General features: G+C 32.1%; 5 protein-coding genes across 11 annotated transcripts in view; 3 read left to right on the top strand and 2 right to left on the bottom strand.

Moving 5' to 3' along the window:
- The window catches only part of LOC114370905 (importin subunit alpha-2-like), a 5123-nt gene extending 2061 nt beyond the window's left edge, over positions 1–3062 (bottom strand). The window contains exons 1-7 of one of the 2 annotated variants that reach the window (XM_028328309.1): positions 2652–3062; positions 2419–2515; positions 2242–2333; positions 2031–2162; positions 1503–1688; positions 292–455; positions 120–198 (exon numbers count right to left, since the gene is read on the bottom strand). In XM_028328309.1, coding sequence (XP_028184110.1) covers positions 120–198; positions 292–455; positions 1503–1688; positions 2031–2162; positions 2242–2333; positions 2419–2515; positions 2652–2867 — 966 coding nt within the window. In that variant the 5' untranslated portion in view covers positions 2868–3062. The remainder of the gene's footprint in view (positions 1–119; positions 199–291; positions 456–1502; positions 1689–2030; positions 2163–2241; positions 2334–2418; positions 2516–2651) is intronic. The other variant, XM_028328308.1, reaches the window with a different exon arrangement.
- A 1474-nt stretch (positions 3063–4536) lies between these two features.
- Positions 4537–7875, bottom strand: LOC114370171 (calmodulin-binding protein 60 G-like). The gene is made up of 8 exons (XM_028327460.1): positions 7648–7875; positions 7490–7565; positions 7131–7177; positions 6540–7033; positions 6088–6248; positions 5771–5974; positions 5430–5598; positions 4537–5313 (listed from the first exon to the last, which is right to left on the bottom strand). Exons 1-8 carry the CDS (start codon positions 7761–7763, stop codon positions 5108–5110), a joined length of 1473 nt encoding a protein of 490 aa, XP_028183261.1. The 5' UTR covers positions 7764–7875; the 3' UTR covers positions 4537–5107.
- A 26171-nt stretch (positions 7876–34046) lies between these two features.
- LOC114369860 lies at positions 34047–41698 on the top strand. 4 transcript variants are annotated; one of them, XR_003657729.1, is made up of 12 exons: positions 34047–34132; positions 34772–34931; positions 35812–36496; positions 36632–36716; positions 38625–38712; positions 39004–39188; positions 39356–39488; positions 39735–39871; positions 40014–40088; positions 40291–40392; positions 40505–40675; positions 41231–41698. XR_003657729.1 is itself a non-coding variant. In XM_028327127.1 (11 exons), the coding sequence occupies exons 2-11, from the start codon at positions 34784–34786 to the stop codon at positions 40565–40567; spliced, it is 1701 nt and encodes a 566-aa protein (XP_028182928.1). In that variant the 5' UTR covers positions 34047–34132; positions 34772–34783; the 3' UTR covers positions 40568–41698. The 4 variants fall into 4 exon arrangements, 2 of the variants coding, with proteins under 2 accessions (XP_028182928.1, XP_028182929.1); XR_003657728.1 differs by having other exon boundaries at positions 41188–41698; XM_028327127.1 differs by having other exon boundaries at positions 40505–41698.
- A 3014-nt stretch (positions 41699–44712) lies between these two features.
- On the top strand, positions 44713–50761 carry LOC114370223 (ATP-dependent DNA helicase Q-like 1). 2 transcript variants are annotated; one of them, XR_003657795.1, is made up of 10 exons: positions 44713–44939; positions 45025–45353; positions 46151–46411; positions 46712–46875; positions 47066–47162; positions 47265–47308; positions 48436–48550; positions 48642–48925; positions 49568–49792; positions 50041–50761. XR_003657795.1 is itself a non-coding variant. In XM_028327518.1 (10 exons), exons 1-10 carry the CDS (start codon positions 44807–44809, stop codon positions 50149–50151), a joined length of 1833 nt encoding a protein of 610 aa, XP_028183319.1. In that variant the 5' UTR covers positions 44714–44806; the 3' UTR covers positions 50152–50761. The 2 variants fall into 2 exon arrangements, 1 of the variants encoding a protein (XP_028183319.1); XM_028327518.1 differs by having other exon boundaries at positions 44714–44939; positions 48642–48995.
- Positions 50762–65395: 14634 nt separating this feature from the next.
- On the top strand, positions 65396–69895 carry LOC114369692. Of its 2 annotated transcripts, none has more exons than XM_028326938.1 (5): positions 65396–65941; positions 66257–66315; positions 66425–68191; positions 68548–68626; positions 69155–69895. In XM_028326938.1, exons 1-5 carry the CDS (start codon positions 65839–65841, stop codon positions 69745–69747), a joined length of 2601 nt encoding a protein of 866 aa, XP_028182739.1. In that variant the 5' UTR covers positions 65396–65838; the 3' UTR covers positions 69748–69895. The 2 variants fall into 2 exon arrangements, with proteins under 2 accessions (XP_028182739.1, XP_028182738.1); XM_028326937.1 differs by having other exon boundaries at positions 69068–69895.
- The last annotated feature ends 2194 nt before the right edge of the window (positions 69896–72089 follow it).

The raw sequence follows: 72089 nt of genomic DNA, 5'->3' as shown, positions 1-72089 counted from the left end.
GAATATTGCAACTTGCAATTAATAGTCATGTTATCACTGTTTTCCTTATTCTGTAATGTAGAAAGGCAAAGTAAAATATTACTGTACATAACCATAAGAGACATTCCTGAACATAATACCTGTGTCTGCATATCATCTCCAGTGACAATATTTCCAACAGTTCGAAGAGCAGGAATTAGCACTGAAGGGGATGGGTGCCTGAATAAGAGTAGCACATTTAGTGTTTGGCATTAAAATGAACATGGGAGCATATATTTTTGCATAGCCATATTTGAGAAGCAGAGTACTCACAGCAGCAGCTCAACAAGTCGGGGACAAACACCAGCTTCAATTACAGCTTGAATTTTATCATTTGTACCATCAGAAAGATATGACAGTGCCCAACATGCATCAGTCAAAACTTCTTCATCGTTCGAATGGATAAGACGGGCAAGAGCAGGAAGTGCAGGTTTAACCTGAAGAAAAAAACAAAGTATAATGTATGAACTGTGAAATAAAACACAATAGCAGCTTATAATAAATCAGTAAAAGCAGGACATAAACAAAAGACCAATGATTAAGCCAATGGGTAACCCTCCCAAGTTTTTTTTTTTCATTGGTGCTATGAGCCCAGGATTTACTAGTGTGGCTATTACAAGTTTCAATACTATCACTTTTACATGGAAGTACAATATTTAAGACTAAGATTTGATCGAATTACCTACTCAAGAAGTACATACATACGTTCATATATATATATTCAACAGGTAAAAATGTAGCTTGGCTTCTTACAACGAACAAAACCTCTCAAACTAGAAAATACAGCAAAAAACAGAGATAAAACCAAAAACAAACACTATTAAGATAATGCACACTCTGCCTCCCCCCTCTTTACTTCCAAAACACCCTCCCCCTCTCATGATCCCCCCCCCATAACCCTCTGATAAAAATTTAACGTTTCCCCTGCAAGGACCCTCTATTCACACACCACCATCTATCTATTCTGTAATGCTCATGGTTCACACATCAATTTGAGTCCAGTAATGAACACTCTTTACTACTTCCTCCCTCACAGCCCTTCTCTTCCCTTATTTCTCCTAGCATAGACATTAGTTTCAGCGCCTAAAAGCATACTTTGCAACTTTGTAATAGAAAAAACAAGAAAGATTTTGCTTAAAGTAAATGAAGAAAAAACTGAAGGATGTTCATTAGATCAAAAGACAAACCATGAGGTATCAATATAATGCAAAAGAACGTAGCATTCTAACCTATAGGGTAGATACATGTATACTTGATTAACAAGATTACAAGAACATTTAACAAAAAAAAAATACTATGTAATTGCTTTATGTTTCATCATATGTGATGGAATAAAAATTTGAATTATGATTACTAAATAAGTAGTATTTCACCAACTAAGGTAATTACAAAAAAAAATTGCAGCATTCCATCATATTAACAGAATACTAAAGCTAAATGAAAAAGAAATGGTTAGCTAGGAGAAGCAATACATATTTTTATACCTGATCAAAAGGAGGCTGTGGCTTGCCCCTGCAGAAGTTTGAAAGTGTCCAGGTAGCATTTCTAAGCATAGAAAGCTTCGCATGTTCATTTAATTGTGCCAACAAAGGAAGCAAAGCCCCATGACTTAGAACAAGATCACGACATCTAGGCGAATCCCCAGCGACATTTCCTAATGCCCACACTGCCTGTGAGTACCCAAAATACCAAGGGTAAAATGTTAAAGCTTTTAATAAATGATAGCATGGAACAGTACAACAAGGTATTGTTGTCTTCTGTTGTCGGCTGCAAATTAATAAATGGTTAAATACAACCACCCCACGCAGAAGCATACAGCTCCCCCACCACCACCCTACCCCAAAATTCCTTTCTTTAGCATGCATCACCATGCTCATAACAACATCACACCACAATAAGCATACCCAAATCCAAAAATAAACATGAACAAACGTGTTTTGCAATCAAGAGCTACCCTTTTAATTTCATAGACAGATGAAGGTATGTTAATATATGAATAAAGAATAATATACCTGTTCGCGGACATCATCACTAGGAGAAGCAAGTAGCTTCACGAAAATTGGGACAGCCCCGTGATCAATCACAACCTTTGTGTTTTCAGACGTTCCAGAAGCTATATTTGTCAAAGCCCAAGCTGCCTCAAACTGCAACATGCAATAGACAAACATCACCATAAGTAACATTGAAATCACTAATTCAAAAACAAAACAGACAAATACAAACCTGCAACTGCGGAAAGTCTTCCCTCATGAGAAACTCAACAAATCGAGAAACCACACCAGTCTGTATAACCTCCTCAATCGGTGGACTACGTTCTGATACACAAAAAACCAAATTAACCAAAGCACCATTAAAAATTCACCAAACAACAAATTAAACACAGAGACACCAATCACAAACCAATCGAAAGCAGCTTCCGAAACTGCGTCGTCGCCTCGAGCTGCAGGTTATTATCATCAGTCCAAACACCAGTAACCATCGATGGTAGATGTTCCAACTGCAGCAACATAGAAACACACACGCATACAACTATAATTCAAAAAATTAATTCTACAACGAACTAGGTAAATCAATTCATCAATCAGAGTGATACAAATATACAGTACAAATACGAAAGCAATTCGTTAATTGACCTTCTTCTCAACCAAACTAGAGTGAACGGACGCAGGCATCTGCTGAGGTTGGAGCCCCTCGCGCCTCTTCTTCTGCAAACTCTCTTCTCTGCGGTTCTTGCGGATCTCCACCATCGTGTCCTCTCGCCGTCTCCGACCTTCCTCCGCGTCCACCGCCACCTTGTACCGGTTCCGGCGGACCTCGGTCCTGGAGTTCCCGCTTGGGCGATACGACATCGTTTCGGAGGCAATCGACGGAAAAACCGTACGAACTACTAAGAAGCAGAGCACCGGTCCACGGGGTGTTGAAGAATTGGGGAACCTAACGGTAGGGTTTGGGATATATATGGATACGGAAAGCGAACGAGAGAGAGAGAGAGATTTTGGGTTTCTTTTATTCTTTTGCTGAGTGTTTTTGAACAGGGGAAGTGGAAAGTGAAAGGTTTATATACGAGGGTGGAAGTGGAAGCAGAAGTTGGGGTAGAAACGGACCTGGATCCGCTCACATTTGCGAAAATGCCACTGGTTTGAATTGGAAGAAGGTGAGGGAAAAAGTTACTATCATTGGAGACTGTAGTAGACAGTAGTGGAGGAGTTGGAAACATGCTGAAATTGAAAACACAATTTACGAGCACACAGACTCACTTGGCCCAAACAATACAAACTTGGGCTCCAGATCCATTTTTAAGAACCAAAAACTCTAAGGAGCACAGCAAAAACAAACATCCGCAATACGAAAAGAAATTAAATTGTTATAAAATAAAATATTCAGACGCGTGAAAATTATGACCGAGTTACGAACCCGATTTTCCATAATCCCCGCGTTTAGATCATCATACGAAGCATACAACGAAAATATACGAGATGGACAGATGTTGTACCTTGCACTAGGAGGACATTATTTCTTCTTTTTTTTATCTTATTGGTGGATAATATTCATTAGTTTTGTGATGATAAATTTATGTTGAAAAATTTAATGGGTGATATTTTTTCATTTTATTCATATTTTTTCATTCAAAGATTCAATACATTTTCTTCTTTTACAAGAAAAAACAATAGGATAAATTCTAAGTTAATAATTGGACATTTGTGTACTAAATTAATTTAAGTAAATTACACAAACACTTCTTAAGTTTGGACATATTATATGTTTTTCTCTCTTAAAATGCATTTCTTTTGCATCCTCAACGAATCCATTAATTAACTTATTAGTGTATTTGTGAAATGTCAAAATTATCTTTCATAGTTTTAAAATTACTCATTCTATTGTTCTTTTCACGTTCTGAAATTTCCAAATTAAAAATCTCAAAATATGTTATTTTAGAGTTTGAGTTGTCTCTTGAATTTGATTACCACTATCTTTGCTTATTAGGATTTGACGGTTACTCGTATATGTTTCCTTGCAAAACAATGAACAACAACACTCAACAACTAACAATGGAAATCTTTAACCTAGAAAATGAACCAAAGAGATACAGAAAGGAAAGGAAACAAAAAAAATACACCTAACTATAAGACATATTGCAATTTGCGTTAAACAGTGAAACTTTTTCTTTAAATGCAAATGAAACCCACGAACCACGATCACTAACTCATGAAGGCATACATAAATCAAATAAGAGTATGAAGAAATTGATTTGACCAACAGAAATTAAACAAAAACCAACAAAGAAATTAAAAATTCCTAAAATATATGATTTAAACTATTGATGAGAAGAAGACAAAGATATTTTTATCATAAAAAATTATGTTAAAAGATCATGTGACTAACAAGTAATTATATGGAATTAACACTATTACTAGAGAAAGGGATTAGAATTCCAAAATAATAGGTGTTTGTGTAGGAATCAAATACGGAAAGAATGTCGTATGTAATATGATGAAACTTGAAGAAGTGTTTGCATAATTTGTTCAAATAAAATAATGGATATTTGTGTAAGAGTTAAATATGAAAGAGTTGCACCTGTAATATGTTTAAACTTGAAGGAGGATTTATGTAATTTGCTCAATTAATTTTACAACAAATTGTGCATACTAACACTGGGCATGAGGACCCCATGTTGTGGATCTCTTCACTGCTCACCTGACAATGAAGTTCGTAAACCACCAGGAACATAAACACAATTGTTTCTATGACATCTATGGAGCTTGCAAACACGTTCTGGCTAAGGGAACCAACCAAAGGCTCAATTGCTCAAAACAAGAGACTAATAGTTATAATTATACAGCTTCACATTCCATCTGGCAGCTGCATCCCTTTTGAGTTTTGACTGACATGACACATTTGATAAAATTCTGAATCTTATACTATAGCGCTTTTGGGTTTTCCACTACTTGACATATTCACATGAGAACGACAGAAGTCTTCTCCATCAGAAGAGGCAATGTAAAAGCCATTTTGTTGCCCCAAATTTTGAGAATTGAATCAGTGTATTCTCATTCTCGGTTGAAAGATTATCTTGCACAAGATGCAAATATTATCCATAAGGGACCCAACTATCCCCTTCAATGCACAATCCAGAGAAAAAATCCTTCATTGAATTGCTACCATAAGGATTGTTCAGTGGCATGTCTGTTATGTCTGGCACTGGATCAGCATAGATTTGGTAACTATGTACGCTTTCATCTGTATATGAAGTTGAGGCATATGGTTGACCATTACCAACCCATGTTCCTTGATGACCTGCAAAAAACAGGTAAAAGCATATGAACAAAATATTCAATAGGGAAAAACAGAACAAGGGCTATAACTAAAATGAAACAGCCCAGAAAATTTAATACTAGAATAGTAGAATATACCTTCTTGTTCTGTAGAGATATTGAACCGTTGCAGACTTTGCTCTGTAGCATCAGATTGCCCTACTCCTAGAAATGTCAATGGTTTTGAGCAGCTCAATGATGTCTCATGAATTGATTTGAAATTATCCGTATTTTTGTAAGCATGTTGCTTCAATGTTTCCACCAAATGCTGCCAATGGAAGAAGGGAAGGGACCCAATCACTTCTAACCCATAGGTATAAATAAAATATAGTATGATATATGGACATGGAACAATGACAAGACAGTAACACTTTGTTTTAAAAATAAAAAATCATAACTAATTAAGAATATGATATGATTGTAGTTGTCCTTGTACATACCTTCTCGTTGGGGTTGAGAATATCAGGCGAGAGGTAATTTTGGCCATCGAATGTCACACCTACAAGGATGTAAATGGAATTGAAAAGTAGACCTATCGATTGTTCTGCTGTGTGGTAGACAAAAGTCTCGTCATCATCTATCGCACAAGTCTTGGCATGTTCAATAATTGTTATCCATGACCTCTTCGTAATGTTGCCAACCTTCTGCATCTCCACAACAATAAATCAAATGAATATGCATATTTTTATGCTTGGCATTCATGAATTATTTTAAATGTAGGATTAAAAAAGTAACTAAAGAAAAGCAATTTTTTTACCTCAAGTAATGAAGAAGGGTTTGTTGTGTATAACCGCAAGAGATCCTGAACGGTGTGAATTCCATGGAGAGATAGCCGATCGTGGATTTTTCCATCTTTGGCAATTTGCTCTAAACGCCAAACATCATCATTCAAGGAAGGAGGGTGGTGTTTCTTGTAAGCTGAAATGACAAAATTACGGTTCATTGTTATAATTTAATAGGCAAAGATTATAATGAAAAATAAAATGAGAAATGCTAGGGACATACACTCTTCCTCAAAAAAATTTATGATTGATTAAAATTTATTAAAAATCATTAATTTATAAAAAATTATTAAATGAAAAGTAAAATCATATGATTTCCAATCATTTCTAATCAATTATAAAAAAAAAAGTGTAATCACCATCTCTCAAACAAAATAAGATGGATAGTCAATAATGAAAACAATAGAAGCTAACTTTGAAAACTTACCCTCTCCTCTGTAATCTTTGACCACAAAAGGTTCGCTTCTACCTTCCTTAATGTTGGCTTCAATAGAAATTGGTGGCACAACTTTGGCTCCCAACCTAAACTTTCTGCTTCTAATCCATCTCGAATTATCTGTGAACACAAGTTTATTGACACAACCTACTCCATTTTTCAGAGTAATAAACCTATCTCCATTCAATAATGGCCTTCTACCATCTCTCTCACGCAAGATATTGGCATTGAATTCACCTTCAGTCCAATCCTCACTTCCGTTGGAACCGAACTCACCGTTGAGGGCACAGATCTCTACCTTTAGAGAGGAGAGGGGACCAACATTAACCACTGACTGATCTCTAACATCAAAGAGAGCAATTTGAATGGATGTTTTATCCTCTGATATCACGTTAGAGTTCGTAAAAATTATATCAGGCGTTCTAGTAACGAAGCGTAACTCAAAGGGTGTTGCTCTAGATGTGCTAATTTGATTAACCCATCCCCTGCAACAAATTTCAAAAGATGAATATCACACATTAAACATTAAACAAGTATACAACATTTTTCTCTCATGAACACAATTGAGCAAGAGAAACGAACCTTGATGATAGGAAATCCTGGATTTTGCATTCTACCTCCTCTCGTACCTAGTTCATGCATTTATATGCAAAGGTTCCAATGACCATTAGTGGAAGGTTTTAAAAAAAACTCGTACATATTCAGATAGTTGGTACTTATGAAATACAAGCTATGATATCAATCTATAGAAATGAGTTTCCTTGATCTATCAAAATAATTATGTTGGAAATTAAGATGACAAAGAACTATCAGAAAAGAAACAAATGTTTTTATCAAACTATAAGCACAATTTAGCAACAGCAAATAGTGGAGAAACATTGAGGAGGTTAGCACGCTATCTACATTTCAATCACAATAGAATAGACTCACTAATTTCTTACCACTCTTCGGAGGAAACGTTCAAAGTGCAACTCACAGTCATTAGTGCACAGTCCTTTCATCACATTTCTAAGGCCACTGCACAACAACCAAATATAATCAAATTTAGAGTTTGCAGCCAAAGGCACCAAAATAAGTGTTACGAGTGGCAATTAAGTACCTAAGAGATGGTTGTTTTGGATCACCATGTTTCTGTGTAGACTGCATAACTGAAATTCTATGACCTCTACCATCAGCACCCTCATGTCCCTCGAGAGATTGCCTATTTGATTCCATCCAGAGATTTGAAATGACCAACTCACAGTTCTTAGAAATCCCAATAATATAACGCAAACTAAGTGGTAAGAGCCAAAGAGGAGAAAAAGTTGAGCCTTAATGTCATATATATAGACCACTATATTGACCAAAGCGTAGGAAGATGTAAGGAAGCCTCTTTATACTTTCATAGACAGAGCACTAACTCGACACGTTACCAGAAACTTGCTAAGTATTTATTAGAGTCTTCCTTACCAAATTTCTTTAGGAGAAAACATTTAGTATAAAAATCATACGAAAATAATAAAAAAATTATAAATGGTGTAATTTTCCTTATTTGAATAAATACATTTCTAATAAAAATTTAACTAATGTCCTAACAATAAATACATTTCTAATAAAAACTTAACTAATGTCCTAAGAAGGTTAGCATTTACTTATATTATAAACCTTTTGTCAAATATTAACCAAAAGAACAAAACATTATGGAAACTAATTAAGAAAGTTGAAGTATCCGAACCACAGAGCTAACCATTTTTTTTATTATTTTAATAATACTATAAGGAACCACTACTATTAGTCTTTTGTTGTTTGTACTTAAAATAAATCTGGAACTTTGAAATCAAAATAACTACTAACTAACCGCGTCTTTTGGTAAAAAGGACCAAGACCTTCCAAACCATTGATATGCCTAGTGATGCTGAATTTACGCATCAGAGACTAGCTAGAAAGTGATGGATAGATAATGATTGTTGTGGGCGTAATTTGTGTACGATGATACGGAGAGGAAGCACAAAAGAATATGCAATTGCTAACGCGCTTTTAAGGTAGGTGAAACTCGTTATTACGGACACAATTGACAATGTTTTTTTTTTTCTCTAAATACGCGCTAACAATAGAAGCACTGAACAACACGTAATAGAACTCACGCAGTCACACTTGCACTAAGAACTATCATGCAGTTGTTGATTACAATTATGATATAATACATAGGTTTATATATAATAGACTTCCGTCTCATTATAATTATGTGTAAAAGAAAAAAAATTATTTCAAAATAAGTATTATTTTAACTTTTCAATAGAATAATTATTAATTTTATTACTTTTATCCTTTATAATATTAACGGTTGATAACAAAGTTTATAAATAAATTAATAATGATATAAGATTAATTTTATAAAATTAATTTTTTTTCATCTATTTTTTTTTTTTGTCTATGTAAATAATAAGAGGATTATTATTTTGGGACTGAGGAGGGAGTAACAAATTATGAAGTTATAATGTTAAATTATAGATTATAAATTCTAATCAACAATTATATTATATTATATATACTTTGCTATCTAAGATGCACCCCTTTTAGTTTAGAAGCTCTAAATTCTATGAAATAAATAGTTTAAAACTGAACGAGAATATAATTATTAAATTTATTTAAATATATGGCAACATCTTAATCCACTGAAGTTTAAAGATGATGCACGTATTTTTAGTTTTATATGCCGTAAATAAACACAATCTAGGGGAAGCCTTCCCTCTATCTGTAAATGAATCTACTCTATAACTAAAACATTTTCTGAAGCTATAAACTAATTATATATGACAGCAATTGATAATCCTAAACTCCAAACAGGTGAAATTTTGTTATTGTTTTGCAAAAACTGGTTGAGTTGAAGAAATGGCTTGTAGATTAAGTTGTTTTTTTTTAAGGGGGGAAAAGGCTTATTTGATGGGCGGTGGTTGGTTGATATAGTCAATATTCATGAGTCTAAAATTAAAAAAAAAAATCTATATAACTATAAACTATACATGTAAGTCAAGGACAACATGGAAGGAAAACACGGTTGAAAGTGTAGGAAACCGGTAACTGGTGACCATAAGAAGATCTTCTGCAGAAACTATTTCCGGGAAAATCCCTTTCTAAGATGGGAAATTTGTAGGAACTTCCCTGTGTTCGAAAACCGTAAAACAATTGTTAATTATTGCAAGAAAAATAAACTAACATACAATTTTCATGCTTAATACCTAATAGTACTGATAACTCTCTCTTATTTAAAATTTATCAAAGTTAGAAAACTTAAACTTCTCTAATTTCGATACATTTATCTTGAAAGAAAAAAAATAATGTATTCAAAAGTCATTAAAATGTGAACTAAAATTCGAGAAATTGAATGTATCATGAATGAATTTATTTTGATCAAAATTGATGGGTTCAAATTAAGGCGTGTGTGTTTGGGAGACACTAGAAGTTTATAAATAAAACCTTTTATAACCAATTTTTGGTGAATTAAATCATTATCACTTAACTCCTCAAACACCGCATATCAAAATTGACTACTAGTTATCGTATATGTATTTATTCGTATTTGTTAATGTTTCTTTAATTTATTGCATGTATTTTTAACTCTTTATTATTATAATCTCTACTTTTCATTACTTATAAAATTATTATTGAAATCTAAATGATTATAAAAATACATAACCTTTCCTTAAATATTAGGGATAGAAAGATGATAAAAATATTGGCAAAAAGGATTATATCAATTGTCATAAGTGGAATCAATTAAGACAAATTCTAGAAGAAGAAGAAAAAACATATAGGTAAGGGAAAAATGGACACCTTGTTTGATATCTCTCTAGAAGGTTGGAATTATTGTAGAGTTTTACTATTTTATTTCACCCCTATTGATATATATATATATATATATATATATATATATTTTACTATGTGGAAAATTATTAATGAGGGAATCTTGACATCAAATTTGGTGATTCATCCTTTAACACTTTTTTTAATTGTCAATTGAAAAATCTCAATTAGTTTATCCAACACCTATAAGATAATTAAGATCTTTATGATGATTTTGTTATATTCATTACATAAACACTACCACAAAATATACTTTTAATATTGATTATTAAGGACTTTCAATATCAATATCGATTATCAATTGATCTTAAAATTACCGATGTTAAAAGCCTCAATGTTAACATCGATTTTTCAAAATTGATGTTAAGTAAATTACACAACATCACTTTTGTAGAAACCGATGTTGTGTCATAAAAAAATAACAAAAAATATAAAATATGTAGAAAACCACATCGATTAAACAACATTGATTTTCCAAAATACTGATGTTGTTTTTGAATGACAACATCGATTTTTTCTAAAAAAATCGATGTTTTTTTTGTATTTTTTTAATATCCTATCTGTTTTTGTAATTATCCCAATTAACCTATAAAATGAAAAACTGAACTAGACAATACAGTTTTTGTCAAGCTATTTAAATTTTGTTCATAATATATAATTGAATATTTACAATGAATTATAAGAAAAATGAAAGTGAATACATAAAATCATTTGTAACCTAATCTAAATTAACATAATAACTACTCTACAATTTTAAAATTACTTAAACTCCTAGTGTTTATTTTTAAATTTCAGATAATATTTTGCCAACTGAATGTGAATTGCCTTCATTATCTCTGGTTCCAATCATCTTTTATCAGTAAAATACTACATGATATAATAAAACATAAGTTAATATATGAGTCTAAATAATAACCATTATAAGAAATTGAATTAGTTTTGTAATAAATAATTACCATTTCCCAGTTATCCTTGAAACCTTCTAGGATTATTGTTGATATCCCATGGATTACGTACCCGCACTCAGTGCTTCCTTTTTGCTTATTATACTAAATTGAATAAGATATTTAGATATTCAAAGTCAACCGAAGTGTAATAAAATTTAATTTTTAAGACATGAAACATTATTTAAATGACTTACTTTAACTACAATTTATCTAGTAGCAACCTTGGATTTACTTTCTTGACTGTCGTTGAATCCCTTCAAAGCATTAATTAACATAAACACGCATGTGTATTATACAATCAAAATATTGATGTCAAATTGTAATCATAAAGTAAATGTATTACAAAATACAACTGACATGTTAATAATTCCTTTTAAGTAGTTGTTGGACCTATTGTGCAAGGAACAAAACCAAATGACAACATTGTCCTTAGGCAAAATGACAACCATTTGTCAATGTACACTACATTGGAGAACATCAAGTTATTATAAAGCATACATGATTTAAATTGATTTGTTCAGTTTAACTTACTCATTCAAGTAGGCTCCTAGATACATATCTCTTTGTGAATTATGCATCCATTTCTTAATATAATTTTCTTATCTAAATTGTGATTGCCCAAATCTTTGTATGAACTATGGCTCGAGAAATCCATACACATCGGCATTCCCCACTCGCATGCTTGTATCATTAATATGTCTATTGTTGTTAAAGTATAGTCAACTATGCATGAATATAAAACAACCAGTTAAGTAATATACAATAATGTAAAGTGACTTAATGAATCCACAATTGTATAATAGAGATGCTCAGACATTGACCACTGTAAGCTATTTCAGAAAGATCTTCATGTTTTATGTACAATGGAAAGTTATCATTATACACCCCAAACACGCTAACATCCCACAACACCTACAACGGTTTGAGGAAAAGCTACGGGATGGTCAATATCATCAGGTACAGGGGATCAACGTCAGGATCCAACATATCTATAGGTTTTGTCAGTCCCTTAGCTACTTGTTTATTCTACACAGTTAATAAATATTAAACAAATGATAGTCAAAACTTGATTTGTAACAAATCATTTATTAATAATTTTTAAAAAAACAAAAATGAAATACCTGTTCTAAAAAAGGCTTTACAAGATGTGTCGGCCAAATAAGGAAGGTGTTAAGTGTCTGCCCCATTAACTGAACCTCTTGAGTGGGTACAGGAACGCGAGCATCAGCATGTCGGACTTCCTCAACACCAACCTTCACTTGATCATTGCCCAAAGGAACGTTATGGATAGTCATCGACCCCTCATAAACTCTTCTAAGAGCAACTAGTCGGGGAGGACTGTCATCAACATACAATCCACATTTGTCTGAGTCTTCCATTTCTGGGTCATGCCCCGAGGGATCGACACAACTTTCTTTTGTGCTGACATGAGCAACAAAAGGACCAACCTTAGCCTGAAAAGGCAGTGCGATTCCCTGTAATTACATTTGTTACTGCATCTGGGACTGCATTTGGCTGAAAGACATCATTAATTATTGAGTCACTTTTTGTGTGATCAACTCCTCCAGCTAGTCTCTGATCTTTTGTGTCACCTGCTCTAGGTCTTCAGCAGCCATGGACGAAGAGGTGCAAAAGCCCCTTGAAGTCAGTCCAAAGTAGTTTTTGATTGTGACACCAGCTCCAGCAGCATAGACACGACCAAGGTGCTCTAGTCGTCCAATGGTAGCAATCAATACATCCTGACGTCCATGAGCAACAAAGCTTCCCTGTGAGACCTGCTCCTCTAGGGAATCCTGCAGTCAACAAATTAAGCAAATTTGTTTTACTCATCCAACAATTATTATAATAAAATGACCACTAACAAATGATAGTCACTTACAATCCTCTCTGCAATTTCATTTGTTGCCTCAGACACCATTTGACCTGATTTTTTTGTGCAGGCCATCTTCCACTTCATGTGTCATCTAATGAAAGATAAAGAATCAATGATTGTATCAGTGCTCCCAAATTAGGTTGCTTCCTCTAATCGTTTCTTTTGCTTCTCCTCTGTTAACTTTTGTTATAGAAAATCATAATCCTCATGAGACAACACGTGAAGGGTAGTGTTTTGTTTCTAAATGGCCTACGCCTTCTTTCGAACATCTTATGACAATAACACATAATGGTAAGTTAATATAGTTGACAATAATATGTAAATATGAAGTTTAAAAAATAATGAAAATCAACTAACCTCCCATGAAGGGTCTCTACGACTTTGACAAAATTGGGCCCACTTCTCTTTACTTATGTCGTACTTCTCACATACTTTGTCATCCTCACACTCCCTGTCGTGTGCCAGGCCCCATTTGGAGGTCAAATATGACTCAAACTGCCTCCACCGCTCTCCTACAATCTGAAGTATTTTTTTTCCTCAAATCAGATGATTCAGGAATATCAAATTCGCAATAAAATAAATACATTTTGTAGTTAGTCAATTACAAATTAAGATTTTTAGTACAACATATTACAACAACATTCAACATTTAGTTAAAATACCTGAATATCCTCCCAGATCAAATCCTTTTGAGTGACAGGGACTTGTTTCCAATTATCATATGTAACATCCACTTTATCACAAGCGACAATCCCCAAATATATTCTTAATTTCTTTTTGTGGAGACCATCGGCTTTTCCAGTGACAGGATCGACATGAATCACTGGTCTCTCCACCCCAGCTGGTCTAGTAGCCAACAATCTAAATCGTGTTGCTTTTCTTGTCTTCTTCAACGTAAACAGTGAAAAAGGTGTTGTTGACTCAGGAGGAGAAGGAGGTGAGCTAGGAAGTGTGGCCATGTGTCTGTTAAAAAACAACATTAATTACACAACATATGAAAACTATATTAAGTTGTGTAAATAAAATTAACAAACCAAGTAAATATAAAATAAATTACATTATACGATGTTAATTAATTCTCCTTCATCATGATATTATGATTTGTGAGGACATCATCAACTTCTTCTTCTCCGTCGACGTTAGTCAACATTTGTGTGGAGAAAGGAGTGAGACAAGTATCAACGGTTGAATCATCATCTTTGATATTAACACCAATTGCTTTTTCGTGTAGAACCACTAACCACTTTTCATCACAAGGATCTTGAACATAAAATACATGTTTAGATTGTTCTGCCATGATGAAAGGCTCATTTTGATAAGCAAGCTTCTTCAGATCTTCCAAAGTAAATCCAAAATCATTGATTCGTACATTGATATTGCTATCTATCCATTTACACTAGAAAACACAGACACTGAATTTTACATAATTAACCTCCCAAATTTCTTCAATGACTTCAAAGTAAGGCATGTAAGCTACACAAGGATTGTCGTCATGTACAGTAGCAAAGTATTGAGATTCAGCCCTTAGACTTACACCACTTTTTTACATAGTGCTCTTGTCGTCTTATGATTTCGTGCAAAACGAATACTTGTTGATGTCATATCCTTGCCAAGTTACAACATTTATTTTAGGCTCATCTACTATCTTCCTTAACGTTTCAGATGAATCATGGCTACCGAAGATTATATCTTTAAACCAATTTAGGAAAGTCTTGTTATGCTCTTTCAGCACCCTATTCTTGGTCATTTTTAGGTTACTTTCCTTGACTAAAGCTTTGTGACAAACAATGTATGGCTGATCTTCATTACTGTTATTCAGTATATACAAATGAGCTTGTTATAATTCTTCTAAACTTGGAGTGATAACATATAATCCTCTTGAACCCTTACCTCCCACTCTCTCGTCATCCCGAGACTCCGAAACCCCAATAGGTTTTGCCTTTTTCATGTACTCGAAACAAAATTCAAGAGCTTCTTTCGCAATATACCTTTCAATAATAGATGTTTCTGGACATTGTAGATTCTTTGTATACCCTTTTAAGATCTTCATGTATTGCTCAATTGGGTACATCCACCGCAAATAAATGGAACTTCAACATTTAATTTTCCTCACTAGATGAACAATTAAGTGAACCATGATGTCAAAAAATGAAGGAGGAAAATACATTTCCAACTAACACAAGATAATAACAGTCTTGTTTTACAGCTCATCTAGCTTGAGAGGATCAATGACTTTGCTACATATGGCATTAAAGAAAAAACAAAGATGAGTTATGGCATGTTTGAATTTCTTAGGCAAAATGTCTCGTATCGCCACAACTAACAGTTGTTGCATCAAGACGTGAGAATCATGAGACTTTAAGCCAACTAACTTTAGATCCTTCAACTACACAAAGCTCTTAATATTTGAAGAGTATCCTTGTGGTACTTTGATACGGCGCAGACACTGACAAAAACTTATATTTTCCTTTATGGACAAAGTATGACAAGCTAGAGGCAAGTACATTTTGTTACCATTAGACCTTGGATGTAACTGGTCTCGTACACCTATTTCAACTAGATCTTGGTAACTATTCAAACCATCCTTTGTCTTGTCTTAAATGTTAAGAAGTGTGTCGATAACACTATCATATACATTTTCTCGACATGCATAACATCAATACAATGTATGAGATCTAGATCGGGCCAATATGGAAGATTAAACAATATCGACATGTTCTTCCATATGGAAGTTTTACTTTTTTTCCTTCTTTTGGGTCTTTCCAAATACAATATTGAAGATCTAGATCAGACCAATATGTAAGATCAAACAATATCGACCTTTTCTTCCATATGGAAGTTTCACTTTTTTCCTTCTTTTGGGTCTTTCCAAATGCAATATTGATGTCGCCAACCCGCTCAAGAACATGTTCACCAGTTAATGATATTGGCGCACTTTCATGCTCTTAACTTCCATTAAAAGCTTTTTTCAATCTCTAGTAAGGGTGCTGAGGTTACAGAAAACGTCAATGTCGAGTGTATACTATTTTTCTTCCATGTTTCAATTGTACGTAGCTTATGTCCTCTTGACCAATAGGACATGCACGATGGCCTTTAACACTGTATCCACTTAAATTCCTGTATGTTGGAAAGTCATTAATGGTACAAAAAATATTGCACACAACTTGAAAGTCTCATTTTGATACCCATCAAACACGAAAACCCCATCGTCCCATAACTTTGTCATCAAGGGATTGAGATAAACATCGATGTCAATTCCTGGTTGTCTTGGGCTCGATATCATCATAGACTATCATGTATTTTTGCTTTATGCACAACCAAGGAGACAAGTTGTAAATTACTAGCAAAACAAGCCACAAACTGTGTTAAGTGCTTAAATTGGCATAGGGATTCATTCCATCAGTGGCAAGTCCAAGCCTAAGATTTATTGCTTCTTTGTCGAAATCCAGATACAAACGATCAATCTTCTTCCACTAGGATGAATCAGTCGGATAATAGAGCATTCTATCGTAATTTCTCCCATTTGAATACCATGTAAGGTCCTTTGCGTCGTTTCCATTAGAAAACAAATGCTTAAACCTTGGAACGATCGAAAGATACCACAACACCTTCGCTGGGGAACCTTTCTTTGAGTTTTTGTCACAGCTACACTCATCATCATTCTTCACTTTGTACTGTGATACCCCACACCTAGGGCATCGGTGCATTTCTTCAAACTCATGTTTGTACAATATTCAATCATTAGGGCATGCATGAATCTTCTGATACTTCATACCCATCAGACATAGTATCTTCTTCGCATGATAGTAACTTTTTGGCAACATGTTTTTCTCTTAAAGCGTATCATGCACTACCTGAAGCAATGAATTGAAGCTTTTGTCACTCCACCTATATTTGGCCTTCACATTAACCAGACTTAACACCACTGACAACAATGTCAACGACTTGTTGTACCTCGGATACAAAGGCTTTTTCGAATCACTTTGTAATGTATTATGCCTAGGAGCATGTGCTTGCTGAAAAGACTCTTGTCCAAGATCACGAATCATATCCTCTAAGTGATCTCCCATTTCTTCATCAAACCATTCAGACTAGGACCCCTCTACAAGTCTGCAATTCACCATGTCATATCCACATTATATAATTCTTTTTAATTCCATCACACAGTAGATGTTCTCGTATGTCATCGAGTGTTTGTCGTCTCCCATTCAAACAGTTTATACAAGGACAAAAATATTTTCAATCCTCATTTGGTCGACTTCTTTCGGAGGCTAATTTCAAGAACTGTTCCACGCCTTCCTCATACATAGGGCCCATGCGACTTGCCTTCTTCCAACTTTGATCAATGTAATTAATAACTCTATGATACTCACAAATTTTTTCGATGCATGGAAATTTCACTTTTTTCATTAAAGGTGTGGTCTTATCCTATTCAGGAAGACATTTTTTTATAGTAGATTCATACGTTAAGGTTATGTTTCGTTTCTTAAATTTGATGAAATTTCAGCAACATTTCGCATTGATCTTTAAGTACACGACATGAAAGTGTTGACATTAATTCCATGATAATCAAGTATGCACTCAGAGAACAAAGAGAAATGCATTGTACCGAAATTTCATCAAATTTAAGAAAATAAACTTAACCTTTGCGCATGAATGTAGTATAAAGTTATGACTTTCCCAAATTGTCCAAACGGACAATTCAAGATTCAATACAATGATTAATACAAACTGCCCGTAAGAATCATTGTATTCAATCTCAAACGAGAATCTAAGGTTCATTCATCATGAACATACCTTGTATATAAATCAATACACATTAATCACAGTCAACAAGTAATAAAAAAGTGAATTGACAAACTTACCAAGAATTGCACCAACAAACTAGTGTGAAGCTAGATTGGAGTGGGAGCAAGCAACTCAAGGCTCAACACAAGACACCCCAAATATCGGTTCAAACACTGAAATCAACAACTTTGATTAGAACTCAGAATTAAGAAGTATTGCATGTTATTTATATAATAATGAATAATGGTCATTTACAAAAATAAGCTTGAGATAACAGGAAGTGGGGGAGTATTGCACCTTCAATGGCTGTGAAATAAGCCTCATGGGACACATCTTAAATTGCTCTTATCTGGAAAAACAAAAACATATATACAAATAAAGGAAGACATGATCAAGATTCAAAGAATTGCTCCTATATGAAATAAGCCTCACGGGACCAACTAGAAGAATAAAATTTTGCATCATGAATGACTTTTGGACATACTAGAGGAATAATAATATAAGGTTGCTTTTTATTTTAGCTAAACAACATTTTTCTACCAACAAATCAACAATACATTTTCATGTACTGTAAGGTATGCATATTTTACAAGCATTACAATCACTAATGAATATTGTTATACCTTTATCCTTTTTTATTCAAAAATCAAATAATTCATTAATAGAAAAGGACAAAAGATTTCGTCATTACAGTCTTACATAGGCTTGTCGAGGCACCAAGTTTTCCCACACAATTTTGGTAGGACCTAGCAAGTGGTGCCATAACATGTGTTGGTTTATTGTTATCTCTTTTCACAATAGATAAAGATAAAAAGTTAAAACTCTATGCTAACTGAATACAATCTTTGAATTTGAAGAGCAATTGTGGACTTCCTTTACTATCCTTAAAGCATGCGCAAACAACTTGAAAAATGAAAATCAGACTCAGCTTCAATCCTCTCCATCCTATAATTAATTCTCAGTTGCAGACTCCATCTTAAGGCTAAAACTTCTGCTATCTATGGTGCTACATCTCACTCTAAGTATTGAATATACATGTACAATACAATACATAAATTGTTGATCTATACATAAAACAGATTTCCTTCAGGAGGAATATGTCTTTGCTTCTTTAAGCTCAATCAACTACAACCAGACAACACCAATGTATAGCACAATCTAGTGTCATAACTTTAGCATTATAAGATTATTGCATAACACAATTCAGTATACATAAAAACATAACATTTTGTCATGACATGAGGAATAAGTGTATCAAGTTTACTATATCGACATAGTTGGGATTTCTATGCCCACAAAGAAAGCATAACACAAAACATTAAATGCTTAGGCCGATGTCGCTGCGGCTGGGAAGGTACCTAGCACGAGATGTACCTGTCACCACAAAGAAACCAAATAAAAAGAGAAAGGGTGTAATAAAGGGAAGGTACCTAACGAAGACGCAAGATGTCACGGTGGCAGAAGACGTCGACACCAGAGTGTGAAGACCAGAGTTTGAAGACACAATGCTTTTAAATGTAGGGAGCCGAGACAATGACGTGAAGAGTGAAGGCGAAAAGGGAGCTGAAACAGAGAAGAAGAGAGTGCGAGAAAATAGGGCTTTGGTTCATACATTTTTAAATGTAGGTTCAACATCAGTTTTTACTAAAAAAAAACCGATGTTACCAAGTGATGTTAACATTAAAATCGGTTTTTGTTTTGGAAAAAAACCGATGTTAACTAATCATTTTCTAACATCGGTTTTTTGGAAAACCGATGTTAACGTGAGTGAGTTAACATTGGTTTTTTTAGAACCGATGTTAACATGAGTTAGTTAACATTGGTTTTTGAAAAACCAATATTAAAAAACTCACGTTATTCACAATTATGTCTCCGCGTTTTTGTTAACATCTGTTTTATCAAAAATCGATGTTAACCTAGCAATGTTAAATTTATATTTTCTAGTAGTGAAACTAAAAGGCTTGGAATCTTACAATCTTGTAACCTTTCAACTCCAAGAGTAAAAATTACAAGAGAAGCGTTAATATCTTTCATTTATGATGGTGCTTTGAAATATCAATTATCAATCCATAGATCTTGTCCTCCAAAAAATAAAATACTTGATTGATGGAGACTCCTAAGAGCTCTATTAGGGTTTCTAATGGAAAAACATACCAAGAGGAGGACTTGCTCTTACGAAGTAGGAAAAAGAACAAGCAAGGCAGGTGGAGTTAGACCGAAAATAGTAATAATGTCAAGTCTGAAGGGGAGGAGGACCCAGAAGGAGATGATCTGTTAAACTAAGTACGAGTAACAATACAGGAGAAGAGATGAAGTTACTTCACGAATAATCTTAACTTTAAAGGAGTTATTATACATTTTTTTCTTTATTTATCTAATTTAATCGTTAATAATTATTAACTCATATTTAACCATTAGATAAACAAATGTAAAAATTGAGAGTAACTCTAAAAAATTTTAAGTAAAAAGATCTCACCTATCCCTATCCATTGGATAAAAAAATACATTATTTTTACAAATCATGTTAATCAACGAAAGTTGTTTTATTTTATGCAAAAAAAAATATTTGATATTTTAATTTTAAAAAAATTATAAAACTCTTTAAGTAAATAAAAATTATTTTAGCCATATAATATGTCACATGTAGTTTTTCTTTTATATTGATAGTATATTTTATAAACAATTAAGCTTGGTCCTTAAATTTTCTAAATATTTTTTAAATTTATTTTTTTCTTTTTGGTTATATATTTTTCAGAAATTATTGTATTAAATTTTATAATGTTCTCTTGAAGTATAGGAAATTTGGTTTTTCAATTTTAAATATTATAAAAACAATATATGTTGTTACTTTACGAGAGACGAACTTTATACATATAATGGACCTTTTCAAAAAATTATAAAACTCTTTAAGTTAATAAAAAATATTTCAACCATATCACAAGTGTCATCTATTACTTTACTTTTATATTGATAATATATTTTATAAAAATTTAAACTTAGTTCTTAATTTTTTTTAAAAATATTTATTTTGCTTTTTGGTTACATACTTTTAATATTTATTGTATTAAATTTTAAATTGTTCTCGTGAGATATAGGTATTTTTCAATTATATATATATATATATATATATATATATATATATATATGAAATTTTTAATGTTTAAATATTTTAATGATTTTAAGAGATTTTTCTTATTCAACATTAAATTTTATAAATTGACAGATTTGTTTATTATTCAGAAATAAATGATAAAATTATGTACGAGTTTTTTAATAATTTATCTTTGAAATTTAATTCAAATAAAGGGTTAAACTATTTACATTGATTATAATGTTGGGGATAAATGTGTATGCCTAAGATTCAGTTTATCATGTTATCAATTTTAATACATAATTGTTCTTTATTTAAATTATTATATTTATTGTTTATTAAATTTTTAATTTAATTATAATAATGAGAAACAAGTTCTTTATAATTTTATTATAAGTTGTTTGTGATAGGTTTATTGTGAATAGGAGTATATGACATTAATATTCTAGATAGACCAATATATATATATATAAAATGATTTTTATTGGATAAATATTGATAAATCTCATTCATTAAATTGCATATATAGATGATTTATACGTGGACGTCATCATTGAACTGACTCAATTAAGAATTTCTAATGATTAATATTACCTTAATTTGTCAATAAGAAGTTCTAAAAAAGAAATATAACATATTCTTTTGGCCAAGATTATCATAATAATTAAAAAATTATTTATTATACTTTAATCTCGGACATCTAAATGCCTTAGAACACTAGTTGAATGGATATTGATATGACTAAATACTTGTAGAATTAATGACTAATCAAAAAGAAATTCATCAACTCTTGATAATGAGTTTTAGTTCTATGACATAATTAAGACCTTGGTCAAGACAATTTAGTGAAAGAAAAAAATATTTTTTTAAGTTATTCATTGATTAAATATGATGTATTAACTTATTAGAGTTTGATAGTAATATCATACTTCAGAGTTAACATTGAGATGTAATTGATGAAAATAAATATTTTGTTGGTTATTGAAGGTAAAAGATGTTATTTCATGTTATCTGGACTTTAAATAATGTTGTTAGACGTCCACTTTGATTAGTAAATTATTTATGATTGATTTAATTTACCGTCAATTAAGGATTGAACCTATCAGATCACACAAATGAGTGTTTCAATTTTGGCATAAGAAATAAATTTATTTGATAGTTAAATTAGAAAATTTAATTTAATAAAAAAATAGTGAAATATTATTGTATTCTTTACTAGCACCAAGAATATAATTAATATAAATAAATAATATTTTTTTGTAAATATAAAAATTATCCACAAAACAAGAATAAGATTCTATTGCTACATATTAAGATTAAGATTAAATCTGTGACTAGTTACTTTAATTAGTCATCTGATTATTTCTTAATTATCTTTGACTTAAATCATAAAGCTTATTAAGGTGTAGAGATATGAGATAGTTTTTGTTTTCAAATCAAATATAAGGTGATATGAAATTATTTTAAATTAAATTTCTCATTTTTGAAAAGACTCATATCCATATTTTTTTAACACTATAAATAGAAGCATTTGCATAAGAACAAAATGTACTAAACACAAACTATAAAAAATTCAAACCTAGTTTCTAAACCTGAAAATAAGAAAAAGGGTTTGCTCCTTAGAATTTCATTTATTAGAGAGTTGATAGGAGACATTGTCTAAGTGTGAACACACGTGAAGTCTTCATATTATTAGAGAAAAATTTGTGTTACTTCAAGAACATGCATTCAAATACATAATTTTATTTTTCTCTATTTGTTATTATTGTAATATATTTTGAATGTAAAATAAATCCTAATTTTTCACTATAAATATTAAGAACACTCATATCCTAATTTATTGTAGTATCATATAACACATCTATATTACATTTATAAAATAATTATTTTTCTAGGTTTGAAATTTTTAACAAATAGTTTTATCCCATAATGAGATATAAAATAGTTTTACAACAATTGAGTTTCACATTATACTTTAACTGTTTCAGAAAAAAAAAACAAAATATTATTAAATAATTCAATTAATAAAAATCAAGAAACTAACTCACATTCTAAACTTTAAAATCTATTGTAGATAAGTGAAAAGATAAAACAAATCAAAAGGATATAATTAAAATGATAAAACCAAATCATGGTTTTAGCCAAAGTTAAAGGGGGCATTTGTGTAAAAAATGATTTTATGTTCTATTTAAATAGAAACTAATTCAATTGTTACATTGTTAGGTTTTTTATGGTTTACTCATTAGTTCAGCCAGTTAGTTATTGAGAAAAAAATATTAAATATTTATATTTTAATACTTGTGGAATAGTTACATAGATTTTTTAATATATTTTTTTTTATCTTTTGAGTCAATAAAAAATAATGCAAAATTTTCAATTCCTTTATTTTTTAACCAACAAAATTTTCAAATTCTAACTAAGTTCACTCTTGATTAAAAAATGGTAAATAGCCATTTTCAATTCCTTTTTTCATGATGCGACTCATGTTCGCGATCGGAAGGAACTGGTCTTGCTCCCGCGGCGACATCTCGCTCCCCTTCTCGGCGTTGAGCGCACCACCGGACTCGTTGTTGGAGTCCGCCATCGACAAACAAATAATCGAAGAAGCATTGAGAAAGATGAAACAAATCACTAAGTTAGTGCAGGAAAATATTGGACCTGAAAATTAAAATCAATGAATCGTACAATTCTGTGTGGAAGTCGAAAACGGTGTATTGGGAGGGTCTGATACGGTGGCCGACGGCAGGTGACGACTGCTCTGGCGGGAAGAGGAAAGGTGAAACGGAACGGAAGGGGAGCAACAAGTGTGAGTTTGCACGGACAAATAAGAGCCTTTGGATTTGGTGAGTGCTCCATGATCTGGACCGTTGCTTTGGTATCTGGCACGTGGCAATGACGTACTTAGTTGAAAAAAAAATATTAAATAATAATATATATTTTTTTGGGTATAAAAAATTTATTTAAACTGTTAAATTTTTAATTTTACTTTACCTTTTTCTTGTTTATGGAAATGGGAAGAGATTTTGTGGGCTCGGTAAAATCAATCTTTCCAAATGAAATTTGTTACACTTACACATGGATCAAATTAAAAATAAAAATGAAATTGACACACTCTTGGGCAAATTTCCAAAAATGGGCTCCTTTTCGAAACTATTTCCCCAAATGATGTTGTTTTGAAACTTATTCCTGCATGGGGCTATTTTTTACGTACCCTGTATGCATATCACCAGCCCCATTGGCGGCTTTGGGCTGACGTTGACACATGGCACTGGTCTCACTAGTGTCACTGGCGATTTAAGCTGCATGAGACTCGCCAGTTTGACTGGCGAGTTGAGCTAGGGGAGGTTTTCCAAGGGTTGCAGGCGTTTCCGAGGGTTGCAGGCGCGTAGCAGAAGAAGTAGAACCAGGTGCAGGTTCGCAAGGAATCGCCAGTTTGACTGACAATTTGGTTGGAGGAAATCGCTAGCTTCAATAGCGATTTGAACTCCATAAATCCCCCCCTCCCCCGTAGAGCATCCACTTAAACGCAAGAAAAAAACGCAAGAAAGAAAGAAGTTGTTGCTGTTGGTGTTGGAACGAAGCTTTCCCAGAAAGAGAACATGTTCATCCACTTCCAGTTTTCTCACTTGGTAAGATTGTTTAATTATTTTTTTATTTTATTTGTATTCTGATAATTAGTAGTAAATTAGGTATAGTAAATTAGTATATACGTTATTAATTTTCTATCTTACCTTAGTTTTAGTTTTAAATGATAAATTAGGTTTACTTTGAAAATTTAAGTTTTGTACAATAGGTTTATTTTTTGTTATAGTTTTAAATGACATTAGGTTTAGTTTTAGTTTTAAATGATATTAGTTTTCTACGTTAGGTTTAGTTTTAGTTAAATATATTTAAATTTTCTATGGTAGGTTAATTATATGATACATTGTATTAATTTTGTATATATATTGTATTAATTTTTGTTCGTAAATATATATATATATATATATATATATATATATATTATGTTATTTATTTAAATTTGTGTTTACTTAATAATTTAAGTTATTTACTGTAGGTTTAGTTTTAGTTATAGTTTTAAATGATATTAGTTTTAATTATAGTTTTAAATAATATTAGTCATAGTTTTAAATGATATTAGTTTTGTACGTTATGTTTAGTTTTAGTTAAAAGTATTTAAATTTTCTATGCTAGGTTAGTTATATGATACCTTGTATTAATTTTGTATATATATTGTATTAATTTTTTGTCACAAATATATATATTATGTTATTTATTTAAACTTGTGTTTGCATGTAGTTTAATTTATTTATGAAATATATTTAAATAATGTTTTATATATTTAAATAATTTTTTATATTTAAATTTTGTGGTTGGTGGGTATCTAAAATACTTTTTGTTTATATGTAGTGTAAGTTATTATTTAAATAATAACTATGTTATTTAAATTTTGTATGCTAGTTATATGATACCTTAGTTTGTAGTAATTTTGTATATATATTGTTTTAATTTTCGGTCGCAAATATATATATTATGTTATTTAATTAAATTTATGTTTGTATGTAATTTAATTTATTTATAAAATATATTTAAATTTTGTTATTTGTATAATATATTTTGTTATTTAAATATATATATTCTGTTATTTATTCAAATTTTAATTATGTGGTATATATATTTAATTAATTTATTGTAAATGTAGTTAATTTTTTTTCTTTACAAGTAAGTATAAATTATTTTGTGAATTTATTGTATTATATTTTATTTTGCAGTATCAATGATATCTTTGTCATCATGTTCATCAAATATTAAAATTAAGTCTGCCTCGATCGATGGTGACGTATTATGGATGCAAGCTAAGCATGTTTCAGAACATGTTTGGAATGGAGAAGAAGACCGGAAATTACACATCAGACGAGTTGTCCCCACGTACCAAGGGGAAGAAGAAATATCAGAGGAAATTATTCCTTTACTTCGACAATCTGATTTTTATTGGATAATGAAGATGGACTACCTAAAAATAAATGCGTCATTAATTACTGCCTTGATTGAAAGATGGAGGCCCGAAACACATACGTTTCACATGAGATGCGGAGAGTGCACAATTACTCTTCAAGATGTCTCTGTATTATTAGGTCAGCGTGTTGATGGGGCACCATTAATTGATCAAACTAATCTTGATTAGGCTGGATTATGTGAAGAATTGTTGGGAGTCAGACCACAAGAAGGTGAACTTCAATGCAGTGTGGTTAAATTAAGTTGACGGGCTCACCATTTTTTCACAAATAAATAACCATGACGGTAACGTAGAACAACTACAAAGGTTTACCCGTGCATAGATCCTTAGATTCATAGGAGGTGCCCTATTTGTTGACAAAAGCAGCAACAAAGTTTTCGTAAGGTACCTGCAATTTTTACGTGACTTTGAACAGTGCAATATGTATGCATTGAGACCTGTCATGCTTGCTTTTTTATATAGAGAGATGCGCAGCGCCACCGATTACAAAATTAAATCAATCGGAGGTATGTGCATCTTAATCCAAATGTGGGCATGAGAACGATGCACGACTATGGCTCCAAAGAGGACTCCTCCCGTAATAGAAAATAAACCACTCAGACACATGTTAGTTGTTTAAAAAATAAGATTTCATTTGAAAATAATTAATAATGTAACGCGTCGCCACTGATGATTTCATATTTTTTTGTAGGTGGCTGTGACGTGGAAATCAACATATTGACAATGATGATCTGATAGTTTTTCGTCGCAAATTGGATATCATGAAACGACATGAGGTAAGAAGATTGTATTGTATTTGTTAAATAATAAATAAAATGCCATGTTTAAGTGAAAATTAACAACTGTGTTATTGTATGCAGTTTCTGTGGGAGCCTTACACAACAAATGTTATGTCAGTGTTGCCTCCAATTTGTTTGGTTGGTAGTGTAACGTGGTGCGCGGCGGTGCCACTCATTTGTTTCCATGTTGTTGAGTGGCACCAACCCGATAGAGTGTTGCGACAATTTGGAATGCAACAACCTATTCCCAAGTGTCTTTTGCACCACTAAATATCCATGGCCTAACGCTGAAAGGCAAACAAGATGAAAATTAGTTCCAGCTGCTGACCCCAATGATCAGTCAATGGAACAATCGAGCTGAGTTTAGGGTCGACATTTATCCTCGACATGAGGGCCTATTAAGTTTTAACTCCGACTACATGGTCTGGTATAGGCGAAAAACGAAGATGTTTGTCGACCCAAAGAATGCAAACACAGCTACATTGGTATTTATTTCTTTTTGAATATTTAACTTCAATTTATTTTTTAAAGCATAATTTCCTGATCCTAATAATTGCAGGCTGAAGTTGTGGAGACATTACAGTATATGGTGTCACCACAAGGGAGGAACACATGGACAGTTGATGATCTCGTGCCTTATGTGGAGAAGATAACGATTTTATCTGAAGAGCAAGAGAGAATCACTGAGCCTGTGGCACATGGTCTAGCATCAGAGCGTCGATTTCCACCACAAGAGTTTCACATGCTTCAGTCAAGTGTTGAAACTCGAGGTTTTGACAGACGAAGGGAGGCTGTTGAAGCGCAATAATTTTCCTAACAAATTGAGGAGCGTGGCCATGAAATGTATTACACGCCACCAACATTTTCTCAGAATCCTTCACAGATGTATCAGTATCCGTTTGAAGGTCATCACACTGATATGTTTGCAAGCGAACATTCGTTCGATGGTGTTGCGGAAACACATCCTCATTTTTCATGGCCGACTATGACCCCTTCACAACAACATGATGCCCCAATGGCAACACCTAACGCCTCATTAGCTCCGCAATGAAATATACCCGGAGCAATACCTGATATGGGTGACTTATTAGGTGTTGATTTGCGTCAGGAGTTTTCTGCTGAGGCTGAGCAAGTAGAAGCGGGGAGACATTGCGGTAGAAGAAATCCTGATCTTCAAGCGCGAAGATGGGATCGACCATGTGGCACATCCTCACGTCATCACTGACATCATACCCAATGATTTTCATGCCTCTGTTTAAATTTGTTGTTGTATATTTGTCATTTGAATTTGACACTTAATCTATCGTATCTCATTTATTAAGGCTTACTAATGGATATAGTTTATGTCGCGCATCAAACTATAATAATAAAAAAAGTTTAAAAAAAGTATAATAACGAAAATAACTAATGGTACTAACTAACGATGAAGGGTATTAGGTTTTAGGGTTTATGGTTTAGGTTTAGGGTTTGGGGTTTATGGCTTAGGGTTAGGATTACGGTTTAGGGTTTAAGGTTTAGGGTTTAGAGTTGTCCAAAATAAGTAATGTTAAAAAAATATGTAAACTACACAAACCAAAATAAGTAATGTTTCTAACTAACGATTTCATTGAACCCCACAAAGTAAATACATTGAAGAGAACTTAAACCAATACAAGTCACCCGTGTAACATACATAAATCAATTAAATGAACAACTCCAACGTTCATATTGCATTGGACATCAATGCCTGTTGTACCCTTCTGCTCTACATCTACTACATTTTTGTCGGTGCTCAGATGGTTCAACCCAATCCATCTCATTTCTTATCCTTGTTGATTTTGGTTGACCTTTCGCACGAATTGTAGTTAGGTCAGGGATAAGTGTCTATGCGTCATTAGAAGGAGGAATAGTCGCTTCATTCCCAAGAGGCCACCATTGTGCGGAGTAAGCTTTTAAGATGTGCTCATTTGTGTAAACAACATCTATATATTGGTAGTAGTTCATGCTCACGTAACCACAAGCTACAATAATATGTGAGCATGGATAGTGAAGCGCAGAATACCTTCCGCATTGACAATAATGACCATTCAAGTTAACTTCCCACTTTTGTCCACCACATTGTGTAATAGGATTGAAGGTCTCCTCTACTTCAAACCTTGTCGAGTGGATATCATACACGCGAACGATGTGCGAACAAACTTGTTCTTGATTTTTTCTAAGTTCTTCAACAAGCTTAGAACAATATACTTGTCCTTCATTTAACTGACTTTGGGCTTGGCGGCCACGATCAACAAAGTACTTTTGGCACCTACTATATGTTGATTTGATCAACGCTGTTATCGGTATGTTGCGACAATCCTTCAATACCTTATTTATACATTCTAAGAGGTTCGTTGTCATGTGGTCATATCGACATCTTTCTCTATCATAAGCCATGGTCCATTTTTCCTTTGAAATGCGATCAATCCATGTTGCTATGGCTGGACTCAATTGACGGAATTTTTCTAAATTTTGATAAAAAAAAAATATGCTTGCAAGGAGTGTAGCCTGCATGAAATTAGTTAGCAACAATAATTTGAAGTATACATGAAACTTAAATTAACGTGACCATGATAAATGAAATCTTACTCAATTTTTTCAACATTTCTTTTTGTTTGGCATTATTGAATTTGTGATTGAAATTGCTTGCTATGTGTCGGACGCAGTAAACATGATAATCGTGGGGAGGTTGCCAACCAAGTGCTTCGTTAGCCACAACAGACTTTATACTCGCGTGACAATCAGATATGAGACAAATACCATTTTTATCTGTGATACGTGTTCACTCAAGTGTGTCAAAAACCATGACCACGTTGTTAACGTCTCACCTTCGACCACGACGAATGCTAGAGGAAGGACACCACCATTTTCATCTTGTGATGTGGCCATTAAGAGGGTCCCTCGGTATTTTCCGTACAAATGTGTGCCATCAACTTGTATGTTGGCTTACAAAACTTGAAAGCCTCCTTACATTGACCAAAAGTCCAAAACACTCTATGAAACTGACGGTGTTCACGACTAACCATGTTCTCAACAATAAAATCGTCATGTAGTATTTGAAAATATGATCCAGGAGAATGATTTTGCATGTGTGTTAGCCACGACGAAAGTTTTGCATATGACTCTTCCTAATTGCCATATTCAAGTGCAATGGCTTTTTGCTTCACCAACCAAGCTTTATTGTACGATACCTTGTAGGCAAATTCACTGTTAATCCTCTCTTGAATCAAAGAAACTTTTATTGATGTATCTTCTCTGATCATGCCTGTTAATAGTGTAGAAGCAAATGACTTTGATGTTTTGATGATGATCATGATGATTTGATGCAAATGCGCTTTTCAAGTTTAATTCAAGACAATGTGATTCAAGAATACAAGACACAACATCAAGATGATCACTAGTATTTTAGGAAGGGAATTCCTAATTGAAATAGCAAAAGGTTTGGCCAAGTAATTTAAGTTAAAAAGTGTTTTTCAAAATATTTACTCTCTGGTAATCGATTACCAGAGGATGTAATCGATTACCAGTGGTCAAAAATGGTTTACAACAGTTATTAAAAATTTGAATTCAAATTTTAGACTGTGTAATCGATTACACAATATTGGTAATCGATTACCAGCCGTTAATAAACATTTTAATTTAAATTTTAAAAGCTGTAATCGATTACACAAATTCTGTAATCGATTACCAGAGGAGATTTTCAGAAAATTATTTCTAAGAGTCACATCTTTTCAAATGGTTTTTACATGGCCACCAAAGGTCTATATATATGTGACTTGAAACACGAATTTGCTCAGAGTTTTTCATAACAAAAAGTCTTATTCTCTCAAAGAGCAAAAACATTTCATCCTCTTAAGAATTCCTTGGCCAATACACTTGCAATTCAATAAGGAATTAATTGAGTGCTCATATTGTAAAATCTATCTCTTTCAAGAGAGATTTATTCTTCTCTTCTTTCTAAATTCTCAAAGGGGATTGAGAGACCGAGGGTCTCTTGTTATAAAGAAATCTGAACACAAAGGAAGGATTGTCCTTATGTGTTCAGAACTTGTAAAAGGATTTTACAAGATAGTGGAACTCTCAAGCGGGTTGCTTGGGGACTGGACGTAGGCACAAGGGTGTGGCCGAACCAGTATAAATCTGAGTTTGCACTTTCTCTTCCCTTAAACTCATTTATTTATTATTGATTTATATTTATATTCAGATTGTTCTATTTGAATCATTATTTAAAAGTTCATTTTTAAGGGAACTTGCAACTTGCATTGAAATTGAAATAGAATTTTTAATTAGGGAAATAGTTTGTAATATCTTAATTCAACCCCCTTCTTAAGATATCTGAGGCCATTTGTCTAACAAATAGAATAACAAAATTAAAATGACAATTAACGCAAAAGTAGCATAATATGAACATAAAATACGTACTTACTACACCAGTGACAATTAAATCAGAATCAAGCTTCTCGTGATCTTGTGTCATGGTCATATTGAGACATGTGTGTGGTCCACCCCATTGTGTGACTTTTCATGAATCAGTTTTTTTAAGATAAAATTGCCCTCATATAGAACGGGCAAGGACACTCTGCACTTTTATTCAAGCAACAAACAACATACTTGTTCGATTTGCTTTCAACAACTTTGAAAGTTTGATGCACCTTCATAACATATTGTTTCAGTGCATTTTTACCGCATCTTTAGTATCAAAATCCATGCCAACATATAATTCTTGTCCAACATTAAAACTCGATGGCATCTCCAAACCACAAATGTCTTCCTCATCAGGATGACTCTAGTTGATATTGTTATAATGCAAAGCATCATTCCAAAATGGATTTTCAATTCCTTGTACACCTAATAGTTAAAAAAAATTCAAATCATACTTATTTAACATTAAATACAATTGACATCAAATGATAAATGTATTCACCTATTTTTTTAATTAATAAATTATACCTTCTATTGGGTGAACAGTTCTTACTGGTTGAATCATGTCGGCAACTTCATCGTGTGTATCAGATATACCGTCAAGACTATCATCTTCGTCTAAAGACTCTTCAACGTATGAGTTAGACACAAGATAATCATCATCATCATCATCATCTTCATCACCATGTAAGTTGCTCACATTTGTTGGCTGTTGCGTCTCATTATTAGATAAATTATTTTCACATGATGTAAGAAAATTTGCAGAATGAAACATAGAATTCCAAAATCGACATTTGATTTTGTTGTTGAAAAATTTCGAGCATGGTTTCAACATCTTCGTCATCACAAATTTGCAAAACAACATATTTTTCAAAAACTAAAAATCTACAACTGATAGCAGAAATAATTTCATTATTTTCTAACTTTACCTTATTTCCAAAAAAATTTCAAAGCATTGAAACTAATTCCACGTTTAATCTGAATCGTTTTTTTTACTGCCTTCAAATATTACACCATCATTCTTTTCATATACCCTTCGATTGAAATACAACACTGTTATAACTGAATTCATCATGTACCTACAAAAACACTATTGTAAATAATTAATCATAATAATAATAAATTCAAAATAAATAAATCTAATCACAAAAAACCTCTTTACTGAAAAACTTCACATTAAAACTTTATTTTAAATAAAAATTATTAACTTCAACTAAATATGACGAAAAAGACTTAAAACAGTTGAACAATTTGAAGGTACTAATTTTAAAAGCAAAATAATTCATCAACGAAGCAAAAGGTAGTAATTAATCTTCACAATAATAACTTAAAAAAAACAACAACAACAAGCTAATCTAATTAAAAAAAAATACTACACACTTCATATTGAAAATTTTTTCCGCACTCAAAATACTTACTTCAAATAAATATGATGTCAAATAAATTTTTTATTTTAAACAAGGTTGAAGTTCAAGGCTCATACATTTTTAACACACAAACAAACCATCAACACCCCAACCTAATCTAATTAAAAAAATACTACAACTTCATATTTAAAAAATTTACCATACTCAAAATAATTACTTCAAATAAATATTATGCCACAAAAATTTTGGATTTTAAACACACTTCAAAGAAGACTCATAAATTTTTAAGACAGTAACACAACATTAACACCAACCTAATATAATTATAAAATGACTACAAATTTCATATTCAAAACAATTTTTCGACTCTAGATATTTTATTCAAATAAATATGATGAGACAATTTTTTTTTCAAAACAAACTTTTACTTCAACCCTCACAAATTTAATTAAAAAAATACAACTTAATTAAAAAAAATTATAATAAAAACTTCACATTCAAACTTTTTTCCGACGTCAAAAAAATTACTTCATAAAAACTACTTTCATGCCACACACATTTTATTACGAACTTCATACCTTGAAGGCTGACTTCAAGAACAAAAGGTTTAGCAATGACAAAAATCGGATAGCAAACAATTCGAAAAACTAAGCAATTTTTAAAAAACGCACAGCAAATGTGGAACGAGAGTGCCTATTTAAAGCTGATGATCTCGCCATTGACAATGGCTATTCCAAGGGAAACTCCTCAGTGCTACTGACTATTCCAACTCCAACGCAATTCGTCAGTTCCACTTGCTATTACAACCTGAAAAAGCTGCTTCTCCTGCAACGCGTGCCTGCTTGGAAAACCTCCCCTAGCTCAACTCGCCAGTCAATCTGGCGAGTCCCATGCAGTTCAAATCGCGAATGACGAGACCAATGCCACATATCAACGTCAGCCCAAAGCTCCAATGGGACTAGCCATTTGCATGTAAAAAATAGCCCCATGCACTCAAAACAACATCATTTGGAGAAATAATTTCGAAAAAGAGCCCCTCTCGAAAAATTTGCCGGCTCTTGCGGTAAATTGGCCAGGTCTTATTAAAAAAATATTAAAAGAAAATATATAAAATTTTCTCGCGGGTAAATCGGTTAGGTCTTATAAAAAAATATCAAATGGAAAAAAATATAAAATCTTCTCGCGTCACGGATTAATGATTTAATTTTTAAACTAATGATTATGAATTTATTATTATTTATTATTTAATTGAATAAAATAATTGCCCGTCTCATTCTCCGTCTATTTTCTTCTTCTAATATTTGCATCCAACAACTAATGCTGACAACTTAAAAAAAAATATAAATACCAAAACTGACTATTGAGTCAAGCATAAGGCAAAACAGAGCTGCTACAATCTGCAAAAAAAAATTCTATCGAATTGGTTCCAACTGCAGTTGGTGAGTTTCTCTTTTTTCTCTTCTTTTCTTCTACTGTTCTGTTATTATTTTTGTTTTTTTTCTCCCTTTCGTTTTCTCAAAGTTTAGTCTCTTTTTTCCGCTGCATGCTTTGTTTTGCTTATCATATTCATAAAAAGAAAAAAGGGAAAAGCAACCGCACCGAACTTCTTCTTTTTATTCATTTATGATTTTTTTTTATGTTCCTTTTCTGAACTTGTCTCCAACGGGGATGCAAGGAAACACGATGTTTTCTCAAAATCACCGTGAAATATGTTGGTTTCTTCAGTCGCAAATGAACACACCGTAAGAACATTGTTGGTTTAAAAATCACTTACCTTTACCCAACTAATACACTTGAAAAACATAAAAAGTTTGTTTAAAAAGATAAATATAACATAAATGTGATATTTTATCATATGGTACTCATATTTTATTTAATTAGAATCTTTCTGTTTATGTGAATACGGTCTTTCCCGTGTCCTATATTTTAGACATTGGTCATATTGAAGTTTTCGTGCTTCATTTAGAGTCTAGAGATTAGATGATCTGATGAATGCATGGAATTAAGAATCATTAGGTGTATGCCTGTAATTTTCGAACCTCAAATAGTTATCTAACGCGTTGCTGCTATGATTACAGTTTTGACCAGGGATGAGTTTGAAGGAGAATGTAGCTAAGACAGGCAACACTGAGGACAATGCTAGTCAAATGTGGACCTTATGCAAACATGCTTTCTATGATTTAACTCATGTTTCTCCGGTGGTGTTTCTGTTCCTGCTGAAAGAATGTTATTATTATGGTATGAATTCTTCTCCTTTCAATGCCAATAATTGTTGTCTGAAATGAGATCATACGATGACGAGTGCTAAGTGTTTGCCGAAATGGTTCAATTGACCTTTCTGGTAGTTTGTTTTTCTTTAAGTAAACATCATTTGCCCAGATAAACTGGACATCAATGCTTATTTTCAAGGTTTTAAATTAATGCCACGGTTGTGGTTTTGTTGCAATCATTGACATTGTAGAAAATTGTGGGCTTATAATTCTTCAGTTAAATTCTTTCCCTCATGTTTCAAGATATTAATGGTCATCCAAAATCTTTGAGGGCTTAGAATTATTCAGTCAAACTCTTTCCCTCATGTTCCCAGATATTAATGGTCATCTAAAATTTGTCCAAAATCTCACTCTTCCTTGTCGTAAATATTTATGTTGAATGAAAGATTGAAATGATCAGCATTGTTAATTATGTAGTTTCCCAAAACTATTTATTTTGGAGGGTGAGCATTTCATTCAATGTTCTGATGTCAGAGATTTTATATCCTATTATATCTTTTAGGTTACATATGTGGTATCCTCCTCAATATGTTATTGCCCATGTGTGGCAATTTTTGTGTGTAGAAAATGATTTTGGAACCAATTATCTCTTTTCAGGGTCTAAAAATATGCTGAAAATTTATTATTTGAAATGCCCATAACTGTCAATTTTATAGACCTATTTTTTTATCAGATCTGATAAATGAGTCCTTGATCAAGTTAGTAACGTATTTTTTCAAATAAGATATCTAACATCTTTGTTGCAATGGCAATTGAAGATTATTCATTACGCGTGCTTCTGTCTCATTAATGTACATCTTGTTTCTTTCTATTTTCAATGTTGTTTCTCTTCAAATGCCATTGCATAGGCACATGTAAGGCATCAACAAAATTCCGAGCCCTTCAACATCAAGTACATCTTGTTCTTAGTAATGATCCAAAACCCGAACCAGCAACTTTTATTGTTCAGTGCATGTATGTCTCTCCATTATTTGAAGATCATAGTCAAGGATTTACTCATCTGATAATATCTGCTCTTCGCCGATTCCTGAAAAGATCAACAACCACTACAGAAGACTCATTGGAGGTGAAAGACCTAGTTGCCCATCTACTTGTAGATATTATTTGGGGCCAGATCGATCATGATGAAAAGATTGTCCTGAAGCTACTCGAGATTTTTGATGTAAAACTAACAAATGTTGAGAAAGCAATGTGTCAAATTAAGGAAAAACATGATTTAAGTTGTGGTACAGCAAAAGAATTTGTTGAACAGTATATTGTTGAGTTGGTAAAATCCCAGTTGTACATGACAGCTGTCACTTTAATAGAGCAATTCTCTGTCTACCAGTATGGCCAGTCTTTTCTCCTTGATATGATACAGAGTAATCAATTCAAAGCCGCAGAGAAGTGGGCAACATTTATGGGGAAACAAATGCTATCCACACTTGTAGAGGAGTTCATTGAGAGGAACATGCTAAAGAATGCCCATGAGATTATAAAGAAAAATAATCTAAAGCAGGATTTTCCTGATGTATACAAAAGGTGTAAAGAAAGGTAATTGATTTGTACTGGTTGACATGGTGAGGATTTTCTATTGCTGTTTGATTGTTCAGAGAATCTTAAATCCAATTCCACAACCCCTTACCTTTTCTAATTTCTTATTTACAAGATTACCTTATTGATTTGCAGCTCACTAAAAAACTTGGCAGAAAAAGGATGCTGGGAGGTTGCTGAGGCAAGAATAAACAATGATAGACAGCTTATGGAATATCTGGTTAGTAGTCATTTTCATCTCTTTGATAATAACTGTCATTCTATATGTACATACCCTGAGTTGAATAGGTGTACACCACTGGAAACTCTGTAAAATAGCAAATATTTACTTTTTAAACTACGTCCTTTATAGTATTGTACTGATTAGTGTGACCATTGTATTGATTCTCCTGTTAGATAAAATAATTAGGAAGCCAAAAAATAACAAACATAGCAGTGGTATAATTTCACCTAGAATTAAAACACAAAAAATGTTTATATAATAATCAATTAATACAAAACATAAAATGTAATAGTAGAAGAGTTTATAAGAGCCTGGGTTGAAGTGCACTATGCGCTAGAGAAAACGGCCCTCTGCAATGGTAGTAAATTAATATGCATGTGCTCCTCTCCCAAAATACGACAACCCATTGATTCAATAGAGTGCAGCGAAAGGATCCCGAACCAAAGAACACCATGCTCCATAACATATAATAATGGAATTTTATATTGAAAGAGAAGAGTTTTTTAAATATCCGTGAAGGAAAAACTGGGTACATAATTTTACTACTCAGTATGTTGTGCTACTTCCCTTCTAACAGCAAGCAACACACTATATATAGGAAGAGTTTAGGAGGAGTGCCGCTCACAAAACAACCCCAACGTGTTGCAACAAACAACCTCAACTTGCAGCAACAGATTACTAACAAACTTAATAAAACCTTCAACGTGCACCAAAGCCTCCAACAGATAGAAAATCAAAGATATAGTCAATAGAATTCCTACAAAAACAGGAATAAGAATATAACAAACGATAGTGGTCAGATTTTATATCTTTAAGATAAAACTGATTAAAAAGATATTTTTGACTTTAATTTTAAATTATAATGAAAATATTTTCCAACATCTCCTTGATTTTGAATTTTGATTTCTTTGCTATGTTGGTTGTGTTGTTTACAAAAGACACTTAGACAATCTGTTTCCTATTCCGCTTTAGTTGCATGGTGTTTTCAGCAGTACTTGTTAGACAACCTTCAGGTGTCTTCATTAGCTTTATTTAACTTTATTAACTTTATATTTGTCAACTTATTCCTCATGAAAACCAGAACAAACATTTCATTGTGTTACTCTTCTCTTAATATTTAATGGGTGATTTGGGCCATGTGAGTAACCAGTGCTGCAAAATATGTTTAAAGTATATTTCCTAAATATTGGATGATCTATACATTGTTTAAAATTGTTTTTGCAAAGGTAAGAATATTTCTCAGTGAGTTTTTAAATCACTGCTAGTCTGTTGATAATTGAAGTATTGAACCCATTGCTTAAAGACAAGGGGTTTCAGGTGGTACACTCATACTTGTTTGTTATAAACTGATGGATGGTGTAAATTACAAGGCTAGGGGTCGCCTCCCAGAATATATGATTGGTTTTTTTTACCAGCTCTCTAACTTAATATATCAGTCACATAATACATAGGCACCCTAAGCATAATTTTGCTTGGTTATTAGGCACCATCCACGCTGCTGCTATTAGAATTGCTTAGAGTGGATATATTAAAAAGAAGACTGAAGATTTTCAAATTCAAGACAGGGAGGCTTCATGAGCCCATTATGCCCAGTTTTGAGTGGGATTGAACAGTGTGAAGTGCCCAGGATGTATTATTAAAGCATCAGCTGCTCAATTGGAAATTGTGACAGTTTCATTTAAAGTTGATACAGAACATAGGCTTATGAGCAAAATATTAACACTCTGGTTCTCCATTATATTGAAATGAAGATGTAATAAGGTTTATAATATTTTTATTTATTTATGTTTTTGAAAAAAATGATGCTTGTTGAATGTTAGTTTTTCTCGACAATTTTGGCCTTATAGCCCCAGTAAAATTTTCAAATGTGTATATAGTATAATCTTTTAATTTTACTTGTTCAAGGTTTATTTGGCAATGGAAGCTGGATACATGGAGAAAGTTGATGAACTGTGTGATCGGTACTCCCTATCCAGGTTTTTGGACATCAATGGTAAGCCAGCTTGTTGTGACCAAGGAGAAAATAATTCTAATTAACACAAATTGTGTACCCATTAAGATTGCTGGTTGCTTATTCTTCTTTTACTTCAAATAGTTCTCTTTTTTTCCTGTTATTTTCTATTTTTTTTTTCTTGTATCCCTGAAATTTCTTATTGCCTTTGTTACCATCTCGCTTACATTGATGTTGTTACCATTTTCTTTTATTTACTTTATTATGTAAAGTGTCTATTCTCTGCGATTTATTCTCCAGATGACAAACACAAAACTGCTTTATTTCCTGCAGTACCTGAAACAAGTAATCTGCAAGGGCATTATTTAAATCTTGATGAATTATTGGTTGAAAGCATCATTTGGGTTGATGAAGTTGAAGGTTTGCTTGATGCAACAAGGCATATTGAGGGTTTTAAAGTTATAGGTCTTGACTGTGAATGGAAACCCAATTATATAAAAGGCAGCAAACCAAACAAGGTAAATAAAATGATCTTCCTGATAGATTAATGTTTCTCCGTACATCTTTCTAAGTTTATTTAAAGTTATAGGTCTTGTTGAATCGTTTCGAGCTATGCATGTCACTGATCAGAAGCTGAACTCTTGATTCTCTCTTTTCCTTTCCTCCTTGAATTTCCATGTTTCAGGTTTCTATCATGCAGATTGCTTCTGAAGATTCGGCTTTTATCTTTGATCTGATAAAGTTACACAAAGAAGTGCCTGACATTTTAGATAACTGTCTATCTCGCATTTTGCTGTCACCTAGAATTCTAAAACTTGGTATGAAAATTCTAAATTCATTAGTCTTTGAATAGATTGACAAACCAAATTTTTTGTGGACAAGATTGATCCATAACTTCTGTAATATGATTATTTTGACCTGAATGAGATTGCTACTATTAATGGGCTGTGATAAGTAGTATCTTCTTACAATTGTAAGCAAAAATGCTCAAGACAGATGAAGCACTTAGTGTTTTTTATAAATCTCAACTAGTAACCAAACTGCCCAATGGCTTGTATTTTCAGGCTATAATTTCCAATGCGATGCAAAGCAACTTGCTTATTCGTATGAAGAGTTGAGATGTTTCAAGAACTATGAAATGTTGCTGGACATCCAGAATGTTTTTAAAGAACCTCGGGGTGGTTTGGCTGGGCTTACAGAGGTACTGTATGTATTAATGTTTCTTTTAGTGTTCATGTCTCCTTTTAAGTAGTTTTGATATTTAAAAGGGATAATTATCAAAACCCCTGGTTTTTCCATGTTAGTTTATTTTGACAAAACCGGTGTTTTTATTGGTAAATCAGAAAATACTGGGAGCTAGTTTAAACAAGACAAGACGAAACAGCAATTGGGAGCAAAGACCTTTAACTCCACATCAAGTAATAGCTCCCCTTTCTTCTTTGCTATCCATTAATGCTAAACTTTTCTGATTATGCATTTGAGACATTTGCTTGGGGAACTTGAGTTTTTGAATAATTCCTAGTATGCTAGGTCTTGCAATCCATACATGCCTGCTGAATACGAAGAGCAACACATTTGAACCAAGTCATTCAGTTATCTAACGCGGTTCTATATGTGCAGTTAGAATACGCTGCTCTGGATGCTGTTGTACTTGTTCACATATTCCGCCATCTTCCTTGTCAAGGACATAATAAAGATAAATCTGAGTGGAAGTCTTGCATCGTATGTGACTATATACCTTTTTTTTCTGCCTAGTCCACTAACCTTTCCTGTATTGCAAATTCTTTGTTCTAACATACTTATTGATTTTTACTGTTTTTTAACTACCCTCCAGGTGTCCCTCACCGAAAACGCCAAGAAATTCAAGAAATGTGTACCAAAGATTGTAGACACTTGACAAGGAGACCAGCAAGCATTGATTTCTGATGAATTGAGATCGAATTTTTTAACTGATTGCATGTGTATATGGAAAAGTTCCTATAGAAAAATAAGAAATTTTCAAGAGGTAAATGATAATTAATTTCATTGAATATTTTCTTTTTCTTTTTTTGTATATGACATACAATTTGAAATTTGGCATTTTGTACATGCTATATTTACTAGCTGCAATTACAGTTGTATAGGGTGATACCCAAAATTAGCGCGATAAACTTATATGTAGTTTTTTTTAAAGAGAAACTATATATAGTTTTCTTTTTTGAACCAAGAAATTGTATATAGTGGAGGGTGATGAACATGGCTAAATTTAGACTGACCAATTTACCTCCATTCACCTCTGATCTCTCCTTTCTTCTCTACCATGAAATCATATATAAAACACAATTCATAGCATTTCAAGACTCTTGAATTCCAATATCCTTTCTTTCTCTCTATCTAACCAAGTTAAAGATTCATAATAAAGGGAGAGAGAGATAGAGGGACAATCAAACGCCAATACATATATAGAAGGAAAATATAAAACCTGGATAGAATTTTGAGATTTAAGAATTGATTATCATATCCAATCAAATCATATAGATGGAAGTGATCCAGCAACGTCAGGCTCAATCATTCTGTGTAGGGACGAGACAGATCCAACTACATGAAGTGCAACGGAGAACCATACATGACAACCGAATGAGGATACAAAGGAACAGGGACAGGGCATCTACTAATTATAAGCCATCTCCAAGGAGTGAACGAAAACCCAATAATGAATCGCGATGGAATCACGACGAGACCAAGAGAAAGCGCAGAGTGGCCAAATACCAGCTTTACGAAACCCAAGGCAAGGCCAAGTCTTCTCTTAAGGAAGGATTTCGCAGTATTAAGGTCACGTACATGAAGATCGTCGCCAATTTTTAGCTATAATGCATTGGAATGTGTCATCTTTATATTACGTTACTTGTATTGTATATGTGAGGGAACCTTCCTCGTGGTTTCAATCCGGTGAATGCGCTTTCGAGAGTTTGCTATACATGTACAGATTCTTGCTTTGCATGTTTGCTTTTTTCTAGGATAAATATGGGTTGCGTTTCTTTCTTTCTTGCATTAGTTCCATCTTGTAAAATCTTATCTTTTTCCCCTCTTTCAGTGGTGACATCTAGCGAAATGGTTTCATCTTTCCATTTCCAGTATCACCCTCAAACCGTTTCTTGGTGTCCTCGAAAGCTTGGAACAATGAGATTCTATACATTTTTTTTCTTCTTGTTTTTTGACTTGAGATTCAAGACCAGGTTACGTAAACAAACTGATGTTTCTTAATTGATTTTTTTATGACTGATTGTCGCAACCAGGGTCGAGAGAGGACATCGAAAACCGATCTAAAAATTGAAGAGTCATCACCATAGTTTATTACAAGGAAAATTATGAAAAAAATCTTTTTGAAAAAAAAAATTTGAAATCAAATTTGAGTTCACCATTACTACTTCTCAAGTCGGTTATCTCTAATTAATTAAGCAAATCAATTTTTTTATTATTTTTGAAAAAGAGAATTAATTTTTATTATTTTTTTATGATTATTAAATATAGGATTTTTAAATTGTCACCATCCATACGTCGCGAGATATAAAATTGACATGGGTATACACCCAAGTCAATTCTTAGAAGCAAATCAATTTATTATGGTTTAATATCTTTATTTTAGATGGAAAGTTTAAAACATGTCATAATGTGTTTAAAACCTTAGAACTAAAAGGATGTGACATCCAATTAACTCTTTTCTATTATCATTAGTAACTTATTTGTTTTTATTAAATCATGGAACTATTATAATTATTATAATAAGCACCCGTTAAATTAAAAACAAAAATAAAAAAAATTGTTCATAAATTAAATTATTCTTCAACTATTTATTTATTTATTTATTTTAATAAATGGATGAAGAAAGCTTTGATATTTTTTGAAAGAAGTCTATCAAGGAGTTAAGGAATTAGTTCTAACTAACAAACAGAATTTTTTATCAATTAACTCTTAAACTATTTACCCTTTTTATTAAAAGAGGAACAAATGAAGAAGCAAATAACTAAAGGAACAGTTATTCAACGCTAAAAGGAAAGTGAATTTTCTAGATGGAAGGTTTCTATTACAGAATATGTACATAAAAGGAAAAGAATTAAAAGTCATGAAATATTGTGAAACAAGAATCTTATAAATATACTAACAATTAGACATTGAGCTTTCAAAAATGCTTTGGCATGAGAAAATATTCAATTCATGATATGCAGCAAATGAATGGCAGTCTAAGAGCAAAAGCTATATGATAACATATCCAAAAACAAAGAAAAGGAAAAAAGGGTCCATGACAGCATGACAACAGTGGCAAATTTGCTTCACATCAATTACAGCACCACAAGTCCTCTTTTCGTTTTTGGACTAACATGAACTGACAGCACTTTTATATCAATCTCTGCATATACATATTCCGGTTTAAACTAAAAGTACCAAGAGCTAAACTCCTAACAAGAATTAACAGCCATGAATAGATCACCAAGACTAAAGAACAAGGAGTTACTCAACAGTGTATGCATTTTATTGAACCGATGAGATAACTCAAGCACGCAAATAATATATACAAACTTAGCACGAGATCATCGAGCTTTGACAGAACAAGAAACAATCTTGAAGAGCTAAAATTTGGTAAATACATCAGTTTAGGCATTTTATCGAGCAACTAATTAGGGAGAACAATATAAAACATATACCAACAAACAAGCAAAATTATTAAACCAGTAACAGCTCAAAGCTCATAACAGGAAGGATAATTCAGGGAACATCAAAAGAGAACATATTCCTTACACAGTGAATGCACAATGAAACTTACACAAGTGATTAAGATGAATTACTGAATCGAAGGTTTTCTTCCATTAAGAGTTCGGCGCCCGATTATAAGCTGAGTTCTTCAAGAAGAGAAAATTACACCAATTCCTCTCCTCACAATTCCCTTTTGCCCTTTTTTACAGAAAACTCTCAGGAATACTAAACCCCCAGTAGCAACAAGAAAAATCCCCTCATATTTGAAGTCCTCCTCGCCTAAGTAATCCCTCTCTAGTTTCAGTGGCTCCCTTTTTATTGTTGGTGTCTTCCTCTCTTCCATGAACCAAGTGTCATAGTTGACTACAGGAGGGTCTTGTGTGTGGCAGTTTCTAATCAACTTCATTTTCCATTTAAGGTCTTCTTCAGTTGCCATGCCTTCTTGCTTCTTCCCATACACTGCTTTGTAATCGAAAATGGTACTGAGTGACTCTCTTTGATGGTCGCTTGGCTTGTGTTTTAGGTGTGTAGTGTGATGGAGAGGTGCTGGGTATTTGGACTTTGGAGGTTGTGAAGGATGAACGTTGGACAAAGAAGATAAAGATTTAAACATTGGATGCTGACACCGATACTCATTGATGTTCCTTGGATTCAGGTAAGTGTAGACATTTTATGGGTGAGACAAAATAATAGATAAAGATTCTTATATATAAGTATTTGAAAATATAATATATATTATATAAAATAATAAACTTATAATTTTATAAAAAAAAACATACATTTTAATTAATTGAAAAATATGGCTTTAATAAATATAAAAAAGATGTATCACAATTTTTTATTTAATTTTACTATAATATCTTCTATCATTTAATTTACTTTCCGATAAAATTACCCCCCACTCATTAATATCTATGTATAAACTATAAAGTTACATCTAAAAAGAAAGAAAAAAGATATATACAGATGATATATGATTTTTTTTATCATGCAACTTTTTTTCTTATATCTCTTTCTTCATTTTTATTTTCTTTTTCTTTCTATTTCTTCGTGATCATATATCATATTACAGCTCACACCTCTCTCTCTCTCTCATTTTCTTATTTTTCTTACTAGATACACCTCTCATAAAATATACAACCAACATTCAATAACTTTTTAAGGTCTTTCTTTGTTTTCCTAGTGTTTCTTAATAATAAAAAAATTAAAGAAACATTATTTCACTATTTGAAGCAGATAATGTATTATTTTATCACAATTAATTTGAAGAATAATAATAATACGACCTCGTTTTACTGTTTAAGCAGCAAAGTCCGCGTCCCCAACCTTGTCTTAAACCCGGGAGGGAGCAGAAGCATAAGAGCGCAAAGTAGAATTGAAAGCAGAAAAAAGCGCGGGAATCGAAATGGGAAGCAGTAGCAGGAAGAAGAACCAAGATCTGGAGTTGGAGAAAGTTCGCTTAATCAGTTTAGCCCTCGAATTTGGCTTCGACGAATCCTCCGCCAACAAATGCCTCGACCGTCTCATCGCTCTCTACGGTTCGTACGATACCCACACTTTACCAATTCCGTTTCCCTTTTTTCAAATTCACGCAATGCAATTCGATGCTTTCATTCTCTTCAGGCGAAGACGGTCGCGATTTCATCACCGTCGAGCACTGCGGCGACGATTTTCTCGCGGCGCTGGCGGAGTCGATGCAGACCGAGGATTGGGATGACCAGCAGGAAATGGAGTCGCAAGCGTGTGGAACATTGACGCACGTACTCGACAAAACCGTTGACACGTGTGCCGATGCAGATAATGACGATGCTTCGAGAAGCTTCTTCGTTGACATTGTTGACGACTCGCCTCAACCGCAGAGACGCAAAGGCAAAAGCCACACTAATGTAGTGGAGTTGGATTCGAGTGACGACGAGGATATGCACTGTAGTGTTTCGAGGGAAAAACCTACGGTAACACAATAATTTGATTTTATTATTATTTGCTAAGATACTTCGAAATCGCAGTGACTAAAATTTCTTCGAGTTCAGATTGTTTTCCTTAGTTATTTTGGAGTGTTATGAAATCTCTGACTCACAGTTCAATAGAATGCTGAATATGCGAGATTTGGATGTGTACATGCATAAATAACAGTGGATTAAACAAATAAAGTGGATAGGGAAGGAATATTGATGCGGAGGAAATAAAAAAAAGTGGGAAGAGGAATGATAGTGAGCTTTCTAAAACTACATCACAGAGTGATGTGTACATTTGATGCTGATTAACTCAAATCCTTGTGAACAAGATTAAAGCTATACCATTCTTTTATAAGTGAGAAAAATGCACTTAAATGGACATAAAATTATTATGGGTCTGCATATACACTCTAATGCTTAAATGTTAGGCTTCTTCGAAAGCCAAAACCTTGAACACCGATTATTAAATGATCAGGAATAAAACGAAATTAACAAAATAGGAAGTGATGTAACTCAAAAAACAATATGGCACTAATAAAAAATTGCAAGGACAGTTTCTTCGATGGTTGGGGCCTTGAGAGCTTTTCACCCACCCTTCTTTCTTAGGTAATCAACTAAAACTATTGCATGGTTCTGAAACAGTTGATTATTTTGGAGGGCAATAATAATAGGTAAAGATTTCCTGTGATTATTTGTAGTTCTATTATATTTTCTTTTCCGTAGTTACATTTTCTGGTATATAAGACCGAGACCATGATGAGAGACTATACTGAAATAATTACTATATGTTGTAGGATTACAGAAGTGGCATTACTCAAGGGTCAGTTTCATCAACTTCCAGCAAAATGCAATCCTCCTTTGCATCAAGGGATACAAGCAGTAGTCCCACTTATGAAGAATTGCAAGCACTAGATGATATTGAACTGGCCAATGTTGTTATCTTTGGTAATAGGACGTTTCGACCATTGCAGCATCAAGCATGTAAAGCAGCTTTGGCAAAGCAAGATTCTTTTATTCTTATGCCTACTGGGGGCGGTAAATCTCTTTGCTATCAGGTCAGTTCTTTCTTGTAATCCCTTTTTTGTTTTTTCTCTGTTTATTTTTTGGCCATATTCTTCTAAGCAATTAATATGGATGGTGGTTATGTTCTTCTGAAGAAACTATTTGCTCAAAAGTGATAAAGATCTAGAATGTGTCAAATGATTGTGTATGCTGACTGTCCCTCTTTTATTCATTATTCAATGGGTAGTTCCAAACCATGCTTTGTACACAGAGCTTCCATTGATAGGTGAAATATTATTTGTCATCCTATAATTTGTGCTTCTGAACACGTTTGCCTTACCTTGTGCTTACAGCTTCCAGCTACTCTTCAACCAGGTGTTACAGTAGTTGTATCTCCATTACTTTCACTCATTCAGGACCAGATTATAACACTAAACCTCAAGTTCGGAATACCTTCTACTTTCTTAAATTCTCAACAAACTGCTTCCCAGGTCACAGCTGTGCTCCAAGAGCTAAGGTGAAATTCACTTCTTTATGTATTCTTATCTATCATGTTCTGTTTGATAATTTACCCATGAGAATAGTGTAGTAATACTGTAATGCACTAATTCTACTATCATTTCTTTCTTTTCTTTTGAAAAAAATCTTCCAGCTTACTGACTGTTTTAATGTTTAAATTGTTCTTACATTAGTCTTCTTGTATCCAGAAAAGACAAACCATCATGCAAACTTTTGTATGTGACACCTGAGAGAATTGCTGGCAACCAATCGTTTCTTGAGATTCTAAAATTCATGCATCAGAAGGTAAAGTTTTCTTGATTTGAGTAGAATTTTTTGAAATCATTGTGGCAGAGCAGTAGATTTTGAAGTATATTTTGTTGGTTTTCCCTCTTACTTAAATCGCAGGGACAGCTAGCAGGTTTTGTTGTTGATGAGGCACATTGTGTTAGGTATGCCTTGTTCTTTTTGTGTACAATCCCAATAATCATTTTTTATCAATGACTACAATGTTAGATTCCATTTTAAAGACATTAATTAAAGTTGCCCAATAGATATATAAGTTGCACTCCACAAATGCTTGCTAGAACAGGTGATCCCTACCAGAATAGGCGATTCACAAAGATGGGCTATAGGCTCTAATGCCATGTTAGATTCCATCTTAAAACCAATTTGCTTTAAGATGGAAGCTAACATACAATTGTATGAAACTCTGAAACATAACATTACCATTGATCACACATTCTTAAAGCTGCACTGCCCTATAATGTATAGTGGCCAACTTTATACAATGACCTACTTATATGGAGTGCAATGAATGGAATGATTGTAATGAGACAATTTGTATGTTCACAATGCAGCCAATATCACAACAACAATGTTAATGCATCAGTTTATTCAATCAATACGAAGATTCAATGGTAATTCACAATTCAATCAATAGAAATCAAGATAATGACCCACTCAATCAATTTTCACATTTAAATGTAAGAAATGAAAAAGTTAGGGTTTAAGAAAGACTGCACAAGAGATTTTGGTTTATTCTTTACCACTGAGTGAGAGCTACATTTGGTCCCCAATCCAAAATTTGGTTTTCCATTAAGTCACCTTAGTACAATCAACCGATCAAGAGACCTCATTTGATGCTTCAGGATGAATTGATTCTCCAAAAATCAAGTCTTTGAGTTTCAATTTTGGCAGAGTTGTGTGGCCAGAGTTGGCACTGTAGGTCTTGGTTCATGCAAAAAATGGACAGGTTGTATGGGATCTATGATGATGGTTAGTTGATACTTGAGAGTAGTTTGAGTTGGGGAATGGTTATAGATGTTTAAGCTAAGAAAATTATAAGCATACTAAACAGCCTTAGCTGTATTGTTTTAAGGTTTTAATTGTGGCTTTTAGCTTCTTAGTAAGATGAAAAAAATAGGTCAAACTCAAACTTTGGTGTGCAAGCAGAACTTAAAATTGGCAACTTCAACAGGGGATGGAGTTTTTAAAGCTATGTGATTTTTGTTAACAAGAGATATCAAATTATCTACTATTCACTCGTTACAATTAAATTGAAAATTATGCTTTCCAGCCAATGGGGACATGATTTTCGGCCTGATTATCGGGGATTGGGATCTCTTAAGCTACACTTTCCAGATGTACCTGTCATGGCATTGACTGCCACTGCAACGCATGCTGTTCGTGAGGTAATCAGAATATCAAATCACTATGATGAACAGTTCTATTGAGTATCTGCCCCCCCCTCCCCTTCACCTTTAAATGGTTTTTATTTTTCAGGACATATTGAAGGCTTTAAGAATTCCCCATGCACTTGTTCTTGAAAGAAGCTTTGACAGACCAAATTTGAAATATGAAGTGATTGCTAAGACAAAGGAGCCACTAAAGCAGCTAGGACAGTTACTAATTGATCGCTTCAGGAATCAATGTGGAATTGTTTACTGCCTTTCAAAAAGTGAATGTGTTGAGGTCTCCAAATTTTTGAATGAGAAATGCAAGATCAAAACAGTGTATTATCATGCTGGCTTGGCTGCCCGACAGAGAGTAGCCGTTCAAAAAAAATGGTATGATGGAGAGGTCCATATTGTATGTGCAACTATTGCTTTTGGAATGGGGATAGACAAACCTGATGTTGTAAGTTGTGCTACATCTTAAAATTATAATAATTCTGTTATCATTCACAATTTCATGATCAACTTTGTTTAGGAATTTTACACTTCAAGAAAGAAATTACATCCTTCTCTGTAGATAATTCCATGACTTGATAGTTGATACTTATTGATCACCAGTCTGCTGACTAAGAAATGCCTGGGACAACCTTTTTGTAAAGCCACATCATTACCAAAAACCTTCATCTCAAACTCTGAATTTTACACAGGAAGTTCTTTTCCAAGCCATTTTTCCTTGATTGAGTTAACTAAATTTCAAATAAAAATGATAATTCCTACAATTATTCAAATTCCTAGTGATCATCTTATAATCTTATTCTTATCCATCCTGTCCAAGTGCATAAGTTGGAAGTATAAACCTACTGCCTTGTAAACTTAAATGTAATATGTATACGTTAGTGCAGAACTTGCTTGGCTAGGGAAAATGTAGACACTTGCAAATATAGGGATCAGTTCTAACAGCAAGAAGTTCTTATTGGTATCTTTAATTTATAGATTTTGTTACTCAAATATTCCTTTTTATTGTCATGTTTTCAGCGCTTTGTCATTCACAATACAATGTCAAAATCAATCGAAAGCTATTATCAAGAATCTGGAAGGGCTGGAAGAGATAATTTTCCTTCAGTTTGCATTGCCCTATACCAAAAGAAGGATTTTAGTAGAGTTGTATGCATGATAAGAAATGGCCAAGGATATAAAAAGGAAAGTTTTAAGACAGCAATGGCTCAAGCCAAAAAGATGCAAGAGTACTGTGAAATTAAGGTAATCAAGCTCCTTACATTTCAACATCTATTTGTTTTTTACTTTTTTCTCTCACATCTATAGTCAGTTTAATACCTTTGAAAATGGAGTTAAAAAAAAATAATGCATGAGTTCTCGATATAAGTTTTCATATAAAAATCATCCATAAATTGTTCACCCGTGTTTTTAACGGTGTAACAAACTGACGATTAGTGCAGAAAAGCGTTAATCCCCAAGACTTTATATTTTATCTTTGTTTGTATGGGTAGGCTGAATGCCGGAGACAAACTTTACTCAAACATTTTGGAGAATCTTTTGATAGAAAAGACTGCAAGTATGGATCTAGCCCCTGTGATAACTGTCTCAAGAATGTATTGTGAGTTGTTGCACGATCAATATCAAGTCTGGTACGCTCTAACCAACTCTCTGGACTTTGTGGAGCAGTACCTATTGCGTTTTTGCCCTTGGGATTTTATCTTTATGGTTTACCCGTGGAAAAGTCAAAATCTCTTTCTAGGTCATTATTTTTCAGATCTACAAAAAAGAGAAATGTTTATCCAAGATGTACCAAAATTTTGAAGGAAAAAAATTGATGGAACAATAAAAAAGAATTAAATTCACACAAAATTCTAATCTTGGTAAACTGGAAATTTCGTTCTATAGCTTCTTTTTTGGCCATGATCTTATTGGTCTAGAGTTAGCAATGGTTCCTTCTAGTTCGTTGAAGTACAAGGACTGGATAGTGGATACAGCTTCACCTGGAACAGCTGGACCTCCTCTCCATTTTTGAAGCGTCAAATTTTTTAAGAACTTGAAATATTTTCTCGGTCAATATGGGATGATTTTGGGAACACATTATGCTAATAAAGAGATTGATGGGGTTATACATTTTTATAATTTTAATTTCTGTTTTTCATTAGTTCAATGCTGAAAATAAGCATGATTCCAGTAATACTGTCTGTTCATGTTAATTTCATTCAACTTCTGATCTGAGGAATCCACCATACAAATCTTCTGGGGCCAGTAATGATGCTGAATTGAGAACTTGTGGACATCGAGTACATATGAATAAATGCATGCATTTATTTCTAACTGCAAGGGCACCACCGCTATTAAATGAAGAGTCCATTGAGCAAAGTGGATTCAATTCTGATGTACCATGAAAAATAAATTACATTATCGTATAAATGATTATCATAAATCATAATCACTGCATAATAAATTATGTTATCGTATAAATGATTATTGTAAACTGAGCTAATATAATTTGGTGATTAGAAGCCGACTTGTGTTTTTTGGTCATTGGAAATGTAAATTTATACTATTGGTTTTCTAAAGTGATACTTATTTAACGAACTTATCCTATTAAATTGTCAACTTGTAAATAATTTTATTCCTCAAAGTACTATCTTGTATTTCACCAAAAAAAAAGTACTATCTCGTATAGACCAAAACTTGACGGATAAAAATAATACAAGTTACTACTTCTAAGGATTAACTGTATTAATCTGGAAAACTTTAATAATAAACCAAATTTGAAGTTAAGACGATTTATCTAGTGAGAGGTGAAAGAGGGTTAGCCTTGACCATGCAAGCATCTTTATGAACGATTAAGAATAATTTTAAGTCTAAATTTGATAACTTCTATATAATTTTATATGATACACCTAATGTATTGAAAAATATTATTTGTACAATAATTCATACAACATATTACTATTTTATTTATATGACTAAGAATGAAAAGAATGAGATGTGTGTAATAAATGATGTAACGAAGATATAAAAGAGTTGTATAAATATTGTATGAGTTGTGTGAATAACACAACTCTAATGCATTTACGGAAGTTTGATTTGTCACGTGGAAAGATTAACCCAATTGGGATGAGATTAGGAAAATAAATGTTGAGAATTTTTTTTCTTCTGTATATGATGGTGACAATTAGAATAAAATTTAATACCTCAGTAAAACATATATACTGTCCAAATTCTTTACCAATAGACAAACTCTAGTGGGTTGTAGAGTAATCTTTGATAAAATACATATTTTCAACTATAAAATTTTATTACACACCTTTCGATATTGAAATATATGCATCCTGAGTCCAACTGCATGACCTGTAGTTCTTTACTGATTCTGATTCACATGTGATCGTGATCCATATAGTATGATAGTCCACTTCTATGTATGAAAGCTACTCAACCAAATATTTTGATATCTCATTTGCGTTGTACGATGCAAACTTAGTCAATAGAGTTTTATGAAATATGATTCTATGAATGTAATATTAATATAAGATTGACAAATCATATAAGGTCTAAAGGCGAATTGTAAGTTTCGTAAAAAGAAATTATTAAATAAAAGCACATGCGATGTATTCCCAAGCAGTCCCGATTTTTTATTCTTTGGTGTCTTCTTCATAACAAGAAACATTTTCAGCATGACGTCTTAACTACTTGCGTTTTTTTTTTTTTTTTTGCCAATTTCACCCTCACATAAATCTCCTCGATAGAAAACAAGTATAGAAGCTTGCTATAACTGGCGGAGCATGGGATGCTAAGACAAATGACATATTGGAAAAATGAACCTTAAAATAAGATAGTTCATAAATGGTGCTTTCACGTATATCTTGTTGGTTGTACTACTTGTAGAGGATATAATTCATAAACGTCTGTCGATTTTATTAGTCGTACTAAACTATATTTCTTTTGGTACCAATTGCACTAAAATATATTATAAACTAATCATTTTTTTATATTCTTTTCTTATAACAAATGAATCTAGTTAAATTTGTTAAACATCATTTGTAAATTATTATAAATTTTTTTATATTATTTTTTATTTTTATGGATAAATAAAAATATTCTTTTGTCTTGCTAGTTGTAAATTCCTTGATACCAATCAGATGTTGATTTCAAATAATACTGAACACGATCCTTTTAAGTAAGATATAAGATTTTTGTGCATAGAAAAATATAATTAGAATGAAAGATATATAAGGATAAATGCATTAGAGTTGTTAAGTAATCAACAAAATATATATATATATATATATATATATATATATATATATATATATATATATATATATATATATATATATACTCGATAGCGAAATTTTGTAAAATCAAAATAATAAAATTATTCGAGTAAAAAAACAGAGAAATAGCTTCTTTCTAGTGAAAATTAAAGAGACCAAAAACTTTTGTATGCATACTTTTGACACATTGTACTTTGCCTAACAGTATATACATTAGGTACAAATTAAAATTATTTCTGAACCGCAATAGCATTACAAATCAGCAACTCACCTGAAGTTTGATGATCAGTTGATCAATAAATTAGATTTTTTTACCCATTTACACCTTCTTTCTCCATAATATTTCTAAAGTACATTACTTTGTATTTTATTTCCCAAAATACATGAGTTTTGAGCTTCTTTGAGAAGTCAGGATTTGTCACCCCAACTTTTGTTGATTTTAATTATTTTTTATAATTTACATTTTATTTTTATTATTAAATTTGTTTTAATTTAAATTATTAAAATAATTTAAATATTATATTATATAAAAATATTTTTAATTGATTTTAAAAATAATTTTTTATTAAAATAATTTTTATTTGTTTATGAAAATAATGTTATTAAGTATAATTATTTTTTTTATATTATTTAATTTGTACAAGACTTAATTGATAATAAATTTTGTTCGATAATATTTAATTTATATAAAACTTTTGGAGAAATTAAAACTCTCAAATAACAATTGAAAATAATAAAATGAATTTGAAACATAATAAATAAAACATAATAAAACAAAAACAACTCAATGTAATAACAATAACAATTTAAACATGAAAATGAAAAAAGTAATCTTAGTTTGAAAGATGTTGTGCAGTGAACATGTCTTCTTGCAATAGTTGGATTATTGGTTTGTTAAAAATAGCTAAAATTATATTGGACAAAAACGCTTCCAATAGTTGGATTCTATTAGCACCTTTAACACATCTTTATTGGTTATCAACTCTATTATTTGATACTTGGTTAATTTTTCTGAATATTTTGTATGTCATGGCTGTCAAAAGAACAATTGTCTGACCAATTGTGATTCATGAATTTCATAAAGGGAATCCCTATAGGCGCAACTTCTTGATGACATCCTTGAGTTTTTCGATGCTACATCCTGAAGGAATTTGAAATCTTATTGGATTTATTCCAGTGAAGGAGTAACCTGAAAAATCGCATTGTCATGGTATTTTCCACTTGCCGTTGTAATAAAAAAATGTATCATGAGTAGGAGTGATGGTGTGTTAAAGTAGGTTGAATATACCATCGAGTGTTCTATTGATGATACATAATAATTCTATAGGGCCAACACATGAGTATTACTCATTGCACATTAACATTGTGCAAACATCATCATCATTTTCCAATTGTAGAGAATGAAAAAAAGATTGCTTACTTGCAACTATGGATGGTTGTCGATAGTAGATTTTATCCATAAATTGGTCATTGGTTAGTCTAAGGGTGTTGTGAATTCTACTGTTCAATGGATCAAAAGAACAATTTTCAAGAACTCGCATCGGTATTGGAGTAGGACATTGAAAATAAGCACTAGTTTGGTTGTGAATGATTGATCCATTTGGAAAAATGAATGTTAATCTCGAGTTGGAAATGATCTGAGTGCTTGTTTCTCCTAAGAATGTCATAGTATTGAGATTGAATATGGTTTGTGAAGGTATGTTATGCGCAAGTGTGTGACTATATTGAGGGTATTTTGTGTTATTTATAGTTGTTTGAAGCTTTGCCCCGTTGATGTTTATGGACACATGTCATTATTGTAATTTCGCTTTATCGATATAGTGCATAATACTGTGATTTTACCCTACTACTTAGTGCACCAGACCATCCATTATCACTTTGAGAATTGAATGCAAATTGTGAGTTGTCAAATCAATGTCAGTTTTGTTGGTGAAACATCTATTATTTTTTCAAAGACTTGGGTAAATTATAAAGTATTATCGATTTCGATTGTGATATTACCCTACTACTTGGTGCACCAGACCACCCATTATCACTTTGAAAATTGAATGCAATTTATGAGTTGTCAAATCAAGGTCAATTTTGTTGGTGAAAACATCTATTGTTTTTTTTTAGAAACTTGGGTAAATTAGAAAATGTTGTCAATTTCGACTTTGATTTTACTATACTACTTGGTGCACCAGACCGCCCATTATCACTTTGAGACTTGAATTTAAATTATGAGTTATCAAATCAATGTCAGTTTTGTTGATGAAACATATATTATTTTTTCAGAGACATGTGTAAATTGTAAAGTGTTGTCAATTTTGAATTTGATTTTACTCTACTACGTTGTGCTTCAAACGTCCATTAATATTATTTTCAAACTTGAATTTAAATTGTGAGTTGTCAATTCAATGTCAGTTTTTTTTGTAAATAATAGATAGTTGAGTTGTCATTTTTTTTTACCAAATTGTCAACATAAACTGAAACAAATGATTTATTTCATTAGTTAAATTAAGTACTACAAATAACAAACACGAAATGAAGTAGGCAATGTAAACTCACAATGGCTTAATGTTAAAGCACTGAACACCAACATGGCACACCATTGGATAATCTCAAAGCGGTAACAACACACGTATCATCCCCAGATTACCAACTTCGTTTGAATATTGGTTCGTGGGAAGGAGACATGTTGTATCCTCTCGGTCCGGAAGAGGAGTCACTATCACTACCATAGTTTTTGACCCAACAACTCTCGTATTCATATAACAGGTCGTCAACATTGGAGGTTGAGTCATGTTGGTTGTTTTGTGGGTTATTGTTGTCACAAATTGTGGCAAATAACTCCACAAATGGTAATGTTGGATTGTTGTAAAAAATGTTGAACATTTGTCAAACGTCAACTTCATCTCCCAGAATAAAAGATGTATATATATATGGTTGTCCTGGCTCAAATATGGGGCATCGAAAGCAGAATTCTTTGATATGTTGGTGTGGTTCAATGTTTATTTTTTGGTGAGCAAGTTCAAGCAATTGAGTAAGAGTTATAGCCTTGTTGACCATGAAATTTTTTGTGTTGTTACTAATGAAGGTGGTGACCTCATTAGTGTTGCAGATTTTACTATTGTTGTAAACATAAACATATGCAGTTAGGTGATACATTGTTGTAGGGGTTGAGGTGAATATTTGAAAGTTCTACGAATGTCTTCAACTGGTATTGGTATTTATCAATTTTTTCAATTGCAAGCAGGTATCCACTATTTACTCACATGCACAGGTAAATGACATGTGAGCATGTGGGAAACATACTTTTTTTTTTATTTTTTACTCTTAATTTGAGGTCTTTCTTGATGAAACCGTTACATCATATATTTATTTTTGGATTCTTTGACATGAGAACTATGAAATAAAGCTCTCATAGAAGTTTTTAATATATTGGACATAAATTTAAAAATTTGCATAAGATGACCACTTAAACATTGTTTTAAGGGTGGGAAACATATTTTTTTTTTATTTCTTACTCTTAATTTGAGGTCTTTCTTGATGAAACCATTACACGATATATTTTTTTTGGATTCTTTGACGTGAGGACTATGAAATAAAGTTCCCACGGAAGTTTTTAATGTATTGGACATAAATTTATAAAATTGCATAAGATGACCACTTAAACATTGTTTTAAGGGTGGAAAACATACTTTTTTTCGATTTTTTACTCTTAATTTGAGGTCTTTCTTGAGGAAACCATTACACCATATATTTGTTTTTGGATTCTTTGACACGAGGACTATGAAATAAAGTTCCCACGGAAGTTTTTAATGTATTCGACATAAATTTAAAAATTTGCATAAGATGATCACTTAAACATTGTTTCAAGGGTGAGAAACATACTTTTTTTTATTTTACTCTTAATTTGAGGTCTTTCTTGATGAAACCGCTACACGATATTTTTTTTTGGATTCTTTGACGTGAGGATTATGAATTAAAGATCCCATGAAAGTTTTTAATGTATTGAACATAAATTTAAAAATTTTCATAAGATGACCACTTAAACATTATTTTAAGGGTGGGGAACATTTTTTTTTTATTTCTTACCCTTAATTTCAGGTATTTTTTTATGAAATTGTTACACAATATTTTTTTTTATTATTTGATGTTAGGACTATGAAATAAAGTTCCCATAAAATTTTTTAATGTACTGGACATAAATTTAAAAAATTTCATAAGACGACCACTTAAATATTGTTTTAAGGGTGAGAAACATATTTTCTTTTATTTCTTACTCTTAATTTCAGGTTTTTTTATGAAACTTTTACACGATATATTTTTTCTTTATTCTTTGACGTGAGGACCATGGAATAAAGTTTCTACGAAAGTTTTTAATGTATTGAACATAAATTTAAAAAATTACATAAGGTGACCACTTAAACATGATTCTAAGGGTGAGAAACATACTCTTTTTTTTAATTTTTTCTCTTAATTTGAGGTCTTTCTTGATGAAACCGTTACACGATATTTTTTTTGGATTCTTTGATGTAAGGACTATGAAATAAAGTTCCCACAGAAGTTTTTAATGTATTGGACATAAATTTAAAAAAATTTCATAAGATGACCACTTACACATTATTTCAAGGGTGGGAAACATACTTTTTTTTCCTCTTAATTTGAGGTATTTTTTGATGAAACCATTACAGGATATATATTTTTTATTCTTTGACGTGAGGACTATAAAACAAAGTTCCCATAGAAGTTTTTAATGTATTGGACATAAATTTAAAAAATTGCATAAGATGACCACTTAAACATTGTTTTAAGGGTGGGAAACATTTTTTTTTAATTTTTTACTCTTAATTTGAGGTATTTTTTTATGAAACCATTATAGGGGTAGTTAAACATAGTTGATCCCATTATCACAATATTTTATACTTCAATGACCAAGACGATGATCAATCCCACAGGGTGGTGGACGTCGATTACGTCGTGGATTTCTTCTTTCCTGTAGACTGGTTCTCCCACGTGATGATGATGTTGTTGTTCTGTGTCAGTGTATTTAGTGTGGATTGTTGCAGCTGAAGAACTTTGTTCTTGTTCTCCAAATGAATATGGTGCATCGAACTGTTGTAAAGAAGTTAAATATGATGTCATAGAATTTGGTGTATTCAAATAGACACCAAATAAATTGGTCATCCATTCATGGCTAGTTGTGCTGACTGACTCACCAGTCTGGCCAAAAGTTTGATGAACAAGTGAAATAGTAAAATACATTGAATGAGGATTTGGAATTTCAAAATGTGTTTGTTCAACACTTGTCCCTGCAACATTATGGGTAATTGTTGTGCATGAATCATTTAGTTGTTGTGCAACAGACAAGAACAAAATAATGTTTTTTCTATATCATTACATGTACTCTAGTGTATGTGTCACTATTCCTTCAACCCATTGTCCAGTTAAAACATCATTACGTTTGTTTTTTCATATATTAATCCACTTCGCATGATATTCCATCTAGTCACTATAATGATTGTCTTGCATGTCAACTTGGTGAAGTCGATCAAGATTTATGGGATCAACAGGGATATCTTGTTGTAGTCCAAATTGTAGCTTGACCCGATTTGTTTGATATCATTCCATAATCAGAAAACAAATAATTGCAGTACATGCAGACAAAATCTCCCTGTCTATATATGCATTTCTTAGTGGGTGTTCTTCAAATCCTCTATATGGGACCCAAGAAAATTGAAATATATGCTAATAATGCAACATCAGTAAATGTTAATATGTACATATTGATGGTGCAGTTCATGATATTATTATACCTCATGGCTCTTCATATGATCTATACGAGATCTATATCCGACCAAGTCACCATGAGGTGTGGCCCTTTATTCTAATATATCACCACTCCATCTGAAATGTAAAAGAAACAAAATCAATATTCATTGTAATGTTATAATACGCGTCATTGAAATTAAAAATTTAGATTTCACTATATGTAAATAATCTTTTAGCGAGTGGATAAGTTGTTTCGGGTCGTGGGACTCTTGGTGCAATAGAAGGCATGCAGTACCAAGCCCATGATTGCAATAGTATGGCACAACCATCCATAACTCTACCAACCTCCGATGATGCCCAACATAGTTCTCTATATAGGTTTGTTAGACAAGTAGAACCCCAACTATATTTTTTTATGTTGTTCGAATCACGTAATAGGTTCAAATACATTAGATGAACTCTATTTCCATATTTATCAGGAATTAAAGCACCACCAATCATGTATATTATGTAAGTTCTACACCTGCATTGTAGTTGGTGTATTATTGGTTCTTCAGGCAATGGTGCACGCAAGATGCTAACATGTTAGCTTCAATGCATCTCCCTTACATGTATTTTCTGGAGGGACTTCTCCTAGTAACTCATCGTATAACTTATCCCAACGTAAGAAGTTAGGTCCAATCACAACACAACCATCGACTCTAATGCCTAGATGCAGTGCAAAATCTTCAAGTATGATGGTGCACTTACCCCATGACAGGTGAAAGGTGTGTGGTTCAGGCCTCCATCGTTCAACCAATGGAGTGATCAATGCAAGATCAATTTTGCACTGTTTGATTAGGGCAATATGTTGGAATCCGGTAGACAATAATAATGATATAATTTGTGGTTCTGGTTCAGGCATTGTATGATAATATGAAGTGATTAAGTCGTCAATCGTGGTACGTGAATGGTGAACGTGTTGATGATGCAATAAAGGTCTATGAGTCATGACAATGATGTTAAATGGTAAACCGAATACAAATGATATAAAATTTGAAGTTGGGTGATGAAAATGTGGTATTGACATGCACCTGCCATCTATTTGTCATATAATCTGTGTTGAGATTCCAAAGCACATTTACACTTTATCTCATTGTAAGGTCTTGAGATTCCAAAGCACATTTATAATTTGTCTCATTCTAATGCCTCGAGATTCAAAAGCACGTTAACTCGATTGCGCTAGTGTCACACATCGAGATTCCAATTCACGTGAACCATGGACCCGTGATTGATTGTATATATAAATGCACCATATCATCAAAGACTTTGCATAGTTGCATTAAATCGAATTGTGAGAGTAAACAGGTTGAGCAAGCAAAATGAGGTCAGAGCCAATTTGTGCGTACGTTTATATCAATGGTGAAATCATTTAGAGTTCAAGTGCAAATGCAGTTTTCAGAGGTGATAAGACAAAATCGTTACTGTTGAATCCAACAATGGCACTGCCAAACATAATCACCACAATATAGTCATCAATTAGACATAATGATGTTACACCTATAATTACTGCACTTTGGTATCGTTGTCCTGTATATGAATTCAATGGTTAAGTTCAATAGAGGGCAATTCAAATTATTGACGAAGAAGGTGTTTTGTGCATGTTTCATACATTTGTGAATATGACAAGTGTAATATGTATGGAACTTAAAGTTGATGTTCATAATTTATTATCACATACTCAAGTTAATGATCTAAGTTGGGCCGAGATAGAACAGAAGCTACACAATTCCCTGAAATTAGAATGAATAATTTAACATATTTTATTGCTGTATTACATTTAAGTTTTTCTCAGTCTTTGTGTATTTGTAGTTGTTCGATGCTTTAAAGTTGTTATTTTCAATTTACTTCAATAATAATAGCCTACACATGCATGATTTCAGAGATGCAGAACAGTGTGGTACCTAACTCTCACATGCACTGACAACCCCATTAACGTGTGGTGTTGCACACTATTTACTCACATGTGTATGTTTACCGCATTGACGTGATTGTCAACAATCCACGTGGGCTCGACGTGCAATACGGAACACTGTGGTCAACACTCATGATGCAATGGACAGTCTGTCATGTACATTAATGTGTGGTGTTACACACTGTTCACTCGCATGCGAATGTTTACCACATTAACGTGGTTCTCAACAATCCGCATGGCCTCGGCACATGATGTGGAACACTGCAATCAACACTCATGATGCAAGAGATAGTCTGCCATGTACATTAATGTGTAGTGTTGCACCTTGTTCACTTACATGCGAATGTTTACCGCATTAATGTGGTTCTCAACAATCCGCGTGCAAAGGGTTATCTGATTTCAACTCGCATTCTTACTGAGATGATGAACGAAGAAGAAAATGAACAGAAAAGTACAAAAAAATGTGAAATTTTCCAGCAACAAAGCCATAACAGAAACAATTATCCTAACATATTTTCATCTTTCGTCTTCCATTAGACAAATGTTAGTGTTTAAGTAGTTTATTTATAATGTAATGAAATATTCTTTTATAAATAAATTGTTAAACAAAAAGTATTATCATTTGAAAAAAGATTTAATGACAAACAAACAAATTATATTTAATAAAATAATAATATTAAAAATTTTAATTTTTTATTAAAGCAAAAATAATATTAAAAAATCAGATTTTTTTTAAAAATAAAATATTAACTTAAAAAAAGTCTTATATAAATTAAATAATATAAGAAAAATAATTAAACCTAATAAAATCAATTTCTTAAATAAATTTAAATTATTTTAATAATTTAAATTAAAACATACATTAAAAAAAAATTAAAACCAACGTTCAGAAGTCGGGATAACAAATCCCGACTTCTCAAAGAAGCTCAAAACTCATGTATTTTGGAAAATAAAATACAAAGTAGCGTACTTTAGAAATATTATAAAGAGAGAAGGTATAAATGGTTAAAAAAACCAATAAATTATATTCTGAGTCACTCACGTCACGTGTATTATTAATAAATACTATATCAATATTAATGTTTTGCAATTGCACCCCAGAAATTTATCAGACTAGGTGGGAGTCACAGAGAGTTGACAATTTCATTAAATAAGGTATAATATATAAATAAATAGTGTCTCCAATCAGATTGATGATTTATTCTACTACGGACTCGCCTCACATGCACTAAAGTTAAAGATGTGGTGGACGGTCCATTAAAAGTTCACTCAATCGAGGGATTTTCTTCTGCACTTAGTGTTTTTTTTAATATATCATTAATTTTTTCTTTAATTTTAACATTATCCTTGTGTAATTGATAATCTGTATCAGACTTACCGATTAATAACCGTATGAAACTTACAGATTGTTTACAATTTATATGAAACATATGGATTACGATTTGATCATACGAATTACGTTCTAATCAACTGAGTTAATAGGTTAATTATGTTAAAAATAATTAATGTCATCATATATAATACTAAAATTTCTAATACATATTTAATACACATATAAATTTACATAATAAATTTTGTAACAATTAATTTTAATTTAATAATGTATTTTTTTTACATATATAAATTTTAAATAAAAAGCATAAGTTTAAATAAAAATCATAAATTTAATAAAAATTTATATATGTAAAAAAATATATTTTTAGATGAAAATTAATTATTACAAAACTAATTATGTAAACTTATATGTATTAAATACACATTAGAAATTTTAGTGTTATATATAACAACATTAATTATTTTTAACATAATTAACATGTTAGTTCATAGGTTTGAGACTTACAATGAATCATTAGTTTTAAATTATTTTATAAAATATATTTTTAATATAATATTGATGATACAAATCTGTATGATTTGTATGAATTTTTAATTTTTTCTTTTCATACGAGGAAATATGTTGGATGTAGAAAAAAAATTCCCATAATTAAACAGAGTAACCAGGAAAAAAAAACAAGGACAAACTGTTGACCAGGTAATTTTGTGGTAGACGGGTTATTACTTTATTTTCCTTCCAATGGAACAACAAATTTGAACTTTTTATTTAATGCAATAAAATATATTTTAATATTTATTTTCATTGTTAAAATTGTGTTCAAATTGGCATAAATAAGATATTTATGTTTTCTGTTAAAACTTTATTTTTTTACATGTCACAATAAAAAATAATAATATTAAAAGATTTATAATAATTCATTTATCATATTTAATCTAATGAATTAAATTCTGTTGTGGTTAAAACTACATTTTGTGTTTATCGCAATCATGTTTGTCCCGTAAGGATTTGATGAGTTATAAAAGACAGGTTTGGCTACGTTTTGGTGTCATTAGCTGATTTTATGCATTATCTTTCCATTAGTTAATGTAAAAAAAATACTTAACTTTTTAAGAAATAATATATTTCTTGTGTTGAGAATTTGATTTATAATGGTACTGATAAGTATTATTCAATGAAAATAAAAAAAAAATATTCTCCAAACTTACCTGAATGCTTTTACCTAAGAACTACCCTGTAGATAAATGACCGGGCAGGTAAATAATAAAAAATTAGAACAAATAGTCATTTTTATTTATTTTATAAAATGTTACACTAATAAATCTATCCCTGAAAAATTAAAAAATAAAATTTAATTTTTGAAAGAGTAAAAAGTATACCAAATTAATCTCACCGTTAATTTTTGTCCGTTGGAAAATAAAAAAAATGACCCATAACATCTATGTGAGTCTTTTTGTTTTGTATGAATAAGTTTAAAACATCTTATTTTTTAGATGATTTCTCTAGAAGAGCAATATTATAATATTATATGTTTTTTTTAGTTACTTCATTCTCTATTTCTATTTAATAGAATCTTTAGGAAAAGCATAAAATTTTCGTCGAGCTAAAAAAATGTAGATGTCTCTAGTAAACTAAAATAATCATTTAATAGTTATTTTGCTTCAATTTCTGCTATACAAAAAAAAAATGAAAGATTTAGTTATAATCCTGTTGATACATTTGAGTAATTAAACATTTTACAATTAATAAACTAAATTTATTGTTATAACTGACATTTTTTACAAAAATGGACCCATGACCACAAGCTAGTCCGTAAATATATTCTCGAAAAAAAAAGGATATAGGGTGTCCCGATGTCGAGATCTATGGAGTTCTAAATATGCTCGAGATTCCTACATTTAACATTACAAAAGTCTATTTGGTCAAACAAAGAATCAAATATTCATTGGATTATCAAATGATACATAGTGCGATATGATCAAAACAGAGAATTATAGGTATATGTATATATACCTAAAGTTAGGAAACTCACCTATATGACACACAAAAACATAAAATTGTCATGGAATTGACGTTCACGTGAATATAAAAACTAAAGTTATTGATAAATATGTTTCTAATTTAACAACTTATTGACATTTTGTTCTTCAAGTATACAACTTAATGAAAAATATATTCACGAAATAAGTAAACCTAATTAGTTAATATCAATAACAAGATATATGCACTAACAACATATTAAACTTAGAAGTCTATGATTTTGTTATTGTAAATATTTACTATAATGTATTGTAATTATAATTATATTTATAATGTCAACTTATCACAAGGTAATCAAGACTCAAGAGGAGGCAAGATATGAGTATGTTTTCAAATAAAAAATCAATTAGTTAAATCTTAAATGAATTATCCACAAGTAGAAGAAAACTAACATGAAATATCTAGCAATCAAAATTATGATGCTTTATAATTATTTTGTCAGTTAGTCACCACTTATATAATTATAATAGATGTCAAAGTAAAAAATGATAGATTATCCTTTCAGGTTATGCAATAACGAAATTAAAAACTTTTAAGTCTAATGTGTTGTTGGTGCATGTATTTTGTTGTTATCGATGTCAACTAATTAGGTTTATATATTTTGTGAATATATTTGTCACTAAGTTGTATAATTGAAGGATGAAAATATTAATAAATTATTAAATTTGAAGACGTATTTGTCGGCAATTGTAGTTTATATATCCAAGTGAACATTATGTTGTGACATTTTCATCTTGCATCTTATGTGTTACGTATGTCAGTTCAGTTCAAATTTGTTTCACTTTTTACACTTTTAAGAATTAAATTTTATATTTTTTTATCTTTCAGAGAATGATTTATCAGTATTATACACTTTTATAGACAAAAATAATTATTTATCCAATAAATTATCACCTTGCTTTTATACATTAAGTTTTTTTTTGTTACCACTAGTAGTATCTTTTACAACTAAAGATTAATTTCTTTTAAAGTGTAGACATTGTGCAAGTGAAGTTTAACTTTTTTTTTCATACATTCTTGAGATTTTTTTTATAATTTATTTAACATGACAAAACACTTCATGTACTCCTTATTACAATTTATAGGTCGTCTTTTAAAAGCTCCAGCCAAAAGTTAGGAAGTGTCTGGTTTAAAGGAATAGAAAATGTGGGAACGTGCAAAAAGATAAAATAAGCTGAAAATTTTAAATTAAAACAGAGTATATAAATATGAAATTCACACTATTTTTTTAAATTTTTATTTCAAATACACCCTCGTAAATGTAATCAAACATCGTCATCTTGGTCTATGCAGAAGACCCAAATTCTCCAACATAATAATAATTTTTATTTTAAAGAAGAGCCTGATTGGTTGGTGTCTTTTAAGACGTTAATTAAGAGAGAAGAAATTACTACTGAATAAAAAAAATACTAATAAGGTGTAATTTTTCTGTAGAGGGAAAAAGAATCAAAATCTTTTTATTAGTTCACTCCACCTCTTTGACTGAGCTTTCATTTGTTTTAGCTCCACGAGAACCCCATTCTCCAAGACTTTTCTTTCTTTGTGATCTTTGCAAATTTATACTACCACGCAAATTAATAAATGTTGTCTTCTTCTTCTTTTCTCACAGATCCTTTTTTCCATTCATCGTTTGGACTATCTCCTTTGAGGAATAGAGACAAGACAAGGCAAGAGTGTAAGCATTGTGCAGTGAGTGGTTTTGTTTAATGAGAGAGAGATTGATGAAAATGACTCATAACTCCTCATCTATTTCTTTCCATTTTCAAGGACCCTCTTTCAAAAAGACTTGAGTTTTATGACACACATTGTGTTTTCTGGTTGCAAGAAAGAGACTTGAAAATGGGGTTCTTCTTCAGATGAAGGACTTTGTTTCTTCTTCAGATTTGAGTCTTGAGAGAAAATAACCTTCAAAAGAATCTCATATTTTGTTAGAGCAAAGTTATCAATGGAGATCCAGAAAAAAGGTTTCAAGGGAAGCTTCCTTAGCTTCTTTGACTGGAATGGCAAATCTCAAAAGAAGCTGCTTTGTGACAGGCCTATCTTACCTGGTAATTATTTTGCAGTCTCTCATATATATTTATTGTTCTTATTTGTTAAACTTCTGTCTTGCTTGCTTTGTCCATATATTGTGTACCTTCTTCAATTATTAAGTCCTTGTTTGGATCCTAGTGGGGGAGTTCAAAAGTATTTTTCAATCCCAAAGCTACAAATTTTTCTTCTTCATTTTGTGTCTTGGAAATTCGGGAATATGCATTAAAATTTCAAAATGCACACTCCTATCTTTGTTCCAAACATAACCTAAGTCATGCTATGAAGTGAGTTTGGTGTGCCTATGCTAAACATTTCTGCTACATTAATTGTAGATGTTTCAAAGCAAGGAAAGGAAAACATGGACAGCATGCCAAAGTCACAGGAAAATAGGGTGTGCATTTGTTCAACCTTTCATAGTCTATGACTTATTTATAACCTTTTTTTGTTAATTATTCCTTTCATAATACAGTTTTTTTTGTTGATTGTTACAATTGTTTCAGATAAAAATGGATGACAATGGAGTAAATCCTAGCAATAATGCAAGTTGTGGTTTTGATTGTGCCATATCAATTAATAGTGATGAAGGGTATGGGACTAAAGCCCCAGGGTTAGTAGCCAGACTTATGGGTTTGGATTCGTTGCCAGTTTTAACTGTCTCTGAGCTCTCCTCATCATCCACTTCATTATATGGCTCCAACTCTCTTGGATCTTCTCATTCTCATGATGAGGATGTTCTTCACTCAATGGTTGACTATGGTTGCCCTGTGGATCCCATAAATATGCGACTTAAGCCGGAGAAGTCTTCTTGGGGTGCCATGCAATCAAGGGCTTTGAAAGTGGGAAATCCGTCAATGAAGAGATTTCAGACTGAAATGTTGCCTCCAAAGTCTGCTAAACCCATTCCAGTTTCTCACAACAAACTTTTGTCTCCTATCAAGAGCCCTGCTTTTATGCAACCTAAGCATGCAGCTCATATAATGGAGGCAGCTACCAAAATAATTGAGGCAAGTCCCCAGCCATGTAGGAGGAATAAAATGTCTTCATATGGACCTTCATCTGTTTCATTAAGAATTCTTGATCTGAAAGAGAAATTGGAAGCTGCACAATATGAATCCAAGTTCATGGATACACACACTGCTAACCCTCTGAATGGCAAGCCTAGTGAGAGGAGAAACAATTTATATAAATCCACTTTAAGTTTCAAAGGTTCAAGGCATTCAGTAAAGAACAGTTCTTGTCAGTTGGCAAGCAAAGGAAAATCTGCTTCACTTGCAATGCCATCTAAAACCAATGCTCAGAGCCGTGATGAATTGACTTTGAATGGGAATAGGAGATATATGAGGCAGAAAGAACATAACAATATAAAATCAAACCAGTTGCCCAGGAGCCAGAAGAAACAAATTGCAGACAGGGGCAGGGTAATGCAGCAGAGAGCTTGTACAAGCCAGAATAGAAATGTGCTTGGAAAGAATAATCAAAAGCAGAATAGTGTAACCAACAAAGGTAGTTCAGCTTCAAAGATGGACTCTAATAAGCCAACACAAACTTGGTCTTCAGAAAGTTCTACTGGAGCAAAGAAGACTAAAAAAAAGGTTTCTGTAAATGCCAACATTGAGCCCAAAAGGTTTGGCACAAGGATCACTGATACCATAAAGGAGTTTCCAGTTTCCAAAAGGAAGGGTATTTCCCAAAAGAAAAACTATAGCAGTTGCGATATTCACAATAAGCCAAGAGGTTCTGATAGTGCAGCTAATACTTATGAAAACATGCCCATAAAATGCAATATTACGACTGATGGAAGTATTGACCAGGATGCATTTAGCATGAAAGGAAGCAATGGTGTGATTTCATTTACATTTACATCTCCCTTGAGAAGAAACTTGCCCGAGTTACAGTCCTCTAGCGAGCAAGCGATGGGAACAAGGAACAAAATTGATGTCAATTCTTGTAGTAGTAATGACAAGTTTTATCCTCAAAAGTCATCATTTTCTCCTCCCAGGTTACATGTAATAGATGGTGATGCTTTAAGTGTTCTTTTGGAGAAAAAACTGCAAGAATTGACATCTAGAATTAACCCACCTCAGTGCTCCCTCACGACAGAAGGGTCTTCTACTGGTTTAAGATCTAGTTTGGAAGACAAATTTCGAAGTGTGTTAAGCACCACAGTAAGGGAACAAGACATAAGCTTTTACAATCAATTGGACAGCGTGCATGACAATTGTTCTTCAAGTGATATTGTGGTGCTTAGCATGAATCAGCAACTGCAGGTCTCTCTCATTTCTTCTATACTCTCAGTCTCATCTATTATGTATTTTATTTCATTTTTTATGTAGAACTATTAAATATCAGTATATTATCCTTGGTAACCTTCTGCCATCAATTAGTCAAGGGAATATTTCAAGGTTTTGATAGAGGGAAGGGGGATGAGGGGGGTGCACATTATGCTTCAATTACTAGTTTCCTGGGGATTTGTTTAATATGATCCACACATCAAGTATATAAACAACTTTCATTTCTATTAAGTTATTCTTATTTGCAAGTTTGAATATTTTTAATGTTTGAAGTTTGAACTGGAAATAAGAATATACTCATATTAGCACTAAATCACTCTTCACTTGTGCAGACATCAGAATCAATGGAAGAGCCTAGCTGTCGCAGCAACAGTGAAAGCAAAAATGGAAGTTACTTAGATAGTGCATATGGTAATGTCTTAGTATTTAGTTTCTTTCAACTGCCTGTGAGCATATTTTTATCCAGATCTAAAATCAAAACCTTACAATTTTAATGGTAATGAGTAGCTTTCACTTTTTTTTTTTATAAATCCATAATTGCAAATTTGCATCAAGTTTAGAAGAACCTTGAGGCATGCTCGGGGGTGGGGGTGGGGAGTAAACTCTAGAACTGTCATTGGGCTACATGTGGTAATGAAACCTCGCAGATGTTGCAGAATTATTCTTAATAGGTGGCCAATTTTGCTCAATTATGGAGCATGACAGTTTCAATTTTTTGTGTTATAAGGATATATCTGTTATTTATCAAGTTTAGGTCATGAAAATAATTGTTAAGAATTTTTTGTGGTTCCTCAGCACAACTGCATATGCTCATAAAACATTAATTCCTGTCCATTTTTAATCTCTTTTTAGGCATTACAGTTTATTCTTCCATGCAAGATGAAGAGGTATCTAATTTTTCTCTAATGAATGAATCTATGTCACTCGAAAACGAGGCAGAATGGTCTGAGCAAAGCTCTTCCATAGTGATGGGGGATAACATGGCCAGTGAACAATCAAGTGTAATGTCAAATTCGGCCGAATTTACAAGATCAGCGAGGAACATGGAACTTGAATATGTAAAGGATATATTCAGCAATGCAGAGTTGATGACAGAAGAATTTGTGGTGGGTGAGACAGACAAGATCATAATGCCAAATCTCTTTGACAAGTTGGAGAATAAAGGCCTTGGGGCAGAAAACTATGAAGAGTACTCTAAGATTGAGAGGAGGGCTATATTTGACACTGTGAGTGAGTGCCTAGAACTAAGGTGCAGACAAATTTTTGTTGGAAGCTGCAAAGCATGGCCAAAATGGTTGGCTTCAGTTCAGAGGAAGAACTGTTTAGCAGAAGAGTTTTACAAGGAAATACTGAGCTTTAGAAGTATGGAAGAAGAGGTAGAGGTGGATGAACTTGTCAACAAGGACATGAGCACTGGATGGTGTAAATGGCTTGACTTTGAAATTGAAGCCTTTGAGAAGGGTTCAGAACTTGAATTTGATATCCTAACATGTTTGATTAACGAATTGGTTTCTGATTTATTGCATGTTTAATTCCTTGGTGGCATAAATTAACATTCTTCACAATGTATACATGGATAAAGCAATCACAAGACATGGTAAGATTTGTATTAGTTTTCTATAACTGTAAACAACTGATTCCTTCAAAATTCCCTCTATGCAAATCCATTGGATAGTGATATTTTTTATGTACTAATTGACGGTAGAACTTATCTTAATCGTTAAAAGATCTATTAGTATATTATACTCCTTTCTCACAAATATTTTTCTGATAATATTTATACAATTTTTTGTTGTATTTATGAAAAAGAATGTTACTTCTACGTATAAAATGTTAATGATGGGCATTAACCCTATGTTTGTTAGAGGAGAAAGAAAATGAAAAAGAAAAGTTTGAAATTTAAATTGGAGTGAAAGGGAAACAAAAAATAAATAAATTTGTGTCTAGAACAATGTCATGAAAATTGGTTCTCATTGATCCGGTCGAGATAGTAGGTTAATAGTTCAATTGGTGAACTAGTAATTGACTCGGTTTGATTTGATATATATTAAAAAATTTAAAATTATATATTTATCTATTATATATAAGTATGAGACTAATATTATTTGATTAAAAAAAGTTAATTCATATTTCAAAATAACAATTGAAGTATTAAAATTAATAATAAAGTCTGTAAAATTGGTCAAGTCCAAGTTTGTAAAATCATTCAGATCATCCCGGATCACATACATAAACAATCCAATTAGATCATCAGATTTTCATTAGACTAGTCCTACCGGTTGGACCGAACCGATTTTTATAAAACTGGTCTAGAAGTTAATTATTTTTCATATTTTCTTTTTACTTTCTCTCCAACAAAAAAAAAATGGGAAAAAAATTCTCTGTTTTCTTTCCTCTTTTATGTCTTCCAAATGGAACATTAGATAAATCTTAAAGTTTTTTCTTTAAACGATAAATCTTCAAGCTAGCAATATTACATGAGTACTTATTTTATTTTTTTAGTACTTGTTTGTTTTCTAAAGGAAGGAAAGCCATAATAAAGGATGGATTTAATTCTTGATCTCTGCATTCACCAACAACTACAAGAAACTCTTCATTAGGCGGCTTTCTGTGAAAATAACCATTTTAAGTAAATATCTAAATTTATATGCGTTAGTCCTTCATAAATCATAATATAATAAAAAAACAGGCGTAATTTCCTAATGAATACCAAATAAAGTAAGCTTTAAATTCGAAATACATCCTTAAATAAAAAGATACAACTATTCCGATTATAAATGCAATGAATTGAACAACTTCTGCGCAGATGTTTGTAGAGACTTGAGACAGTAGGGTTGCACCCATGACCCATCGGGGGGTTGAAGCCATGATTTTTTGCTTGGCATCAAGCTTAAATGGTTGTCCCCTTGTGTATACAGTTATGTTTGCCCATTAACATTATTTTTTTGTATGAAAGACAACAAAAATATGATTGAACATGCATAATTAATTTATTTTAAAAACTTTTGAATGGTTAATTATTTGCAGCCACACCTTAAAAATATCATTGTCTTAATTTATATGCTTTAATACTCCTGATAAGGTCAGGTTTGTGTGGACAAGCTTTCCAACCATGGTGGCAATATGTTTTACTGTTTTCAGTAGTGTTTCTTCTTTTTTAGCCATTCCTCTTATCTCTAACATGCTCGAGGATGTTCTTTGATGCATGAATAGCAGTGGCAAGTGAGATCTAATTTGAATAAAATTTTGAGCAAAAACCTATATAAAAAAGAAGAAGAATAAATTAAATTAAAAAGATATATAAATCTAATTTTGACATAAATTAAAACTAACTCATGTATATTAACTTTAAAAAAATCATTTTTTATGAAAACATATGAATTCAAGAGTTTGACATTCTTACCTTAAAAATAATTTTAATTTTAAATACTATTGATCTTTTTAATTTAAATTGTGTGCAATTTTGGTCTTTAATGTTTTAACTAATTCAATATCTGTATTTGTAAAATTTAGCAAATACTTAGGGTTTATAATAAATTTAAAATATAAAATAATTTAAATGTTATAAGTTGGAAAATTAGTAAAAAAAAATGATCATAAAACTTGAAATATTTCTTAGATTATGATATTCTGCTAGCAAGTTAAAAATACAAATTAAGAGAATCAAGTTGAGTTTTTTTTTTCTTTTTTCGTTGTCATATTCAGCTTGAGTTAAAAGGATGCATCATGTATATTACATCCAATGTGTTGAGGGGCTCATAGACTAGACCGACTTAAGTTAAAGCATCATTTTTTTTCCTTGAAAATGAATTATGGATATTTCTTAATTTATTAAATTAAAGATTAATTTCAACTCGCGGTATGTAATTATTAT

This window comes from Glycine soja, chromosome 10, assembly GCF_004193775.1.
Source record: "Glycine soja cultivar W05 chromosome 10, ASM419377v2, whole genome shotgun sequence".
In the NCBI taxonomy this organism is placed as follows: domain Eukaryota; kingdom Viridiplantae; phylum Streptophyta; class Magnoliopsida; order Fabales; family Fabaceae; genus Glycine; species Glycine soja.
The sequence above is the reverse complement of the archived record's forward strand: the minus strand, read 5'-3'. Positions and strand labels throughout refer to the sequence as shown.

What these genes read in the sequence shown, in the direction of transcription:
- LOC114370171 (XM_028327460.1), bottom strand. Translation starts at nt 7,763, where the DNA reads ATGGAATCAAATAGGCAATCTCTCGAGGGACATGAGGGTGCTGATGGT. An exon ending in CAAAGATTACAGAGGAGAGG is followed by an intron (nt 6,249 to 6,539) that starts GTAAGTTTTCAA and finishes TTGTCATTTCAG; the next exon opens with CTTACAAGAAACACCACCCT. An exon ending in TTCTCAACCCCAACGAGAAG is followed by an intron (nt 5,599 to 5,770) that starts GTATGTACAAGG and finishes TTCCATTGGCAG; the next exon opens with CATTTGGTGGAAACATTGAA.
- LOC114370223 (XM_028327518.1), top strand. Translation starts at nt 44,807, where the DNA reads ATGGGAAGCAGTAGCAGGAAGAAGAACCAAGATCTGGAGTTGGAGAAA. An exon ending in CAACGCATGCTGTTCGTGAG is followed by an intron (nt 48,551 to 48,641) that starts GTAATCAGAATA and finishes TTTATTTTTCAG; the next exon opens with GACATATTGAAGGCTTTAAG. An exon ending in GGATAGACAAACCTGATGTT is followed by an intron (nt 48,996 to 49,567) that starts GTAAGTTGTGCT and finishes TCATGTTTTCAG; the next exon opens with CGCTTTGTCATTCACAATAC.
- LOC114369692 (XM_028326937.1), top strand. Translation starts at nt 65,839, where the DNA reads ATGGAGATCCAGAAAAAAGGTTTCAAGGGAAGCTTCCTTAGCTTCTTT. An exon ending in TGACAGGCCTATCTTACCTG is followed by an intron (nt 65,942 to 66,256) that starts GTAATTATTTTG and finishes CATTAATTGTAG; the next exon opens with ATGTTTCAAAGCAAGGAAAG. An exon ending in GCATGAATCAGCAACTGCAG is followed by an intron (nt 68,192 to 68,547) that starts GTCTCTCTCATT and finishes TCACTTGTGCAG; the next exon opens with ACATCAGAATCAATGGAAGA.
- LOC114369860 (XM_028327127.1), top strand. Translation starts at nt 34,784, where the DNA reads ATGAGTTTGAAGGAGAATGTAGCTAAGACAGGCAACACTGAGGACAAT. An exon ending in ACCTAGAATTCTAAAACTTG is followed by an intron (nt 39,489 to 39,734) that starts GTATGAAAATTC and finishes TTGTATTTTCAG; the next exon opens with GCTATAATTTCCAATGCGAT. An exon ending in GACCTTTAACTCCACATCAA is followed by an intron (nt 40,089 to 40,290) that starts GTAATAGCTCCC and finishes CTATATGTGCAG; the next exon opens with TTAGAATACGCTGCTCTGGA.